Genomic DNA, 69,646 nt, shown 5'->3' on the forward strand with positions numbered 1-69,646 from the left:
CACATACAAACTGGAGGTAGGGGCAGGGGGAAACACAAATACGCAGACCATGGCAAAATGCATGTGTAATGCTCTGAGTAATGTTCAAGCTCATTACAAGCCTTGAGAAGCTCTGAGAAATTTGAGAAGAAAATGAGAAAAGGGAAGGATGAACAATGATCTGACAGCATTTCAGAAAGTGTGGGCTTGAAGCATTCCATTTATCCCACACACACCCAGAGGGCAGACTAGGACCAATGAAGTGAATATTTTAAGGCTGCCACTCCTACATAATATACAAGAGACCATTCAAACACTTTATCTGCCCCAATGCACAATGAATGCCCCAGTTCCTAAAGGCCGACATGACAGCCATTTCCCTTGAAATTTAAGTCCCTTCCCATGCAGAATAATGTTAGCAGCTAGCAGCCTGATGCTCAAACGTGTCCAATAAGCAAAATGAGCTCACCAGCTCCTGCAGAGTCACAGCTCTCTTTGAGTCCTCAATGGTGCATCTGCTCCTCTGTAGGAGGAAAAAAAATGGGGATTTTTAATTTGCTAAATCGTTTTGTTGACTCTAAGATGCTTTGTTTTCACATGTTAATATCTCTGAAATCCTAGCCTGTTTTCTAATACATGGAGTCTTACAATTACATCACTGAATCAGAGTCTGTGCAGTCGTCTCTTTCTAATGGCATAATCACTTCAGTTGAACTGTGTGTGGCTATTACTGTGGTTATTGAGCTTAAGTGCTGTTCAGATGGCTTTGGAGAGGTTATCCTATGATTTGGCCTTGACACTAAAGTTAATGGGTTTATAGAAAGGTGTAGAGCAACAGTGGACTACAAACCTGATATTAGAGAAGTAAATATTTGTCTTTGGAAGAATGACCAAAAATACATATTTTCTTGCAAAGCAATAGCCACATGCTAAAAGTTAAAAAAGCATTGTATTGTAGTTTATTCAGCAACATGCTTTTTCCTTTCTCTCCGTGGTAAATGAAAGAATACTGCAATTTCCAATATATTGCATCTTAAATTTGTTGATATTTGATGTTTATTGACCTCAAAGATTGGTATGATCCTCAGGATCATAAATCCTAAAATCAACACAGATGTGAATAAGAAGCAGATAGATCTATTTAAACCAGTCATTCAAAGAAAAACAAAAACAAAAAACACTGAAATCCAATGTTTTTCCCAGGATAGAGTCAGGAGATACAGACATGAAATAGTTATAGACAGATAATGTGTTCAGTACAATGATAGCTTGATTTTTGTCCCCTCAGAAATAGTAGGTCCTGCTTTACTGAACCATCCAAGAAACCTGTTTATTTTATATTTACATCCCTATAGGGATGGATGAGAACAGGTTAGAGGGGGGAAGAAGAGTGCTGTCAGTGGTCTGCATGGAAGAAAGGGGGCTATTGATGTTGGACACATGAGCAGCATAAGAAAGAAACAGCATGGAAATTCACTGAGGGTCTCAGCCTATGTTCCAGGCCTTGTGCTAGGCAGCTGGTATTCTATGTTTTCACCCTTCATCATTCATTCATTCATTCACCAGCTTCTTAAACTGAGAGCTTGTCATGCCCCAGGCTTATTGGCGGTTGTTGGGAGAAGAACGTTTTTATATCCTAATGTTCTGGGTATAACTAAATACTTCCCATTATACTTGAGAATGTAGTTAGTCTTAGAGCATCTGGAATTGCTCCATTTTACAGAGAAAAAAATCTGAGGTCCAGGGAAGTTGAATCACATGCCTGGTGACAGTTCAAAAAGGCAGAGAATTCCACCCATGTTTGTGAGACTCCAAAGCTCGTATGTTTTCCACTCCGTGTGTGGGCTCCCTCCATGCTACAGAGCAGGACACAAGGAGTGTCGGAGGCTGTGCTGGGCACCACAGCAAACAGGAGATGGGAAAGCAGTGACCTAAGGAAAAAAGAACAAAAATAAAAAAACGTAAGGAATAATAAAGCAAATCTTTGTGATATTTTATAACCCTTGCATATTCACTATAGGAATATATAATCTTATATCTAATCATAAATATTTTCCTTTACTTGATCTTCCCAGTACTTCTAAAAAAGGTAAAGGAGGTCTTGTTTTTTTCTTGTTTTACAGGTAAGAGAGCTGAGACTGAAAGAAGTTAAATGACTAGTCTGAAGGTGCAAAGACAGGAAGCAGCAACCTGGGCTTTGAACCACGTCTTTGAACAGCAAATCCAATGGTGTTTCCACTGTACCATTTTGACTCCAGATTAATAAATCAACATGATGTATGATTGAGTTCAAGATCTTTTGATGGACAGCGTGAGAAAAAACCAACACACCAATACAAAAAAAAAAAAGTATTATCCATTCCAATAGCTATTAGGCAGTATCACATAGCTTTGAAGGGCTTCCCTGGTGGCTCAGCGGTAAAGACTCCACCTGCCAATGCAGGAAATACAGAAATGTGGGTTCAACTTCAGGTTCGATCCCTGGGTGAGAATGATCCCCTGGAGAAGGAAATGATAACCCACTCCAGTATTCTTGCCTGGTAAATCCCATGGACGGAGGGGCCTGGCAGGCTACCCCCATGGGGTCATTAAAGAGTCAGACACAGCATAGCAACTAAACAACAGCAATAGCTGTGTAGGTGTTGGTTATCTTAGCATTTTCAGTTTTGACATGTTGGTAGGGTACGTATCGGTCATTTGTTCTCTGGCAATGAAAGGCATGACATCCATAAAACCTGCAAAGAGTATAGTACCCTAGCCATGATTTCAAAATAGAAAAGAAGTCATAAGCAGATTTCTTATAATAACCCACCACAATTGGGATGAGAGCAATACACCTCTGCCACTGTCTGCCTCACCTTTAGCCCAGAAGAAGAAAAGAGAGAGAAAGGGCACACCATGATGCACCAATCCGTGCCTCCTCCAAAGTTTTATCAAAGCACGTGGCTTAAAAAGTAGCCTTTCTAACTCATTCTCTAAGTGCATCAGAAAGAAAAGTTGACAGTAATAACTGTAAGAATTGAGACAGAGTTTAGAGATTGCAACAGTGAGAGTCCTAGAAATAGATGTATCCTTTCCATCCAAAAGTGTTTATCGCTGGTCCATCTCCTCAGCCCTGAGGTTCTGGGGCAGGCAGCATAGTGCCTGATAGATTCTACTCAGACTAAGCAATGCACTTGAATTTCAACTTGCAGTCCACTAGCAGCCTGATTTCTCCCTTAAGGACTTCCTCTAACATTCAGTGTAAAAATGAAATCCTTTCAATGGCCTAAGGGCCTGATTTGCTATTCTTTTTTTCCTCTCAGCTTCTTTTCCTCCTATTTCCCTCATCCCCCCACCACCCCGCATACCTCTTTAGCCAAGAAACCTCCATTCAAATTCACCAAAATGCCTGTATTTCAGAGCCTTTGCACTGGCTCTTCTCTCTGCCTGAAATGCTTCCCTCCCCTAGATATCTATATGGCCAGCTCTTCTAAGTCTTTCACGTCTTTGTTTAAATACCACCTTCCCAGCTGTTCTTTCCTACTATCCATTTGGGGCTAAACTTTGCCCCTCCAAAATTCATATGTTGAAGTCCTAACCTCCAGCACCCCAGAATATGGCTGTATTTGGAGGTACGGCCTTTAAAAAGGTAATGTTATATGGCAGCCTAGATGGGAGGGGAGTTTGGGGGAGAATGAATACACGTATATGTATTGCTGAGTCCCTTCTTTGTTCACAGGAAACGATCACAACATTGTTGCTTAATTGGCTATAACACAATACAAAATAAAAAGATTTTTTAAAAGATGTAGTCAAGTTAATTAACTGTCTGGGAAGGCCCTAATTCAGTGTAACTCCTCCCCTCATAAAAAGAGATTAGGACACAGATACACATAGAGGATTCTTCCCTGGTGGTTCAGATGGTAGAGAATCTGCCTGCAATGCAGGAGACCCAGGTTCGATCCCTAGGTCAGGAATATCCCCTGGAGAAGGGAACGGCTACCCACTCCAGTATCCTTGCCTGGAGAATGCCATGGACAGAGGAGCCTGGTGGGCTACAGTCCATGGAATTACAAAGAGTAGGACATGTTGCTGCTGCTGCTGCTGCTAAGTCGCTTCAGTCGAGTCCGACTCTGGGCGACCCCATAGATGGCAGCCCACCAGGCTCCCCTGTCCCTGGGATTCTCCAGGCTAGAACACTGGAGTGGGTTGACATTTCCTTCTCCAATGCAGGAAAGTAAAAAGTTAAATTGAAGTTGCTCAGTCGTATCTGACTCTTAGCGACCCCATGGACTGGAGACGACCAGGCTCCTCCGTCCATAGGATTTTCCAGGCAAGAGTGCTGGAGTCTGGTGCCATTGCCTTCTCCGAGTAAGACATTACTGAGAGACTAACACAACAACGATACATGGACGAGGGCTTCCCAGGTGGCGCTAGTGAGACAGAGGAGCCTAACAGGCTATAGTTCATAGGGTCACATAGAGTCAGACACTAAAGCGACTTAGCATGCACACGCACACACAGAGGAAAGACCATGTAAGGACACAGAGAGAAGGTGGCCATCTGTAAGCCAAGGAGGGAGGCCTCAGAAAAAACCAATCCTGCTGACGTTTGAGGTCAGATTCGTCTCCAGAACTGCCACTCAGCCTGTGTGCTACTTTGTTATGGCAGCCCTTGCAGGCTAATACAAAACCCTAATAAGAATTGACCCTATCTCAGCTCCTCTGTCTCCTTTTTCTGTTTTATTTTTTCCAAATCTCTTGTCATTGTCTAACATACCTTTCACTTATATATTTTGTTTACTATCTATCTCCTTTCGCTAAAATCTAAGTTCTATCAGGGCAGGGAATTTTTTTCTGCTTGGTCATTGCAGTGACTTTGATTCTATTAATAAATATCGACTAGCATATAGTATGGAGAAGGCCATGGCACCCCACTCCAGTACTCTTGCTGGAAAATCCCATGGACAGAGGAGCCTGGTGGGCTGCAGTCCATGGGGTCGCTGAGGGTCAGACACGACTGAGCGACTTCACTTTCACTTTTCACTTTCATGCATTGGAGAAAGAAATGGCAACCCACTCCAGTGTTCTTGCCTGGAGAATCCCAGGGATGGGGGAGCCTGGTGGGCTGCCAACTATGGGGTCGCACAGAGTCAGACACGACTGAAGCGACTTAGCAGCAGCAGCAGCATATAGTATCAAAAAGGTGATGGCACCCCACTCCAGTACTCTTGCCTGGCAAATCCCATGGATGGAGGAGCCTGGTGGGCTGCAGTCCATGGGGTTGCGAAGAGTCAGACACAACTGAGCGACTTCTCTTTCACTTTTCACTGTCATGCATTGGAGAAGGCGATGGCACCCCATTCCAGTACTCTTGCCTGGCAAATCCCAGGGACGGGGGAGCCTAGTGGGCTGTCATCTATGGGGTCACAGAGTCAGACACAACTGAAGTGACTTAGCAGCAGTAGCAGCAGCAGCAGCATATAGTATGTGCTCAATAAATACTGTTGGATTACTGATTACACTCCCATCATCACCACGGAACACTCAGTGAGGTGAGAGAAGACCAAAAGACAGTCAGGGCTCTAAGGAGGAAGGAGAAAGAAATTTGGGTGCTGACCTAAAGATAATAAACTCTGCCTCAGCAGCTCGACCCACTTCTAAGCTATGTCGGGCAGCCACAAGCAGCTTTTTATCTTCTCCTTTTACCTATAAGATCTGCAGAGGCCACAGTGGGCTCCCCTTCCGCCTTCTATATTATTTCCTGTCTCTCCTCTGCATTTCACACCAAACCAGACGCGTAGGAGGATCCAATCAGCTGAGCATCTCGACTTGATGCGAACCTCTCATGCAGCTCTGCGTTGGGGATGCTAGCTACTGCTTTTTGTTCTGTGTCTTTCTCTCCTACATGCCAGCTATTCACTTTACTGCAGTTAAATGCATCTGTGTTTTGGTATTACCAGCCTGGGTGGTCTCATTAGCAGGAACCAGCTAATGAGAGGTCTCTTATTCTTATTTGTTTTTGATGCTAGCGTCTTCCAGGGATTCTGTCTGAATCAATGTATTTGTTAATTCCTTCAAAATGCCATATATATATATATATACACATATATATATATACACACACATATATATATACATATATATATATATATATATATACTATTCTACTGCTCATAGCAGATCTTATCCATAAGATAAGCAGTATTAATTTATATACATATTAGCTTCCCAGGTGGCTCAGTGGTAAAGAATCTGTCTGCCAATGTAGGCAATGCAGGTTCGATCCCTGGGTTGGGAAGATCCCCTGGAGAAGGAAGGCAACCCACTGAAATATTTTTGCCTGGGAAATCCCGTGGATGGAGGAGCCTGGCAGGCTACATTCTATGGGGTCGCAAAGAGTTAGACATGACTTAGGGACTAAACAACAACAGGTGATATTCCAGATGCTAAGCAAAACAAACGAAAACGCTAACCCTCACAGAGCTTAGATTCTAGTAAGGAATTGGCTCAGCCCAGGTACCTCATGCATCTACCCTCACAATCTGTATTCTAGCCACACTGGGGACCTCTGATCTTCCTCTGAGCACTCTGTCTCCTTTCATGTTTGTTTGTTTTGCTCACAATCTGAAATAGTGCCTGGAACATTGCTATAGTTTAGTCCCTAAATCATGTGTGACTATATGGTTCCCAGGTGTCGCTAGTGGTAAAGAACATGCCTGCCAGTGTGGGTTTGATCCCTGGGTCGGGAAGACCCCTTGGAGGAAGGCATGGCAACCCAATGATGTATTCTTGCCTGGAGAATCCCATGGACAGAGGAGCCTGACAGGCTACAGCCCATAGGATCACACAGAGTCAGACATGACTGAAGCAACTTAGCATGAATGTGTGTGTGTACATATATGTCATTTTGAAGGAATGAATCAGAGAATGAGCCAGACATTTAAACCCCATAGAAATAAGGGAGGCACTGTGACTCAGACAGACATTCTTGCTGAACATCCTTAGCAGCTGTAACAAGAAAAGAGTTGAAGGAAGGGTCACACAAAAGAGAAGCAACCAATACACAAAGCTGAGAGGAGCCAGCATGACTTGGGTGTAATAGCTCTCCCGTCCTCTAGTGGGCACAATAGCCTGACTTGGACAGGGTTCACATGTGCCAGGCGTGGAAGCAGCAGGGAGACGGGGGAGGCTCAGCAGGAAGGAGTAAGAGTACTCCAGGGCCAAAAGGGAGAAGAAAGCCTTTTAGGTACTTCAGGTAATGCTGCATGTTGACCTAAATGCCTCTCTTTCCCGTGGAGAAATCTATTGTGGAAATAGGATTTTTTTTTAATTAAAAAGTATTTATATTTTAGAAACCACTGCTTTCTATTTTGCTTCATTGCTGGGTCATACATTTCCACAACTTAGATATGCCAGAAACTGACTTTATTTATTGTCCACGGAAGTGAAAGTGAAAGTCTCTCAGTCCTATCTGACTCTTTGTGACCCCATGAACTATACAGTCCATGGGATTCTCCAGGCCAGAATACTGGAATGGGTAGCTTTTCCCTTCTCCAGGGGATCTTCCCAACCCAGGGATCGAACCCAGGTCTCCCACATTGCAGGCGGATTCTTTACCAGCTGAGTCACCAGGGAAGCCCTTTATTGTAAAAAAAAAATGATATCTAAACTAGTAGACTCCATCCTGCTACTGGGCGGGAGTTGGGAGGAGAACAGAAGAGAGAACAGAGATATACAGGTCAGAATCCCAGTGGAAAACATACTCAAGCTGGGTAATGGACAAGAGTTATTCTTTTAATTGATGTATAGTTGATTTACAATATTGTGTTAAAGTATACAGCAAGCAATTCAGTTGATACATAGATATAGATATATAGACATAGATATGCACTTCCTAGGTGATGCAGTGGTAAAGAATCTGCCTACCAATGCAGAAGACACAAGAGATGCAGGTCCAATCCCTGGGTTGGGAAGATCTCCTGGAGCAGGAAATGGCAACCCATTCTTGCCTGAAAAATTCCATGGACAGGGGAGCATGGCGGGCTACAGTCCATGGGGGTCACAAAGAGTTGGACATGACTGAGCACACACACACACACATGATAGATATAGATATCTCATATTATTTTCCATTATAGGTTATTACAAGCTATTGGATATAGTTCCCTGTGTTATACAGTAAATCCTTGTTGCTCATCTATTCTATTTATTATAGTGTGTATCATTAATCCCATACTTCATTTGTTCCTCTTCTCCTTCCCTTTCCCCTTGGTAACCATAAGTTTTGTTTTCTATAAGTTTCTGTTTGGATTCATTTGTATTGTTTTTTAGATTTCACATATAAGTGATACCATATATTTGCCCTTCCTCTTCCTGATTTATATCATTTAGTATGATAATCTCTAGGTCCATTCATGTTGCTGCAAATGGCAATATTTCACTCTTTTTTATGGCTGAGTAATATTCTGTTGCATATATATATATATATATATATATATATATATACTGCAGCTTCTTAAACAAATCATCTGTTGATGGGCACTTGGGTTGTTTCCATGTCTTGGCTATTGTAAATAGTGTTGCTACGAACATTAGGGTGCATGTATCTTTTCAAATTAGAGTTTTCATCTCTTCCAGGTAAATGTCCAGGAGTAGGATTGCTGGATCATATGGTAATTTTAAGGTTTTTTAAGAAACTTCCATGTTTTCCATAGTGGTTGAACTAATTTATGTTTAAAAAAATTTTTTGTTGATGTACAGTTGATTTACAATATTGTGTTTGAAAAAGAGCTTAATAAGGGATTGACTTTTTTAAGGTGTGGAGAGGGTTTAAGGAACCCTGTAAAGAAGTAGTGTGATGCCCCAAAGCTAACAATAGCTGGAAGCCCTTTAGGGACCAGGATTGAGAACAATTTCCAGATCTAAGAAGGAGAATTATATGGACGAGAGCTGTCTGCATGAGCTGAGGTTTTGGGTAGCAGCAGACAACCAACCTGCAAGGCAACTTGGATGGAGGGCTCCAGAGGAATATGTATTTTAGCTGTATTGTCTTCTTTCAGGCTCCTTATTTCACTTGCCAAATGCAATCAAAATCCAGAAAGTCAGCACATATAGGGAGCAATTCATGTATGTCAATTTCTCTGGAGACAAAGCAGAGTGGGAAAGAACAGATGATGGATCTAGAGGGCCAAAGTAGCAAAACCCATTCCTCTTTTCTTCAGCTCCCACTCTTGTCTTTGTTCAGATGAGAAATGCTTGTCTGCAACACAGGAAATACTCAGAATCTCATCAACAACACCATATGAAGGATGTCAATGTGGTCATAGTCCCACCTGAAAACTGAAATTTCAGCCCTCTTTAGTACTCTTCATATAAGAGAGGAGGGAGGAGGAGAAAAGAGGACAAAGAATGAATTAACAGAAACCATATCTACTATAATTCCTGCTTTTATAGCTGTTCACAGGACTTTAACAATCATGAATTCCTTCTTCCACCACCCATTCCCTTTACTGTCTGCCTGCCCCTTCACTGCATGCGGTCCTTCATCTGATAAAGGGACTAAACCTCATTCCTTCAGAAATGGGGGTCTTGAGGATCCTGTCTCTTTGGGGTTGATGCAGTTTTTATTGACCAGACCGTTGCGCAAGTTGGCAAGACAATCAAGTGAACCTCTTTGGTCCAGTTACAATCTACCTAGCCCGCAGGATGTAGCAGTAATACAGTTTCCTCTTGGCAATTAGGATCAGTCATACCAGCCTCGTCTGAGCTTTCCCAATGGCTCAGAGAGTAAAGAACCTGCCTGCAATGCAGGAGACACAGGAGACTCAGGTTCAATTCCTGGGTCAAGAATATCCCTGGAGAAGGAAATGGCAAGCCACTCCAGTGTTCTTGCCTGGAGAATCCCATGGACAGAGGAGCCTGGCAGGCTACAATCCATGGGGTCCCAAAGAGTCAGACATGACTTAGCATGATGCACAACAGTCCAGACTTGTCTAGCTGTTTTGTCGACAACAATAAGCATTCCTTAAAGATAAAGTCACTATGGTCGGGGTTGCCTCGGGGACAATAGGACCCTGGCTTTCAACCTTGATATCACTGCATTCTCATTTGATTTAAGAGTCTGCACTCAAATCTTGAAATCTTAACCTCCTTTCAGTACAAAAATCACTGTCTTTATCATCATTCCTATATGAAGCACTGCATGCTACTGAATATTATGGTGTAAATGAAGGGACAGGAGAAAAGCTAAAGGCTCACTTTTTCTGTTAGTGAATCTGATCTATACACTGCTCTTAAGTTCCAGGCCACCAAATCGCTGAGTCACACTCACACACAGTCACACTCTGGCTCTAACCTCATCTATTTCAGTTCAATCACCACTTTCCTTTAAAAAAATTTTTTATTTTAATTGGAGGATAACTACTTTACAATATTGTGATGGTTTTTGCCATACATCAGCATGAATTGGCCACAGGTATAGATGTGTACCCCCCATTCCTGAACCCCCCTCGCAACTCCCTCTCCACCCTAACCCTCTGGGTTGTCCCATAGCACCAGCTTTGGGTGCCCCTCCAGTGATTGCACTGGCCTTGTTTCTATTCTTACCTTCCGAGAACTATTCTCCACCCAACAGTCATGAGTCATATCAAGTCTTCCCACACTTGAAACCCTCAAGGGGCATCTCCTCAATCCTAAATGCTGGTTAGGGTCTCAGGGGGCTTGTGTCTCATACAAGCTCACAGATTAGTCTTCTTAAATACCTGAATGTTGCCATCTGCTGCTGGGGAAGTAGACACCCAAGGCTTCTGCCAGGACCAAGAACAAGCCATGCCAATAGTACCAGCCAAATGCTAGTCACTGCCACTGATGCCAAAAAAATAAAAGAGTTGCTACAGCAACTGCCAGTGATTATGTCAAGGTTCCCCATGAGGAATTTGGACTATCTCATGTCACTGTCACATTTCCAGCACTGCTCTCCAGACTTGGACAGGATCCTGGCACTTTATTCCTTATATCCATTGGCATTCAGAATTTTTAAATCTCTTCATTTCAGACTCTCTGCCATAGGATGGAAGCATCTGTGAATCCAGTCTTAAAGGTATTCTTCCACTCATGGCTCGATTTCTAGAAGACTGGTCAAAAACAAGTGCAGTACCAAATTTTTCCCTAGTCATTACCCTGAGACTTCGTTGGAAGAAGAGAGAAAAGAGTCCTAAAACTCAGCTTAACCCATAAATAATTCTCATCCCATCATCCTGGAAGCTTAGCTTCGGTACCTTTCAGCATTTGGAGCCAACACCAAAAGTATTAACTCTGCTTTATCCACAAGTGAACGTGCAATTTACATATGTGTTCACAATCTCCATTAGTCTTTTTTAAAGTGAAGTATAGTAGCTGTAGTTGCTTATTGCCAAATTCAGACTGAAATTGAAGAAAGTGGAGAAAACCACTAGACCATTCAGGAATGACCTAAATCAAATCCCTTATGACTGTACAGTGGAAGTGAAGAATAGATTTAAGAGACTAGATCTGATAGACAGAGTGCCTGATGAACTATGGATGGAGGTTCATGACATTGTACAAGAGACAGGAATTAAGACCATCCCCAAGAAAAAGAAATGCAAAAAAGCAAAATGACTGTCTGAGGACGCCTTACAAATAGCTGTGAAAACAAGGGAAGTGAAAAGCAAAGGAGAAAAGGAAAGATATACCCATTTTAATGCAGAGTTGCAAAGAATAGAAAGGAGAGATAAGAAAGCCTTCCTCAGCGATCAATGCAAAGAAATAGAGGAAAACAATAGAATGGGAAAGACTAGAGATATCTTCAAGAAAATTAGAGATACCAAGGGAACATTTCATGCAAAAATGGGCACAATAAAGGACAGAAATGGTACGGACCTAACAGAAGCAGAAGATATTGAGAAGAGGTGGTAAGAATACACAGAAGAACTGTACAAAAATGATCTTCACGACCTAGATAATCACGATGGTATGATCACTCACCTAGACCCAGACATCCTGGAATGTGAAGTCAAGTGGGCCTTAGAAAGCATCACTACAAACAAAGCTAATGGAGGTGATGGAATTCCAGTTGAGCTATTTCAAATCCTAAAAGATAACGCTGTGAAAGTGCTGCACTCAATATGCCAGCACATTTGGAAAACTCAGCAGTGGCCACAGGACTGAAAAAGGTCAGTTTTCATTCCAATCCCAAAAAGGCAATGCCAAATAATGCTCAAACTACCACACAATTGCACTCATCTCACATGCTAATAAAGTAGTGCTTAAAATTCTCCAAGCCAGGCTTCAGCAATATATGAACCGTGAACTTCCAGATGTTCAAGCTGGTTTTAGAAATGACAGAGGAACCAGAGATCAAATTGCCAACATCCGCTGGATCATGGAAAAAGCAAGAGAGTTCCAGAAAAACATCTATTTCTGCTTTATTGACTATGCCAAAGCCTTTGACTGTGTGGATCACAATAAACTGTGGGAAATTCTGAAAGAGATGGGAATACCAGACCACCTGACCTGCCTCTTGAGAAACCTATATGCAGGTCAGGAAGCAACAGTTAGAACTGGACATGGAACAACAGACTGGTTCCAAATAGGAAAAGGAGTATGTCAAGGCTGTATATTGTCACCTTGCTTATTTGACTTCTATGCAGAGTAATGCTGGGCTGGATGAAGCACAAGCTGGAATCAAGATTGCCGAGAGAAATATCAATAACCTCAGATATGCAGATGACACCACCCTTATGGCAGAAAGTGAAGAGGAACTAAAACGCCTGTTGATGAAAGTGAAAGAGGAGAGTGAAAAAGTTGGCTTAAAGCTCAACATTCAGAAAACTAAGATCATGGCATCTGGTCCCATCACTTCATGGCAAATAGATGGGGAAACAGTGGAAACAGTGCTGACTATTTTTCTGGGCTCCAAAATCACTGCAGGTGGTGATTGCAGCCATGAAATTAAAAGATACTCCTTGGAAGGAAAGTTATGACCAACCTGCTGCTGCTAAGTCATTTCAGTTGTGTCCGACTCTGTGAGACCCCATAGATAGCACACCACCAGGCTCCCCGTCCCTAGACAGCATATTAAAAACAGAGACATTACTTTGCCAACAAAGGTCCATCTAGTCAAGGCTATGGTTTTTCCAGTGGTTATGTATGGATGTGAGAGTTGGACTATAAAAAAATCTGAGCACAGAAGAATTGATGATTTTGAACTGTGGTGTTGGAGAAGACTCTTAAGAGTCCCTTGGACTGCAAGGAGGTCCAACCAGTCCATCCTAAAGGAGATCAGTCCTGGGTGTTCATTGGAAAGACTGATGTTGAAGCTGAAACCCCAATACTTTGGCCACCTGATGCGAAGAGTTGACTCATTTGAAAAGACCCTGATGCTGGGAAAGATTGAGAGCAGGATGAGAAGGGGACGACAGAGGATGAGATGGTTGGATGGCATCACCAACTCGATGGACATGAGTTTGGGTGAACTCCAAGTTTGGGTGAACATGAGTTTGGTGATGGACAGGGAGGCCTGGCGTGCTGCGGTTCATGGGGTCACAAAGAGTCAGACAGGACTGAGCGACTGAACTGAACTGATAGTTGCTGTACATTATATAAGTTACAGGTGTATGATATAGTGATTCATGATTTTTAAAGGTTATACTTTGCTGCTTCTTCATGAAAACACCAACTGGCGGATGACGCCAGTCCTCTGGGAGGACCCGCAGGCTCCAGGGGCCCTGGAATGGGAGGCCGCGGTGGCTTCCAGGGAGGCTTCCGCAGTGGCGTCTGGGGCAGGGGTCCTGGCCGGGGTCGGGGCCCGGTCAGAGGCCGTGGATTTCGTGGAGGCAAGGCCGAGGACAGGAGTGGCTCCCGGTTACCAAGCTGGGCCTCCTGGTCAAGGACATGAAGATGAAGTCCCTGGAGGAGATCTATCTTTTCTCTCTGCCCATCAAGGAGTCTGAGATTATTGACTTTTTCCTGGGCACATCCCTCAAGGATGAGGTTTTGAAGATTATGCCCATGCAAAAGCAGACCCGTGCTGGCCAGTGGACCAGGTTCAAGGCATTTGTTGCTATCCGGGATTATAACAGACATGTCAGCTGGGTATTCTAAGGAAGTAGCCACTGCCATCCATGGGGCCATCATCCTGGCCAAGCTGTCCATTGTCCCCATGCTAAGAGGCTACTGGGGGAACAAGATCGGCAAGACCCACACGGTTCTTTGCAAGGTGACTGGCCGCTGTGGCTCCCTGCTGGTGCTCCTCATCCTTGCCCCCAGAGGCACTGGCATCGTCTCCGCCCCTGTGCCCAAGAAGCTGCTGCTGATGGCCGCCATCGATGACTGCTACACTCCTGCCAGGGGCTGCACCGCCACCCTGGCAACTTTGCCAAGGCCACTTTTGATGCCATTTCCAAGACCTACAGTTATCTCACCCCTGACCTCTGGAAAGAGACAGTGTTCACCAAGTCTCCATATCAGGAATTCACTGACCATCTTGTGAAGACCCACACCAGTGTCTTCATGCAGAGGACCCAGGCCCCAGATGTAGCCACCACATAATTTTATAAAGAGAATAATAAAGTGAATGAAACCAGAAAAAAAAAATAAAGATTAAACTTCATTTATCAGAGAAGGCAATGGCTACCCACTCCAATACTCTTGCCTGGAGAATCCCATGGACAGAGGAGCCTGGTTGGGTACAATCCATGGGGTCGGGAAGAGTTGGACACAACTGAGTGGCTTCACTTTCACTTTTCACTTTCATGCATTGGAGAAGGAAATAGCAACCCAATCTAGTATTCTTGCCTGGAAAATCCCAGGGACAGAGGAGCCTGGTGGGCTGCCGTCTGTGGGGTCGCACAGAGTCGGACATGACTGACGCGACTTAGCAGCAGCAGCATACTTCATTTATAGTTATAAAATATTCACTGTTTCCCATGCTGTACAATATATCCTTGTAGCTTATTTTATACCTAATACTTTGTACATCTTATTCGCCTGAACATTGCCCTTCTCCTCACAGGTAACCACTTCTTTGTGCTCTGTATATTAATCATCATCAGTCTTGACCTCATCCTTCAGGAGCTTGGCAAACAATTGGTGAGTGCCCTGTAAAATAGTTCCTGGATTTTTGGAGAAGAAAGCATTTTAGACTGCTGACCACCGACTTTCACCTTCTATGGAGAGACCTACACAAGCTTCAGTGCTGGTGTTGTTTGTCCATTCTTCTAGACAGAACTAGTCCAACTTTTATCTCTTCTCTCTTCTCTGTACTGCTGCACAAATCTTGACAATGTCCAGCTTTTGCCCTCATGTGTGTGTCATCTTCCACTCACAAGACTTCTCTATCAGGGCTAAACTCCACTAGCAGATGAGACTCCCCAAACTCAATCAGCTTCCACTTTCCTTCCTGACTCACGGGCGAACTGGAGGATGCCCTGCCTAACAGGCTCTACCTAGAACTAAAAGCAGTTCATCTATAGCAACAGAGGCAATATGTATTTCTCCTCCAGCATCATTCTTTTCTTTTATCCACAAACTGCTAATGATGCAGATGAATTCTTTTAAATTTCTTACCTTTTTACTTTCAGAATCACATGCTGAATCAACACAATAAATCTATATGAGTAATACAGAAGATCCCCTAGAAATCAGATAGACCTAGCTTAAAAAGGTTCAACTACTCATAGTGACACAATATTTTAAAAATGTTTCTGATTCAGTTTTCTCACCAGTAAAAGGGGATAATACTAATAGCACCTTATTTGCTTAGAGTCAGGAATAAAATCATTTATACAACTTTCGGACCCATTTAGCAAATAGGAATGATTACATGATGATGATGATGGTGATGATGGTAGTGAAAACATTAACGGGGAAAAAAGTCACAAAGCCACAAGATTTAGGATATCGATGTGTTTATTGAGACTAAATAAACATAACTCCATAATTATTAACATAAATATTACTATTCACCTTATAATTAAGTAGAAATATTTTATAATGCTTCCATAAATAAACCCATATTAGTAAAGTGACATAAATAATAAGACATGTACTTATAACAATAAATTAATTCATAAATATAAAGTATTGATTATGGAAATGAAGTTATTTAGGGGCTTTTTCTAAAGAGATAGAAAGTAATCTTTTTTGTGGGGAAATAGTTAAATTTCTGTGTATAAAACACTGACTACAATAAAAAGTTATTAATATGCTTGGAAGGTCTAGCTTCTGATGATATGGATACAAGTGACATTGTTCTCATTTTGAAGCTAAGCCAGGGGTTTTTTTAGAATTTACACAGGACTGTGGAGTTTGGCTCTCCCCTTTTCCTTTTGATAAAACCTCGGGGGATCTTATTGTTTAGCAGGTGAGAAAGGTTAGTAACCCATTTTCCAGCCTTGGTCTACTTGAGCACATTCACGTTTCAGGGTTGTAAACAGCAAGTTCAGTTCTCCAATGACTTTAATCTCTCCACTCTCTCCAAGCTGTGAAAATAAGAACACACAAGTATTTCAGCATTTATACCATGTTTTCTAAAGAGAAACAAATTAGAAAGAGATGAGATGGTTAGGTTGTTGGAACAGAAACCAAGTTTTAACATTTTATAAAAGATTAGTGATAATACCCTTTTTCAAAATATATGACCTGATCTGAGAGGGCACCTATGGGCATCAGTCTCAGCTGGTTGATGTGTTAAATCACTGCTTAACCAGAGCAAGCAGGTAGAGGCTGTGGGGGGATCTGGGGGACCCAAGCACCACTCACCCCTCCTTGCCCTGCCTCTGAGCCCCATGACTGTCTGTGACCAATCAGTTAGTATAACCACTCAACTCCAATAGTCTTGAATCAAAACTACCACATGTACCAAAACATGTGGACTATTTCTGTTTCCACTTTCTTGACCAAGGTGGGGGAAAACAAGTTTTCACTTTTGTGGGGGAAATATCAAATGCCTCCTATCTAGTTGCTTTAATGGTGAAAGGCCAGATACAGTCTAACACCCTTTCTTTCCTCCTCCTTCCAAGTAGTAGGCAAAAGAGTCTTTTAAACCCCATGGGAGAGGGAACACAAGTCTAAATCCCCTCCTCTGAAACTTGTCTAATCTATTAAATGTGCTCAAGATTATTTCAAAGAAAACAGCAAGCCTAAGTCATCATTGTCCTCTAGACTTCGGTCTTTCTCTTCCTGCTTTTTCCCATCTTTCCACCTTTCGATACTTCCTTTGACATAATGACAAGAGATATTTTTTTTTAATATCTCAAAGACTCCCAAGATGATAAAGAATTCTACTGTCTGTTCTCTGTTCTGCTACAGCCTGCTTTCTGCTTTTCTTCAGTGACAGGGGATTACTATCCCCCCAAGATGCCCTCCCATTTCATAGTGCCGACCAGTGTTTATGCATGCTGAGATTTCTCTGAATAATATTCCTCTCTCACTAGGCTTTCTGGAACTACAGGGTAAAAAAAAAAAAAAAAAAAAGCATAACAACTCATCCACATGGCAACTGATTGCCTATGTGTAAGTCAATTCCTTCAAAATGGATTAAGAGCTTTAAAATCTCTGTTTTCCCACACAAATCACCATCAGCTTTTTGTCTCCCACACTCCACTTTTCTAAAGACAACAAAGTAAGCTCATATGAAGAATTTTTCACACCAGAAATGCAAAGTACTTCTTGGCTATGGCATGCTAATATTCAGCCCTCTGTGTCTAGCTAATCATTCTATGACAAGAGAATTTATCTTCACAATGAAAAAAACAAATCCTTCAGTTATCAAAGGAAGACATTGACAATGTTCATTAAATCACATTCAGGAAGAGATACTTTTTATTTAAAAAATCAAGATGGAAAAAAGGGGGAATTGAGGTTACGCTTGTTACTGAAAATTCCATCAACCAGAGCATTCTTGTTTCTGAGGTTTAATTGTACCTGCTTACCAAATCATCACTTTTGCTACTGCTCATGGTAGCTCTGGTTTTTGGATGAGTCACAGCAGCTGAGCTAAGCCTTCCCCTGTTGTTCTTTCCCCCCAAATAGGGCCACCTGACCATATCATTCTCTGTCAAAATATACACTAACCTATATCAGATAGATGCTCATTAGCACATTGTCGAGGGAAGGAATAGACCAGGAAAGAAGGAAAAGGAAAGAGGAAAAAAGAGGGCTTCCAGTGTGGACATTCGTTTCCCTACAATGAATCCATTACTAATAGTAATATTTCTATTCTATTTGATACTGTGTAAAAGAGACTGGGGGGACATTCACTCTCACTTTTAAGTTAAAACCAATAGCTGCTGGGTATTTTAATAGTTAAATATAAGTATCAAACCATTCCAGAAATTCATCCTATGTGAAAGTCCAGCTCTTTTATTATGGCTGTTCTAGGTATATTTCTCCAAGTTTTACATCATCGTGTGAATGACTTCAAAATTCTTTCAAATAAGTTTTACCCAGTTTTCTGGTTTTGAACAAATGCTTCTTCAGACTAAATGAATCAGTAGGTATCTAAAATTTCCCTAAGAACTAATGAGACTAAGTATAATGTCCAGCACTTCTGGCCTGGATGGGATTCAGAGGTCCTGCAGTCTATTCTGACTCTGACACTGGCCATCCCTAGCACATGGGTGACAACAAGTCAATGACTTAAGTTCCCAGCCAGTTCTAGAATTTGCAAAATTTGGAAACTGACTTATAAACATGTAGACACATCTACGGAGAAGGCAATGGCACCCCACTCCAGTACTCTTGCCTGGAAAATCCCATAGACAGAGGAGCCTGGTAGGCTGCAGTCCATGGGGTCGCTAAGAGTCGGACGCGACTGAGCGACTTCGCTTTCACTTTTCGCTTTCATGCATTGAAGAAGGAAATGGTAACCCACTCCAGTGTTCTTGCCTGGAGAATCCCAGGGATGGGAGAGCCTGGTGGGCTGCCATCTATGGGGTCACACAGAGTCAGACACGACTGAAGTGACTTAGCATAGCATAGCATAGCATAGACACATCTATCCTTAACGTGCACTTGAATAATCAACCCAATGGCAGGAGAGTCAAGTAAAAAATCATGACGTGGGAGAAAAAAGGAAAGAAAGGGAAGAAAAACAATATTTGTCTCTTCTATCAAATGATTTAGTACTAATAGTTGTTAGTAGTACCTTTTTCACTGTGTTCTTCAGATTCTGTACATTTCTCTGGATGTGCTGGTTGTCAGACTCAACATGCTACAAAATGGAAATGAGAGTAACAAGTTTAACATTGTTGTACTGAAGATTTTGAAACTCAGCCTTCCTAACTGAAGTATGTTACAATTCATCTGGAATTAAAGTTCTTAGCAATTTTGCCCACAATGACCTAGATATCAATAGTGACCTAGATTTTCTGACCTCTTCAATTCCCTGGGACACCAAAATCCAGTCATTTCCCTTACACGGGACCTCACTTCACCTTTGGACAACCCTACTGAGGTTGAAGTTTGTGGAAAGAGCGGAGTGGTTTATGCAAATCCTGTCAAGAATAAAACCATAACGGCACCTCATCAAAAACATGGGCTCAGAACAAGAAACCTACATAAAACATCTTATGTGAACAGGGCCCTCCTCAATAAATACTAGGCCCCCTTTGCTCAGCCTACTCCACCAAAATATTTTTCTTAGTTTTCAATATTCAGAGGCATCAAACTCACACACCTCTGATTTTGTCACTTCCATTATCAAAAGGGCAGCAGTCTTCATCCACCCACCCACTGCCGAATATTAAATCTTGTTTCTCCCTTTCTCTCTTTCCCATCTCCTCCCTCCATCAACTTATATTCAGTGAATCCATTTGCACCAATAGGTATTTTTCCTTACAGCTCCCAACACCTTTCTCATCTCACATAGTCTGAATCGCTTTTTCCCAGCAATTCGAAATGAGCCTCCTGTGGTCTTTCAGACCCTGCCCATCACAATCAACTCAATATGTGACTCAATTAAAGCAAAAGCAAACAGGTTGTGATGCCAAATGATTTCTGTAATGGTGTGACGGAGGCACCTCTCACTACCAGCATGGAAGGAGCACTGGGGTGGGAAGGAAGAGGGTTCTACACAGAAGAAAGAGGAAAGGCAGGCACCTGGGAGGATTGGACTTAGGCTGGAGAAGAACTTACACATTGGCTTAGCTTTTTGCTGAGCCTGGAGAAGAAGGGCACCACCTTTTCCATATAGGGGTGGAATTTATCGGATTGGGGGAACAGCACCTCTTCAAGAATAAAGTTCAGCACCTGCTTCAGCACGTAGCAGCGCTTCGTCACCTGCTGGTGAAAGTGAAACAGCAGGGCTCAAATTAGGTGACATTCACAAGACGCAGCCCATCCTCACCACCACTCCAAGTAACCACAAGTGGCATCACGCCTATGGCTTACATGGATTCCGTGGAACAATTTGTTCCCAATGAGACGAACATCTGTGATGTTATCTGCCAAACTAGCCTGGAAGAGAAGAAAAGACTAAGTGCCTGGACATCATAAAGCTAGAAGAAATGTGTGTAAGCAAAGCTGTACTCTGTCCCCTCTTCCCATAGCAGCACTGTGAAGACTAAAGAAAGGATTCTTTAGTGCATGGGTTTAAAATGATGCTCAGGGGTTGAGGGGAAGGATAAATTAGAAGTTTGGGATTAACATACATACACTACAATGTATAAAATAGACAACTAATAAGAAGTTACTAAATAGTACAGGGAACTATACTCAATATTTTATAATAACCAATAAGGGGAAATAATATATAAAAGAATATGCATATATTATATATACACATATATATGTATATTTATACATATATATAGACCTGAATCAGCATGCTGTACACTGGAAACTAACATGACCCTGTAAACCAACTATACTTCAAAATAAATTAAAAAAATAAGATAGAAAAGTATAATGTACAGCATAGGTAATATAGCCAATATGTTATAATAACTATAAATGGAGAATAATCTTTAAAAATTGTGGATCACTATGCTGTATACCTGGAACTTAAATAATACTGTCAATGAACTATACTTCAGTAAAAAAGAAAGAATGGATTTAAAGCTCCTAGAATAGAGCTCATAACATAGTAAGTGATCAAAAATGTCAATTTCTTTCTCTTCAAAAAATAAAAGAATGCTTAGAGAAGTAAAGGGAACCATAAACAGTCAGATGGGTTACTACATGGCTCCTTTGGGGGTAAAACTGAATGCACATATCCTAATGGGCAAAATGGAAGGTCTTGAGGTAAAGCTTGATCTCCAAAAAGTCTTAAAAGAGACATAGAAAATGATGACAGGTATACCAGCAGCGATTAATGTTCATCTGTTAAAGATCTTAGATGTCCTCTGAAGAAATTTTAAGAACGATTTAGGTTCCAAGTAGATAAGATGCAAAAGAGAAAGACTGAGATGAGTACCTCCTGAGCCAGAGTGAAGGTGTGGTTGAAGATGTAGGGCTCCTGGAAGTCGGACTCGTTGAGCCTACAGTGCGACGTGACGGGTGCAGCCGCTCCTCCCTGGGAGCACAGCACCATGACAAGGAGGCAGCCGGCGGCCAGAGTGTCCCTGAGGGGAGAGCTCACAGGTTTCTGCAGGGCAGCCATCGTGGACAAAGCAAACCTGAGCAATGGGTGACCAGGGAAGAAGAACCTGGTATCAAGAGAACGAGAAACAAAATCAACATCAAGGGAAAAAAGTATCCCGAATAGACCCAGCAAGCCAATCCTACCAAGTTCGATGGAGGACTTACCTGTATCGAGGTTTCTGCTTGTGATAGGAAAGTAGAAGCTGCTGCTTTTATAGCCCCCAGGACACCAAATTGTGTGTGTGAAAAATATGACATCAGCAATTATCTAATTTCCAGTGCTGTCTTCTGAGAACTACCTAACCACCATAGGAGCCCACAGAGCACCACCTCCAAGCCTTCCCACCTTGATACGCCAGCATTTCCCTAAAACGTCACTATTAGGCCCCGGGGCGTGCTTTTACAGACAAATCCCAGAAAGTTTCTAAACCCTACATACTTTTCAAAGAAAATGACTGCTTTGTCTTTGTAGATTCCAGGTTTAGTTTAAAATTTTCTGATCTCCTGTAGTGAGTAAGCATTTTGGTCACGGACTCATTTTCCTAGCAGCTTCATAGATTCTTATCTCTTTAGAGGTGATCAAACAAAAAAGACCTATATCCTTTACTTTAAAATAAGCAGTAATGACAGCTTGGAGACAGTTCCATTTTTTAAAATTTTATGTCCTTTTTTAAAAAATATGCTGAATGCTGAAGAAGACTTAAATTTTAAAAGTAGCAGTATTGGCTAACATAATTTTCCTCCCATTCTATGGCATTAAGTGACCAAACAATTACAGTAGATACAAATATATCTTAAATTTTTCATTAAATCATAATCAATATCAATTTAAACTTGAAAATATTAATGCTGAACAATCTGATCAGTATTTTTCTTAACATGCAAGTATTTTAAGAATACAGTCAAGTAGTTCATTTTACCTGCACTCATTCTAAACAACACACAAGTCCCCCCCCCAAATGTTTCCAAAAACCTTATAACACTTTTTATTATATACATGAAAGTCTAAAGAAGAGAATCTGGCAATTTAATGATTACCGGTGGTTTTTATTAAAATACATTGAACTCTAAATAATACCTAAAACTGAAACCTTCCCAAGGAGGTGGGAACAGGGAACAAGGGCCCTGATCTATTGCTAAGGGAAGGAATGTAAATTCGTGCAGATTAGTTTGATCAGATTTTTCTTTTTGCAACAAGCTTGGATCAGGAGCATCAAAGAAGGCATGTGAATAATTGTAGAAATTTGAGCATTTTGTGAGATTGCACAGGCCTTCGGCAAGGAGCCACAGTGAAGAGTTAAGAGAGCATGAGAACACTGAGTATTTGGGAAGGTAATTAAAAAGGAAGGTTAGGGAGAGTACTTAAAAACCATACCATTATACCCACTGTACAAGTTTGCTTGAGCTAATTCATGAATGCCAGATGAGAAAACTCTTCTTTTCCAATTTCCTACTATATATGATATGACCATTTTTGTCCAAAATGCTATATAATTATATTAGCATTCGAGTTAAGAGTTAAGCTCTTAACTCTATGCATAGTTAAGTTCTCTATATAGAGTTAAACTATATAATGGATTAAATTAGGCTTCTGTTGGTTTGCCTGGGAACCTTACAAACATACATAATTTTGTTCCCAGCACAAAATAAATTCTGACATTATTGAATTATATGCTCTTGAGGGAAAAGTCTATCCCTCTCTTTCATCTTTGTATCTCCAGCACTTAGAACAGTGCTATACACATAGGAAGGACTTGGTAAGAGCATATTGAATGAATAGATAAATAGATTAAATAATTTACTAAGTGTCTTTGGGAACCTGCATGGAGGTAATTTGGGAATTGCCTTCTTTTGTTGGGGTTTGACCCAGTGCTACTTGCCAGATTCATTAGTGTTCCCGTATAAGGAATAAATAGTTGTGAAACAAAAATAGAATGTCAGAAAATTGCAAACCAGTCTTTAGTAGCAGCAATACATCCATTGTTCATTATGTGGCCCTGATGAACAATCATCTTATTAGTAAGATAGTGTTAATGGAGCCAAGATCTTAGATTTTAGTGAGCTTGACAAGGCCTACCAAGGGGAAAGTCTGCTCTAGGGCTGTAGGTGGATTTCCAAACCATCATACAAGGAGTCTCACAAGTACGTGCTATTAGGAGAGACAGTAGACACATCATAAAACTGCTTCTGTGAAAACAACTATTCATAGAGACATGTGTGTGCTAAATAATTCCAGATTATTAATGTGTCTTCTCTGAAGTTATTTCTTGGTGAATTTTCAAGTCTCTCCCAGAAGCCACACTGGATAAAGGGCAGCCGCAGCATCATGCTCCCTGACCCCAGACAGATAGACTGTACCCGTGGTTGATCTTAGCTACACGCAACGATCTGCCTGGCCTAATGCAGATCAGCCAGGGGTAACCAGAGTGTGAGTGAAAGATTAATAAAGAGAACCGTTTCTAGTCTCCAGCCAGAGGCAGGCTTTGTGTCTCATTCAAACACCATCCCAGCACCTAGTGAAGGAGGAAACAGACAGAACAGCCTCCATCTTGGGCTGGACAGTGGACTTTGAGCTCTATGCCCAGTATCTGTGGAAACGACATACCAACTGGAAAACCAGGCCCCCTGGATGGAAGAGCCCCAGGGCTCGTACCTAGACTCTCTGTTGCCTAAAAGAATACCCTAATTATCTGTGTAACCAAATAGAATCATAAATTCTATTATGCTTATTGGGGTATGACCACAGGCCTATTGATAATTGTCCACTGTTAACTACCTAGGCTTAAGGCATATGAATCAGGGGTTAACTTTGATTGTATCTTTCTTTTCCTTTGTTCAGACTAGTTTCAGGGAATTTGGGGAGGTGGGTTTGGGCACGTAAACTTAGGGTATATAAGATTTTCAGAAAAACTGGTCCAGGTCCTTGGCTAAGAGGAGACTCTGCCTTGGGCCCGCCGGTGTAATAAACTGCACTCCACTATCTGCATTGTCCTGAGTGAGTTTGTTTCCCAGAACGTGTGGCTACAACATTTGATGGGCCGGGAAACTCCTCACTTTGAGGAGACAAGTCCCATTTGGGACTACTCCGAGGCCTTGCGGTTCGAATCTTCTAGAGGGGGGAAGGTGCCTCGCCCTTCTGGAAGGATTTTGCTTCTCAATGCCTGGACCTTTCATGTTAGCAAGAGGTGGACGGCAGCAGGGGAACTGAGTACTCAGGTGAGGAGGAAACCACCCGGTAGGGTGGGAGAGGGGGCCTGATCAGCCCCCTGGGAGGGATTAGAAGGGGCACAGACCCACAGGAGCCTGGAATAGGCAGGTGGCAACGATTGCTTGGTGCACAGGTTGACGAGCGTGTTAGAGCTCAGGAAGGAAATTTGTGAAGGTCATTTAAGAGGTAGTGTCCACGCCGTCTTGGGGAAAATTATTACCAAGCAATTGCCAGGGGATTTTTAGGAAAAGAAACTTGGTTTTTGTGTGCTCGTATTCTGCCCTCCCCAAGGAGGTGTCCCATCTGCTATGAAATTCTTGACCCCTTCGGAATTGTCAGGCTAGAAGGAGGGGGATACATAAGTGAGTACGAATTGGCTTTTCCGGAGACAGCCTGGGACATGGGATATTTAACCCATCTGTATTTTCATCCGCACCTGATCAAGCCCACCAAGGCAGAATGAACTTTAAAAGTTAAAGGAGAAACAGTCTTGGACCACGTGGTGTTCTGGTTTGGCAGTGCTGACCGGCAGGTGAAGACATGCCAATCCCCCTTCTCCCTCTGGGATCTGGCCAGGTAAGACTCTTCTCACCCCAATTAGGAAGGAGGCAGAATGGCAATTCAAGTGTCATTGAGTGGCAAATATCAGAAGTACATAGGGTACTGAGAACTTTGTAGACAGAACGAAAAGGAAAAGTAGAAGAAGGTCCAAGAAGGTAAGCAAGATGGGGGGAAGTGAATCTAAGTCAGCTTTATTGGAGTGCATGATTAAAAATTTAAAGAAGGGATTAGGAGGAGACTATGGGGTGAAGATGAAGCCTAACCTCCTCCACATACTCTGTGAGGTCGAATGGTGCCCTATGGGAGTAGGATGGCCACCAGAGAACACCATGAACTTAAAAATAGTGGAACCAGTCTATACAGTAGTCACAGGAGAGCCAGGACACCTGAATCAATATCCATATATTGACTCATGGCTAGGGTTAGCTCAAGACCCTCCTCCTTGGACAAGGTTCTGTATCCAGAAGGGAAAGGGAAAAATATTAATGGCACAAACATTGACTGATGATAAAAAAGGAAATTCTACAGGATTTGGATGGGGATGACCTGACCCCTCCCCATACTGGATAATGACGCGCTTGCCTCCCAGTGCTCCACCAGGACCAGAGGCCGCCTTAATGCCCCATCCAGGGCCAGGTGAAGTTCCTGCAGCAGCCACTGCTCTTCCACCAGCTCTCCCAGAGTTCGTAGAGCCGCCGTTTCGGCAGGCTCCAAACCCAGCAGTGGAGACCTCTGGTCAATGCCCCCAGAATTCCACCTCAGCTGGACCTCCTAGATTGTATCCATCTCTCCCGGTGAGTACTGATGGGAAGGGGGAAGAAAACACAGCAATTAGACAGAGGCTGCACTCTGCCAAGGAACAGGGGGAAAGAACCCCGCTACAGATGCCCCTCAGAGAGCTACAACAGCCTTCGGTTCAGGACGCATGGGGCACTACCATCAGCCCCCTGTAGCCTAGTATTACCAGCCATTTTCCTCTACCAATATATTAAACTGGCAGAGACATGCTCCACCAAACTCGGGGGAGCCACAAGCCATGATTAGGCTAATGGAGACTATTTTTCGAACCCACCGCCCTACATAGAATGACATAACCCAACTACTAGTCTCCCTTTTCAGCACTGAGGAAAGAACAGGATCCTGAGGCCAGAAAATGGTTAAGAGAAATGGCACCTGAGGGTACTGCAAACCCACAGCAGTGGGCAAAACTAGCCACCCCCGATAAGAGGCCCAATGGGGACTGTAACACAGAGGAAGGGAGGGGCCACCTGGAGAGATATCAGGTGACTATTTTACAAGGTCTCAAGAGGGGGGCCCGAAAAGCTATGAGTATTGCAAAACCCTCCCAAGTGATTCAAAGGGAAAGTGAATCACCCTCTGAGTTCTGTGAAAGACTGTGCGAAGCCTATAGACTTATAAGCCAATAGACCCAGCCAGAGGCTGCTGGGTCTCAGATGGTGATAAATGCAGCCTTTGTATCTCTAGCCTACTCTGAAAATGTCAGGTGTGGGGACACCAAGTGACTCATGAATTTTTATACATCCCTGAATGCCCAGTACCTGTTAGGAAGAGACTTACTGTCTAAATTGGGGGCACAAGTGACCTTTCCCCCCAAGAAAGACCCACTGTTCGAGTGGGCTCAACCACCTAATTACTCTTCCTCTCAGTAACCCCTCAAGATGAATGGAGGTTGCACAGTCTCCCGGCAAGGAAACCGGAGGGGCTAAACAGTCAAGAGAGAGTGTTAACTCAACAATTCCCTGAGGCCTGGGCGGAAGACAACCCACCCCCCTGTCCCCCAGGCTTGCAAAACAAGTCCCACTAGTAATAGAACTCAAACCCGGTACAATTACATCAGCACCCGCCTTGGGCCTGGCAGGCCTTGCTAAGCCGTTTACTCTTTACGTGACTGAAAAGGACAGGGTGGCTATGGGAGTGTTGTCCCAGACTATGGGGACATGGGACAGACTGGTGACTTATCTCTAATCAGCTGGACAGTGTTGCCACTGGGTGACTGGGATGCTTACGGGCAGTTGCTGCAGTTGCCTTACTGGTCTGGGAGGCAACCAAGCTTACTTTGGGCCAAGATTTGTTCATAAAAGTCCCGCATGAGGTCAACATTCTCCTGTGAGGGGACCTCCATAAATGGCTGTTAACATCCCGGATTGCTCAATACCAGGGACTGTTAGGTGAGAACCCCCATGTTACTACTGAGACTTGTCAGGCCCTGAATCTGGTCACTCTCTTTCTTGTGGGAGAAGGTGGGCCCTCACATGATTGCAAGGAAATATGCCAGCAGACCTGACTTGAGAGACCAGCCAATCCCGGACCCAGATTGGGTCCTGTACACCAAGGGCACCAGCCTGGTGAAACAAGGACAATGACTGTCGGGATATGCAGTAGTCATGGAAGAAACCATCGTTGAGGCTAGCTCTCTGCCATCACACTGGTCCGCTCAACTGACCGAACGATATGCTCTAATCCAGGCCCTCTAGCTGTCAAAAGGACAAATCTCAGAACTGCACTGCCTGCTCACAGGTCAATGCTGCCTCTGGCACAGACGGAAACCTCCAGGGATTCAGGTAAAACGCTCGCTGCCCTTTGAACACCTGGAAGTGGACTTCACTGAAATGAAACCTCACTGACACTACCATTACCTGCTGGTCATAGTATGTACATTCTCGGGATGGGTGGAAGCTTTTCCTACCCGGACTGAAAGAGCATCAAAAGTAGCCCAGTGCCTGCTTAGGGAGATAGTTCCCAGGTTTGTATTTCCTACCAGCATTGGATCGGACAACAGCCTGACTTTCATAGCTGATTTAGTATAACAAGTAAGCAAAACTTTAAACATCAAGTGGAAATTACATACAGCATATAGGCCCCAGAGTTCTGGGATGGTGGAAGGAACCAACCAGACACTTAAAGAGACACTCTCCAAGTGGATCTTAGAGACTGACTGTTCCTGGGTGGACTTGTTTCCGACGGCTCTGCTCAGACTCAGGATGACCCCACAGTCCCATGGCTCTTCTCCATACAAAATTGTGTATGGGAGGCCCCCTCCTGTAATAAAACAGGTGTCAACAAATTTGCCTCAGGTAAGGGGCCTTAGAAAGCATCACTATGAACAAAGCTAGTGGAGGTGATGGAATTCCAGTTGAACTGTTTCAAATCCTGAAAGATGATGCTGTGAAAGTGCTGCACTCAATATGCCAGCAAATTTGGAAAACCCAGCAGTGGCCACAGGACTGGAAAAGGTCAGTTTGCATTCTGATCCCAAAGAAAGGCAATGCCAAAGAATGCTCAAACTATTGCACAATTGCGCTCATCTCACATGCTAGTAAAGTAATGCTCAAAATTCTCAAAGCAAGGCTTCAGCAATATGTGAACCGTGCGTGAACTTCCTGATGTTCAAGCTGGTTTTCGAAAAGACAGAGGAACCAGAGATCAAATTGCCAACATCCGCTGGATCATGGAAAAAGCAAGAGAGTTCCAGAAAAACATCTATTTCTGCTTTATTGACTATGCCAAAGCCTTTGACTGTGTGGATCACAATAAACTGTGGGAAATTCTGAAAGAGATGGGAATACCAGACCACCTGACCTGCCTCTTGAGAAACCTGTATGCAGGTCAGGAAGCAACAGTTAGAACTGGACATGGAACAACAGACTGGTTCCAAATAGGAAAAGGAGTAAGTCAAGGCTGTATATTGTCACCTTGCTTATTTAACTTCTATGCAGAGTACATCATGAGAAATGCTGGACTAGAAGAAACACAAGCTGGAATCAAGATTGCAGGGAGAAATATCAATAACCTCAGATATGCAGATGACACCACCCTTATGGTAGAAAGTGAAGAGGAACTCAAAAGCCTCTTGATGAAAGTGAAAGAGGAGAGTGAAAAAGTTGGCTTAAAGCTCAACATTCAGAAAATGAAGATCATGGCATCTGGTCCTACCACTTCATGGGAAATAGATGGGGAAACAGTGGAAACAGTGTCAGACTTTATTTTTTGGGGCTCCAAAATCACTGCAGATGGTGACTGCAGCCATGAAATTAAAAGATGCTTACTCCTTGGAAGGAAAGTTATGACCAACCTAGATAGTATATTCAAAAGCAGAGACATTACTTTGCCAACAAAGGTTCGTCTAGTCAAGGCTATGGTTTTTCCTGTGGTCATGTATGGATGTGAGAGTTGGACTGTGAAGAAGGCTGAGCGCCGAAGAATTGATGCTTTTGAACTGTGGTGTTGGAGAAGACTCTTGCGAGTCCCTTGGACTGCAAGGAGATCCAACCAGTTCATTCTGAAGGAGATCAGCCCTGGGATTTCTTTGGAAGGAATGATGCTAAAGCTGAAACTCCAGTACTTTGGCCACCTCATGCGAAGAGTTGACTCACTGGAAAAGACTCTGATGCTGGGAGGGATTGGGGGCAGGAGGAGAAGGGGACGACAGAGGATGAGATGGCTGGATGGCATCACTGACTCGAAGGACTGAGTCTGAGTGAACTCTGGGAGTTGGTGATGGACAGGGGGGCCTGGCATGCTGCGATTCATGGGGTCTCAAAGAGTCAGACACGACTGAGCAACTGAACTTAACTGAACTGAACTACCTAGGCTTAAGGCATATGAATCAGGGGTTAACTTTTATTGTATCTTCCTTTTCCTTTGTTCAGACTAGTTTCACGGAATTTGGGGAGGTGGGTTTGGGCATGTAAACTTAGGGTATATAAGGTTTTCAGAAAAACTGGTCCAGGTCCTTGGCTAAGAGGAGACTCTGCCTTGGGCCCGCCGGTGTAATGAACTGCACTCCATTATCTGCATTGTCCTTCTGAGTGAGTTTTTTTCCCAGAACGTGTGGCTACAACACTAGAACAGTGCCAGACACATGGCAGGTGATGAATGATGAATATTCACTGATGCACGGTTATACTCCTTCCTGACTCATTGGCCAATGCTTAGAAATCCACAGTCCATTCCTTTAAAGTACACATCTCTCTAGAAGCAGGACTTTAGGTAGCTCAGGTAAGAAGTTTTGTATTCATCATACTCCTCAGTACAACATACATGAGTGTTGTTCCATATGAGGTTCCTTCTGTGTGTGTATGTTTGTGTGTGTGTGTGTGTGTGTGAGCTCCTACCCTCACTGTTCTCCTTCCCTCTGCACCCATCAACCACCACCACCCCTAAGCCTGCTATAAACAGCTGCTCTCATGTATTTGGCATACATTTGTAAATATATTTTCATCCTTGTAAACTGCTGTTTAGTGGGGGTGCCATTTTTATTTTATAGGAATGGTTCTCTTTCTTAACCTTTCACTCACACTGTGTTCTTGCAATCTGTGTTGCTGTGTGTAGGTCCTGTTCCTAACATGACATTCTATCTTGTGTCTCCACGTTTTATTATTGGTTCCCACGTTTTATGACTTATTACTTGTAAACCACCTCTGCTTCACTGCTGTGCAGACATCACAGCACTAAGCAACCTCATTTCATCCAAGTCATTTTAATGGTAATTTTGGAGAGTATTTTTGAAATAGTTACCCAGGAATAGGTCTACTGGGCCATACACATAACTTCATTTACTAGACACAGCAGAGTCAATATTTATTCTCTCATATCAGTGAAGTAATATTTCTGTTTTCTAAGATACACACACACACATGACATCATTCAGGTTTTTTTAGAGGTTTAAAATGGCATCTCATTGTTAAAATGAGCATTTTTCATATGTTTGCAGCCACTATGTCTTTTTTTATAAATCGATTGTTTACATCAATTGCCCATTTTTTTAATGGGCTTTGGTCTCTCATTGTTATTGTTAGTGATAATTTGTGAATGTACCCTATATATTTTATGTATTATTTTCTTTTGGGTTGTAGGCATAACAAACTCTTCTCCCAATTTGTGTCCTGCCTATTAACTTTGTCTACTTCTCCTTTGTTGAACAGAAAATGTGATTTGGATGTCATCTTAAATTTCTTTTTGTCATTGTATGATTTGTACTTGCCAAGGTTTTGTGTAAAAAGTCTCCCTTCATCCTTAGGTCACAAAGATAATTCTCTGTCTTTTCTTGTATTTACCCTATAATTTTGCCCTTCACAATCAGGCTTTTAATGCCTTTTGTATATGATGGAAAGTAGGGAATCAGTTTTATTTTTTCCACTTAATGAGACAGTTTTCCCAACACAGTTACTAAAACAGTGAATCCTTTATCCTATGTGAATTTCTCATTAATAAACAGTTATCTTTGAGCTCTCTGCTTTTTTCCCATTGATTTATTTGGTTTTCTCTTTTTGTTTTTGAGCCAGTTCCATATTTTTTATTACTGAGTCTTTATATCTAGACGTCTACCCTCTTTTCTCTACGTTTTCAAGGCTGGCTTAGCTATTCATGAACTTTTGGCATATATTTTACATAAATTTTATAACAGACTTGTCAAGTTCCTGGAAAAATGCTGCAGAAACTTTAGAATATTGTTTAAGTTAAAGACTAATTCAGAGAGAATTAGCATCTTTAGAATATGAATTCATCACATTCCAGAGCATTTACCATCTCTCGCCTACATAAATAAGATCTTTTTTTATACCCTTTGATAGTGTTTCCAAACTGTCTCCCTGAGATCTGGTTATATTTTTAATTCCCAGCTACATCACAGTAGAAGATATTAAGCTGTTATTAATCACTTTCCCTTGGTGGTGAATGAGTACCAACTTGGCTTGGAGACAGAGATTATGGGATGCTCATTTCCTAAAAACAAAATGAGTGTGCGGTTTTATTCAAGGTCAGTAGAGAGGAGAGCTAGAGGTATCCAGCAAAGAACAAGCTAGAGACTAGCTGCTGCTGCTGCTAAGTCACTTCAGTCGTGTCCGACTCTGTGCAACCCCATAGATGGCAGCCCACCAGGCTCCGCCATCCCTGGGAGACTAGCTAGGGTTCCTAAACATGAACTTTCTCTGCTTTTCAGTTCTGTTCGAAGATATAGCCCTGTCAGCACCCAGGACAACTTCCTACCGTGTCCACCCTCCTTCTTAACACTTTGCCCACAAAGACACTTGTCAACCATAGGCACCTTTCTCTCCTTCCTGAGGACTAAACCATGTAAGTCTGTACTTTACCTCATCTTAAAGGGAACTTACCCACGGGGATGTCATAATATAAATGAGTACAGTTTCCTCTCTAGTAATACCAAGTACTCAAACTGATTTAAATGATAAAAGAAAGTAATGTTTATGCAATTTCTCACTACTCCAGGGCATAAACACAGAATTTGGCATTGTCTTCTTAATGTCTGTCCTTTACTAGCATAGATTTTTTTAAATCTGTAGATCCATCCCAGTCTCTCTTTTCATTGATTATTTTAGCTAGTAAATCTCTATTAAAAAATCCTAATTCACACTTGCTTATACCACCAGATATTCAAAGTCATTGCTAATTACCTATTATCAGTGAATCTTTTATCCCAAATCTCTAATCAATTTTAGGATTGTCAGTTATTCTCACAATCTTTTGCTCAGGTTAAATTGTATTTTAAAATGTTGCTTTAAAAATTCATATTGAAAATTCTGTGTATCTTAGTGCAGTTTTACCAAACTTTCTCAGTCTCTGATGGGAAAATTGTGGGCCAAGTAAACTAGACCTTTCCTAGATTTTTTTGACCCTGTTGAACTTGTTAAAATACAACTGATAAAATACAGTTCCAATTCTGAGGTAATTTGGTTTTAAAATATCACAAATGTCAGTCCTGAGAAAATGCCCCCTTTCCCTTTTCTTTGCCACTGTCCTAACTCAAAGGCTGTTTGTGCTATAAATAGGGTGAAGCATTACCAATTTAGGTTAGTTGGACAAGATTTCATTCTAAATCAGTGGCAAGTCTGAAATGCAATATGTTTTAAGAGAAGTGCCATTTTGTTATTACTTCCAAATTCTTAACAACCAGGCAAACTAAGCTAATCTATTTCAGTCTCTTTAACAAATATCTGTTTTGTTTCTATTAGAATATAGTACCAAGTCAGGATTCTTGAACCCATGTTTAATACCTTTTAAAAATGCAGTAATAGTTAACATAGTAATTTGGTTTAGTAGCCTTAGGATTTATTTGAAGTGGGAGGAAGTACTTCTGAGAGGAAACATAAGAAGTAACTAAATACTGACCAGAGAACTAGAATTGAAATTGACCTCATGTTAGTTCATGAACGCAGCTTTAGAGAAATTAGAAATACCTACAGGCCCTTCAATGAGTAGGGAGGGAATTATATATAAGAACCAGATGGAAATAGTATTGTAATACTTAAAAGGCTAGAAGAGAGGGGAGTTAACAATAAGTAACAAAGAAGTGGAAACATACAGTTGAATGGGTCAAAGAGGAAATATCTGAGTGAGGCTTACCAGGAAGTAGAGCAGTGACAGTAATGTGTGCTGGATGAGAAAAGGGGAATCTGCTTTATTTATTCACTTATTCATTTGCCCATTGTAATATCAGCTCCATAAGAGCACAGGTTCTCTGTGGCACTGTGCTTAGAACATAATTTTCTATGTGTATGTTCCAGTAATGAAAGTTTTAACATCACTATTCCTCAGAATCAGTGACACCTTTTCAGCAGTGACCCTGTCCACATTTTTCTCTAATTCAGACAATAATTTCCAGGGCTGTTTCTGTTCAGTTCTATACTTCTCAAGAAGGGTTGACCTTCACTCTCTATTCAGGTTTCTCTTCTTAGGTTATGGACAAAGCCAAAGCCATACTTGTTGATTTCTAGAGCTCATCCTACACATCCTACACCTAGTCTCTTTTCAAACATACTCTCTCCAAGCATGATAATTCCTACTTCTTTATCTTCAGAACTCAGTGTAATAGTGACAGCTGAATATCTGCCATGTGCCTAGTACTGTCTTGGGCTTTGGGGGATGCAAAATGACTAAGACATGGCCCTGACCTCAAGAAGCTTATTAACACAATCGATTTTATAACATTTTTAATTCAAGTGCTATGTCCCAGGCACTGGACGGACACTAGGGGTGCACAAATGAATAAGGTGAATGTATTGCTTTCAGAGCACTCAGAGTATAATGCAGATGGTGATTACTCAAAGAGAAAAATAATATTCTATGTAGTATTAACCTACAAGTTAACATTAAAGGAATAAAACATGTTATAATGGAATTATAATCATTCCAGTAGAGGTGTCTGATTAAAAACTGATACTGGAAACTCATTCAAGACTGCAAGATGTTGAATCTGAGTAAAACAGTTAATATTATTAATTTTGCAATCAGTTTAAAGAATGGAAGAGGGTTTCCTAAGGAGAAGAAATGAGAGGGAAAACAAACCCTGGAGATGGGGCTGATAGAACTGAAATGACTGGTTAGATTAGAATGGAATGGTTTGGTTAGATTAGATTAGAATTCTAATTAGAATTAGAATTAATTAATAGATTAGGATGAAATGGTGGCAAAGGTGAGGTGGGGGTATGTAGGGTAACAGCAGCTTTGAATACCAGCCAGAACAGTCTGGACTTGAGACAGTGGGCAATAGAAAGCCATTACAGATCCCTGGGTGGGGAAGATCTCCTAAAGGAAGGCACAGCAACCCACTCCAGTATTCTCGCCTAGAGAATCCCATGGACTGAGGAGCCTAACAGGCTACAGTCCATGGCATCTCAAAGAGTTGTACACGACTGAAGTGACTTAGCATGTACAGACAGTTGTGCATGGAAGGGACTTGTATAAAGCAATAACCTAAAAAGATAGCCTGAGAGTTATCGGAGCATGAATCCAAGAGGCAGAAACTGGCATCAAGGAGACGAGCTAGGAGACGGCGACAGCAACAGCTGGGGTACTGGTGCCATAAGAAACAGTGAAGACAGGGACTCCCTGGCAGGCCAGTGGTTAGGACTCCAAGCTTCCACTGCAGGGGGCGTGGGTTCTATCCCTGGTCAGGGAGCTAAGATCCCACATATCCTGTGGCATGCCCCCAAAATATATAAATAAAATTGTTAAATGTTAAATAAATAAAATTTTAAAACTTTTCAAAAACACAAAATAAGCAAACAATGAAGAGAATGGTCAGAATCCAAATATACTTGAGCCACCAATGGGTAAGATTTAGAGTTAATGCTAGTTTGAGTTTGTGAAAAAAAAAATATTTAATATTTTCAGACAATTCGGTATAAAGAAAAAAAAATGTCAGCTACTTAAAGTGTTTTAGGAACGAGTGATCTGTGAGGCATAGTCCCATAGAGTGCTGGTGATCAGCCTGAATGGTCTGCCTAACAGTTGGCATATCCAGAGTGTAGAGGTGCCATATGTCGGGGGAGGGGGGCCCTGAGAAGCTGTAGCCACTTCGGAGAAAGAGATGAGTGAAATAGGAAACGGTGACTCTGAGGGAAACTTAGGCCAAATTTAGAAGCTTTGGAAGGAATCACTAGACTGATGCCATTGATTGTCTCTCAGCAGCCCAAAGGCTTCTAACCAACTTTCTCCTTTTAGTTGTTTCATGAGCCCTACAGATTCCGTTCTATTCTCAGGGATTACTCCTCCTCTACTCCAGCTGAAATGACTGGGGTAGGGGGGCAGAAGTGGATGGGGTGATGGGATGGGTAACTAATTGGAATAGAAATGAAACATGGCTTCCCCTGTGGAATGGGGTGCAGTCGGGGGAAAGGATAAGAAAGGCATGCTGGGGGCACAGAGCTTATATGTTTTGGAGAGAGGGGTAAAAGGGAATTGTTGGCTCCTGGATTTTGTCCTCATAGAATTGACCTTCTCACCTAGGAGAGATTCACTAAGTGAAAACTACTAGAAAACAAACATTCTAGTTGCTTTGACAGCTTCTCAACAGAGCCTGAGAAGGAGCGTGAACTGAGTAAGACCAAAACCCTTCTACTCAGACACTCAGACATCTGGAGGAAACCGAGTAATGAAAACTGACATCTTCAGCTTCAGTGTAGACTGTCCTCATCTCCACACATTCTCAACAGAGGGAAGCACGGAGGAGAGTTATTTATACTGAATTTGACCCCAACACAGGAATTTATCCAAAAACATCAAGAATGGGACAAGAGACGTTCTTCTTGAGGAAGATATTTGGCATGACCTTTTACACTCTCTTTCATACAGACACCCCTTGCAGTTCACTGTTGGGCTCTTCTCCCCATACCCAATCCTCCAGCCCCACCCAGAAGCTCCCTTTTCGGGCTCCCTAAGAATTGAATTAAAATTCTTTAACCTGGCTTCCTCTTGGTCTCTGAATCTGATTTTTTCTGCTAACCACTAAGACATTTTCAGGCTGTTCTCAGCCAACCATGAAAATACGCCCCTGTTGGACTTTCAGAAACTCTGCCAGATCCTGAGACTGAGAAAAAAAGAAAGGACATTTGATGATGTCAGTATAGTTTCTGTTGGAAGGAAAAGAGGCGGTTTATCTGTGGACAGCATGACTGAGTCACACGTTCTAGTCTTTCTTTCCTTTTCCTCATTAATAATGAGGTCAATTGTTTGCATTTCTCAAAAATTATTATCTTCAGTTAGAGTTGATTTGAAGCAAAATTGTGGAATAAAACAAGGGTGCTTTGGACCCTTCATCTCTTCCTTTCCACATCATTTCATTCACCATCTCTCTAGCTCCAACTTCTTCCCCAGACTCTTTTATATCACACTAAGTCATAAATCATAAAACTAGTATCAACCATAATTTTCAGCTGCTGCCTATGTTTTATCTCATTTGCTCTTCATAATAACCTCTCAAATTATGTTATTCCAAATTCTGCAGAGAAGAAATACGAGGATCAGAAAGCGAAATAACTTTCTCCAAATCACACAGCTACACAATGACAACTTTGGGGCTAAGTTTTTTCCCCTCCCCATGCTATCTCAGAGTGAGATGTCAAGCTAAATGCATCTCCAATGATAGGATTTCAGGTATTAGTGATCCAGGCAAAGCAAAGATTTGGTTAGCAAAGAAAGTTTCCTGGAATCCATGAATCTATACCACTTTCTCTTCCACTAAGTCACACGGTACCTTGTGTTCATTCCTATCGTGGCACATGTGAATTTGAATGTAAACTACCTATTTCTCTATCTCCCCAACTACATGGTTGATTCCACCAGAGCAGGGAGCATGGACAGGTCAGTTTTTATTTGCTTCTCCCTGTAATTCCATTAAATACTGTGGTCTGTCTGAGTCTGTCTGTCTGTCTCTCTCTCACATACACGCACATATTCTCCAACACTTTATAGGGATGGCCTGGAGTAAAATGAAAAGAACAAGAAGTGAGGTGATGGCTATTCTACATAACATCCAACAAATGACGTGATTACTCAAACTGAACCAAGAGAGTATTTTTAATAGGAAGTCTCCCTCTACATTAGGTGCAGAGATTGAGAGAGAATGACAAGGAAATAGAAGAGTGGGATGGATATAGAAAGGAGATAAGGAACAAACCATCCCCTTCCTTATTTTGTGAAGGATAAAGTCTGCACCTATGTGATCCCAGCCTCTCTGTGGTTCATTCTCTGAGCTAAGATCAGACCTGGAATTTCACTCAAAGAAGTCTTCTCAAAAAGGATGCTGTCTTCATGTATCACAAAAGTTATCCAGTTCTTACCACCATGTGCAGACACATATGCCCCCAGAGTGACCCAACTCCAAAGACTGCCCAGGTTCACAGCTTTCCCACTCTCTGCATGGTTACCAGGCCATCCTGAGGGCACTCTAGATAAAAAACTGAAGCTGTGGGTAATTGTTCGTCAAATCCATTTCACCTGCCTTCACTACTCAAGTTCATTTTAAGACTTGCATGTCCTCCAAGTGTCTTGTAGCCTAAACAATATTTGCCCAAGTTGTTTTCCAGGAACGTGGAATCAGCTGTGTCTAGTCGGAACTGAACTGGTTGAGACTACTTAGGACCATGGACTCTCCAACTGGACATGCATGAGGATCCACTCATGATCATTTGACCTCAGAGAGGCCAAAAACTCCATCCTCAGATGGTGCTAAACACCTCTACATTTGAACGTGCAGAGGCCTGGAGCTTAATTACACCTGCCCAGAACCACAACCACTGCACCTTTTTTCAATCACCTTTCCCCAGGCTTCCCATGCCTCAGACCACTCTGAAGCTTCATTCCTCATCCCATAAATACCCTGAGCCCCTCGCTTGCAGGGAGGGGGATCTGATACTTGTTCTCCCATCTCCTCTCTTGACTGCCTTGGGAATAAACCCTGCCTTTGCTCCAAACCCTGGCACCTCAGGATTTTGTCTTGCTGCGCTCAGGCAAACAAACCTGGCTGGGTAACAAACCCACAAAGGCAGCCGCAACTCACTTTCTTCACTAGACCTGTTCTCTTCCACCTTATGTTGAACCCAGACTGTGCAGGGTGCCCAGCGTTTCCGCCATGGAGGCACAGCCTCAGCAGAAACACGCCATGCCCCGGACCTTACCTCCTGTCCCAAACCTTATCAAAAATTGTTTCCACTATCCATTGTGGCAGCAGGTAATTATTTGAAACAATTTGTCGTTATTGTTGTTGTTGTTTTTTAGTCACTAAGTTGTGTCTGAGTCTTCTTGACTCTGTGAACTGTAGCCCACTGGGTTCCTCTGTCCATGGGATCTCCCAGGCAAGAATATTGGAGTGGACTGCCATTTCCTTCACCAGGGGATCTTCCCAAACCAGAGATCGAACCTGCCTCTCCTGCATGGACAGGCGAATTCTTTACTACTGAGCCACAAGGGAAGCAACTGAGACAATAATGGCTAACTAATCTAAGCACTAATAGCTGAGAAATTCTAACTGCCAATAGGCATTTTTGCATAAGTCTTTAACATTTTAGCTCAAAGGAATGACTGGATGGAAGCTGATACAAAAAGACCGGCTTGTAGAGGAAAGAGTTTGGATACGTGTCTCTGGGCAACTTTCTTTGCCTCTTATGAATGTGTTGGTCTAGGCCTTATCCTGACCCTCTGACTTTCTTATAACATTAAAATTTCTGTGACTTCTTTGGAAATATTTGTGGTTGGCTGCATTCACTGTAGTTGAGATAGAGTAGAGGATTTTTCTTATATTCTCACATAAGATCCCAGAATGTACGACTGCATTATTTGGCACCAGATTGACTTGGGGGACTTTATAGCATGCATACTACTAGGCTTCTCTGGTGGCTCAGATGGTAAATAATCTCCCTGCAAGGTGGGAGACCTGGGTTCGATCCCTGGATTGGAAAGATCCCCTGGAGAAGGGAATGGCTGCCCGCTCTAGTATTCTCTCCCAGAGAACTCCATGGACTGTATAGTCCATGGGGTCGCAAAGAGTCAGACACAACTGAGCGACTTTCACACACTACTGGGTAGCCAGGATGTCCAGAAAATCTCTTCCAGAGACCCTTCTGAGAACCTGTTCTAATATCATGTTTGCCTATGGGATTCCCCTGCATCACCCTGGTGGTTTAGTATTCTCGACAATGACATACATGATGAAGGGGATTGAGGGAAAGAACTGGAAGCCAGCATCACTTAACCTCAAGAGCCACAAATGCTTCCTTCTTTCATTTTTTAACACCCACAAACAACCAAAACTCTACCTTGATCTTTTGAGATAATCCACTTTCCTAGATGTCTGTATTTGTCACACGATGTTGCTAGGTGCTGGCAAAAGCATCATTCATCATAATGATTTAAATTAATTGAATTAATTTGAAATAAATTAAAAGTTCTGACATTCTGGTAGAGGTTCTGTCCTGAAATCCTGATATGGGCACCTAAAACCTTTCCATGAATTTACTAAAAGTCACTTCTTCCCACGAGTCAGTCTCTCACAAGAGCATTTATTGAATGACTTCGGTGTGCCTGACACTGGTCTAGTCCTCATTATGCAGGAGGAAAGAAAAATAAGGAACAACTCCCCATCTTATATTTGAGTCAATGAGACAAACACAAAAAAGTGGCAAATTGGAAACATTAAAATAACAGATGGTGCTGACATTAAATATGATAGAAATTTAGAGCAAGGTGAGTGTTGGGCTGTACCCTGTAGGTGTACAAGCCCTGTGCTTGACCAGCCTCAAGACCGAAGAAAGAAAGTCATTGACAGACGTAGATGGTTGAATGAACGGGAATCTTACTTGTCTGAAGCAAGGTCCTGGAGCAACACCCCACCATGTTATGAAGGCTTCGCTATGGGGAGCAAGCCAGTTATAGGGGTAGGTTGCCAGTTATAGAATGATGTCAGGTTGACACATTGGTTACCAGGGAAACCAGGAGAAGAGCAGACCCTTCACTGCCCCTTTGATAAGCTATCATAGTGGAACCTTTCTGATCTAAAGTTTAGAACAATCATAAACTGATGCCGGGGGAAAGTACGTAGGCATTTACTGATTCAGCTCTATGATTAAGACAGAAATGTAGTCAGGTAAGTAGGGTGTAAGTGAAGTGGCACTGATTGAGCAGGGGGTGTGCAGAGAGCAAGAGAACAACCATCTTAAATGGCAGGATCATAATGAGAAACATGTACAAATTTCTTGTTAAAAATCTCTCTTTTTATAAATCTTGCTATCTTCCTTTTTCTATTTCTATTAGAGAAGAGAAAGGAATTTGACCTTCTGGGCCCCAAGTGAAGCTAAAGAGTTATCCTTGACCATTCACAGTCTTCTGCTTTGAGACATACACAAAGGAATCCAAGTGCAGGGTAACATGACTTTGGAATATCAACCTTTTAGACTAGCAGAGACTCAGCCCAAAACACAGGCACCTCTTTGGATGTCCATGCCCCAAACACTGAGAGAATAAGGCAGAATCATTTGAAATTAGGGAATCCCATTTTAGCAGAAGTGGAAGCATCACAAGCACTGTACACTGCTTTGAATTGTCATCAACAGATGATAAATAGAAAGTTAAAATCTCTTGACTAGGGTGTGGGGGAGGTAGTAAGAATGCATACATTTGTCAAAATTCATAGAACAGTGCTTTGAAAAAGGATGCAATTTACTAAACATAAATTATGTCTCAATAAACCTGATAAAAGAAGAGAAAGAAGGAAGGAGGGAAGGAACAGAGGGAGGGAGGCAGAAAAGAAGAATTTGGCTAATGTTTGACTCTTGTATTCTAAAATCTAATTGGGATTGAAAAATTAAAATGGGGCTTACCCAAAGAAGGTATTAATGCCCAGTTTTGCCAGTTTCAAGGCAACAGTTTTCTCCTGAATAAAACTGCTTGATAATAGAATAGAATGAACTGTCTTGTAAAGGAACAAATTCCTATCACTAGACTGTGACCCATACTATATAGAACTTACTCTGCTAGGTGGTTTGCATGGCCCATTTGTGACCCTTACCAATCTTGGAGGATTTTCCAAGAGAGGTATTGTATAGATGAGGAAACAGAGACTCAGAGGACTGATGTGATTGCTGTTTGGTGATGGAGCAGAATCTCTTCATGAGTTGGGTAGATATGCATTGATTCCAAAGAAGTGTCCATTGCTCTATTGGACATGTTTATCACTGTCATGGATCTGGCCCTATCTTTACAGAGTACAATATACCTAATGAACAACAATCATCTTAAAAGGCCATCATCTTACAGTGTGTCAAGCACTTACAGTGTATCACGTGTGTTGGGGTGGGGTGGGGGGGCAGGTGAGGGACACAGGAAGCACAAGGAAGGTGTACTTACCCCCAGACTAGGGAAATATGAAGAAGTGGCACCTAAGCTAAGATCTGATGGCTAAATGAGGTCTCAATGGGAGTGGGGTGGCCTGGGGTGCCAGGGAGGGGGTGAGGGCTTAGTTATGCGTGAAGGAAATAACATGTGGGAAGACCAGGAGTTAAAAAGGAAAATAGTGCATTCAAATAACTGAAGTAAGTTCCGTATGACTTCAGTGCTATAGAAAGATTAACAAGAAATCGTCCCCAGATATGCACATGACTCACTCTGTCACCTCCTTCAGGGTTTCTTTCTCTCTCCCCCTCTTTAGGATCAATTTTTCATTCCAAGGGATTTTCCATATACCTTCCAACCCCATGCTTAGGTTCCCCATTATCAACATCCCACACCGGAATGGCTTATTTGTTACCACTGATGAACCTCCACTGAAGTGCTGAAAGTGAAAGTCACTCAGTCACGTTCGACTCTTTGCGACCCCGTGGACTGTACGTCCACGGAATTCTCCAGGCCAGAACACTGGAGTAGGCAGCCATTCCCTTCTCCAGGGGATCTTCCCAACCCAGGGATCGAACCCAGGTCTCCTGCATTGCAGGCAGATTCTTTACTGTCTGGGCCATCAGGGAAACCCCCATTGACACATTATTATTACCCCAAATCCCTCAGATGTTTGCTATAAAACTCCTTCTCATAGAAGCCTCCCCCATCCACCCTGGCAACTGCAGGCACCACCCACCATATAAATTCACTATTTTCTTTTTTTATTAGCCACCTCTTGCTATGCAACAAGGGCTACCCTGGTAGTTCAGATGGTAAAGAATCCACCTGCAATGCAGGAGACCTGGGTTCAATGTAACAAATTGTACCCAAACTTGGCAGCTTAAAGCAACAAACATATGTTAGCTCATATCATTTCTAAAATTCTGGCTCTAAGAATCATGAGGATTTTGTCTTCGAGATGACCAGGGCTGCAGTCATCTGAAGGTTCTTTTCCATGACTCCTGTTGAGAGTCCTTGAGTTACAGAATCTGACACATCATGGATGTCACAGAGGGATTCTTCTATCAATTGCTGAATTTGAACCCCAGTCCTCTAATGAACTTTCTGACTCAGAGTGTGGTCCATATCACCATGGCACAAGCCTCATCAGCTCCACTGCTGGAGGCATGGTCCAGAGTTCCACTTTCTGATGATGTAGTCTTACAATTTGGAAATTATTTGCTGTAAACAACTGACAAATTTTAGCTGTGGGGGAAATTATGATTCACTGACTCATGAAAGTCTCAGACTTTTCATCGTATCATTGAAGAACAAATGTCCTGGGACTTCTCTGATGGTCCAGTGGTTGGAAATCGGCCTGCCAATGCATGGGACACAGGCTCAATCCCTGGTCCAGGGAAGTTCCACCGGGCAAGGAAGTTCATGTGCCGCAACCACTGAGACTGTGCTCTAGAGCCCGTGCTCTGCAACAAGAGAAGTCACCACAATGAGCAGCCTGTGCAGCACAGCTAGAGAGCAGCCCCTACTTGCTACAAGTAGAGAAAGCCCACACACAGTAACAAAGACCCATTGCAGCCCAAAAATAAATATTAAAAAAAAAAAACTTAAAAAAAAGAATAACATGTTCCAAAATACATAAACAAAAGAGACATACTAGGCCGAGCTATGATCTCAGGATGATATCCCATTCTGTTTTTAAAAATTGGGAACAACTGCTTAGAGAAGAGACTAAGCAAAAAAACATTTCCCCCAGCATCATGTGAAATCAGAATAATGGCAGCAACAATGATGAGCCAAAATTTTAAATGATGTTTTAGGCAGCACTTTCATTCTGAGGATGAAGAAAAGCAAAATAGCCCCCAGAATAAAGCTATGAATAAAAATATTCCTAGGATTTTCTTCACATTTTTGCATAGCAAAAACAGAAATCTGTAATCTGAAAAATGAAGCTCTCTTGTGATCCTGCCCTCCAGAAAAATCCTCTTTAACAGCCTGGTGCATAGTCCTCCATATTTTTGCTCTAAGTATGCTAACTCAATCATTTTACAAAAGTGAGGTCATGGCATACACAGTTTTGTATTTTTATTTTTGTGTTTCATTTTTTAAGGTTCTGCTTAAGTCAATATATATTTTTCTTTAAAAGTCCTGCTTAAACCTGTTTATAACCATGTCTAAAAAATTATACCACAGGAAAGAATATTTTCTTTCCTTGGTGGCTATGGATTATCATCCAACAAATAGGGTATTTGAGTCCTTCAGCCCTATGGTGATCTTCATCAGGAGGAAAGATGGGTATGTCAATATGATACAACAATTCTAGCTGTAAGCCCATCATTTTTCCACAAAAATAATCAATGAAATAGAAACATTGCATTGTGCAAACATTATGCAAAAGGTAATCTGTTGCCTACTTTAAAGCTGGAATTTTCTTCAGTGCTGGAAATGGTTGTTGTTGCTGAAACTCAAGGAATGAGAGGAAGCAGAGCCAAGCTGAGACATGTTTCTGAAGGCATAAGAAAGGTAGAATGTTAGGGTTCCAGAAACGTGGGATGAGGGGGTTGACTTTCTTTTTCCCCCCAAAATGGCAGTCTCTGATGTCAGGGGAACTATTTACTCACATGAAGGAGTGAACTTTAAATTTTAAAGGGTACGATGAATTGGTCAATTGAATATATACCAAGTTATCATACCCTTACAAATTGAAAGTTCATTCCTTCACTCAGCAAACAGCTGTACCTTACTTCCTCCACGCTGGCATCTGGGCTATGTTCTGAGGATGATACACAGTTCTTTTCTTCAATGGGTTTAAAGTGTACAAAGTCAGAGGCAGAGTTTTCTGAACATAGAGAAAACACTCCAAACTAGAAATCCTTTGAGCTGACTTGTGAAGAGAAATACAACTTACGCAGCCCAAGAGGCATGCGCAAAATCACCTTTGAGTAACTGTGTGCAAATATGTGAGGATGAAAGGCTTATGTGAAAGGGAGAACTAGAGAGAAATGAGGCTGGAGAGATACACAAGGGATATTAAAAGATCCTAATTCTTGCAAGTGTGTACTTTATCCTGAGGGCAACTGTACCTGAGCAGGACCCTGTGGGGCCCTCCTGGGACAGACCTTTCCCCCCCCACCGACCCACCGATGTCCCCTACCTCCTCTTGTTTGTAGAAAACCTTTAGCTTCCTAGGCCTTCTCCAAGTTCCAAAGAATAAATTTAATCAGAGAAGTGAGAAAATGTAGGAAAAAAGGGAGAACAGTCAAGCCAGACAAAATAATGATAGTTTAACCATTAAACAAAGTCAAGGACCTTTAGTTCTTTTTTAAAAAATTAATTTATTTTAATTTAATATTGTGATGGTTTTTTGCCTTACGTTGACATGAATCAGCCACGGGTGCACGTATGTTCTCCCATCCTGAGCACACCCTTCCACCTCCCTCCCCACCCCATCCCTCTGGGTTGTCTCAGAGCACTGGCTTTGGGTGCCCTGCTTCATGCATTGAACTTGCACTGGTCATCTGTTTTATACATGATAATGTACATGTTTCAATGCTATTCTCTCAAATCATCCCACCCTTGCCTTCCCCCACAGAGCCCAAAAGTCTATTCTTTACATCCATGTCTCTTTTGCTGCCTTGCATATAGGATCATCGTTACCATCTTCCTAAATTCCATATATATGCATTAATATACAGTATTTGTGTTTCTCTTTCTGACTTACTTCACTCTGTATAGTAGGCTCCATACACATCATTAGAACTGACTCAAAGGAATATAGATAATATTCTGAGCCACATCTTTTGAGGTGTTTTGCAGATATTGAAACTCCCACCAGTGGAAGAAGTTACCTGTATGCTGCTCATAAGCACGTAGACCCCAGACTGGCTGGAACCAGAAGACTGATGAAGCTGACTCCCGATTACCTCACAAACAACCAATCAGAAGGATGTCCACAAGCTAATAATTCACACTACAACCCTTTCCCTCACCCTGTCTTTAGAAACATTTTCCTGAAAGTCACTGGAGAGTTCAGGCCTTCCGAGCATTAGCCATTCACATTCCTTGTTGGGCACCCTATAGTAAATGCCGCAGTTTCCTTCACCAAACCTGGTGTCATAGATGGGTTTTACTGCGCTCACGTGAATGGACCCAAGTTAGGCTTAGTAATGCACTGTCAAGGTACAGAAAGGTTACAGTGCCAGAAACCAATGAGCTCCTACTTGTTCTTTAGAAAGAGCATTCTGATGAGACTGAAAAGAATAGTTTTGGCAAGATTGGAGATAGAGAAGCAAGTTAGGAGGCTGATGCAGAAATAGGAAGATAGTGAGATAGAGTGGCTGATTTGGGCGGAGAGAAAAGTGATGGGTGCAAAACACATGAACAAGACAGATCTAAGACAACTAGAATTTACAGATGGAAGGCACATTAAGACAGAGGGAGAAGAAAAAAGTTGACTCCTCTGAGTTTTCTACCCTGAATAGCAAACAAATGGGGTCTCATTCACTGGGCAGCTAACAGAAGAGCAGCTTGGAGAGAGAAAAATGGTTAGTCAGTTTGGTTTGGACCACATTAGTACAGAGGTCCAAGTAAGCTATTGGATAGAAGGATAAGGATCTGAGCAGAAATACCCGATCAGCTTATTAGATTATTATTGACTAGAAACTCATCATCTTATTGATAGTTACTGAAGTCATGGGCAGGGATGAACTCACCCAGAGAAAGGATGTAGAGTATGAAGAGTTTCCATAGAGAAGTAAAGACATTTAATCAGTAAATGTGCTAACATGATGCTGAAATTGCAATTTCTGCGGAGTATAGTGAGAACAGAAAGGGTGTGGTCGACCCTACTTGGAAAGCTTAAACTGAGTGTGGTAAGTCGAGTAATCTCTCACACATGGACAAGGAAAGAAAGATCACGGCAAGCAGAGGGCATAACTAAAGAATGGCATGGAAACGTGGAGCAGCACAAGGTGTTTGGGAAACCATGGATAGTTTGGAATTGCTGGAGGGTAGGATGCACAGAGGGGTAAGAAAAATTTGTCAAGAAAAGAAACTAATAGAAGTAAAACAGGCTAAGTCATAGAGGGTCTTGTTCTAGTGCTCAGGAGTCAGGATATCATCACCTGTGGAACTTGGTTTCCTCTGATGGCAAGTGGGTATAACTGTACACCGTGAGAAGTATGTATAATGTGCATCAGGTCTCTAGCACAGTGCCTGGGACACAGAGGCAGGAAGTAAATGCTATCTTTGCTCTGATAGAACTCTCACTCTGGCTGTAGTCTGGGAGATAGATTGAAGTCATGAGAATAGGGGTACAATACTGAAAACAGGAGAATCGAGAAACCAGTGAAACACTGTAGGTAAGCAACAAGAGGCTAGCTCAAAGGGGGAGCAAAGTGAAGGAGGATGAGCTGAGAGATATCAGATGTAGAATCAACCACCTGGGGGCTGGAGATGGGGGCATGGGATCAGAGAAGTCAAGCAGCACAGGCTCACCTCCCTGGGTGGCACTGTTTGTGAAGCTGGGGACCATTTGGGGGAGAAACGGCAACGAGGTAGTGAGTACAGTTGAGGATTCTGAACTGGGGAAGCCTGTGGAGTACAGTTAAGCAGTTGGATATACAGGTATAGAGTTTAGGAGAAGGTTTAGAGTCTTTTCTAGAAGAGAAAGGGATTGTTTTGGAGCATCTATAAAATGAGAGGAGCAGTGGGGCCAAAAGAAGTCCTAAATAATGCCAATGTTTAAGGAATGACAGAGAAAGAGGAGCTGGATTTAAAAAATACAATTAACTCTCACTATTCAAGGTAGTTAAACTCTTTCTCCCCCAAGTTTATTGAGATGTAATTGATATAAGATATGCAAGTTTAAGGTATACACATGATCATTTGATACACACATGTATATACTGTGAAATGATTACTAAAATCAGGTTGACACTTTTATCACTTTACATAATGACTATTTTTTTGTGTGTGGTGGTAAGACTTAAGATCTACTCTCTTAACAACTTCCAAGTATATAACACAGTATTATTAACTATAGTCACCATGCTGTAATTAGATCTTCAAAATTTATTCATCTTACAACTGGAAGCTTGTCCCCTGTGACCAAATTTCCCACACGCCCCACTCACACCCCAGCCCCTAGCAACCACCATTCTCCTCTCGGTTTCTAGGAGTTCACTTTTTTTTTTAGATTAGATACAAGTGAGACCCATATGATATTTCCTTTTCTTTTATTTCACTTAGCATAATGCCCTCAGGTCCATTCATGTGGTCACAAAAGGCAGGATTTCATCCTTTTTGTAGCTGAATAATATCCAATGGCGTACATTTCTATGCACATGTAACACATGTGCTTTTGTGTTTATCTGTTGAGGAATACTTAGGTTGTTTCCATGTCTTGACTGTTGTAGATAATGCTGCGGCGAACACAGGGGTACAGATATCTTTTCAAGAGAGTGATTTCATTTCCTTCAGATATACCCAGAAGTGAGATTGCTGGATGATGTGGTAGTTCCATTTTTAATCTTTTGAGGAACCCCCATGCTTTTTCCGTAATGGTTGGTGGTTATGGTCCATAAAGTCTCCATGAACACTGAATTGGCAAATACAGAGCAATTGCTCTCAGGGAAAATACAGGGTTAGGTTCCTGCAAGTCTCTGGTCACAGCATTTTTATCAACATATCAATTATAACCATTTTTTAAACCTGTGTTTCTGTTTAAAAACACCTTTTTTCGTGTATATATATATATATATATATAGTTGATTCATTAGCATTGAACTTGGAACCAATAACACTATAGCTCATGCTTGAATGAAACTTATCTAACACACATATTTCACATCACATGTATTTTCTCTGTAAGGCACATCACATCAACCTTTATCTGTAAGGTCTGTAAGGTGTCTTGCACTTAGGATCCCTAGACAGGACTTTAGCACTATGCTGGGGGAGTAAGGGGCGTGTGGTGGGGCAGGCATTTTAAACTGCAAAGTTGTTAGTGTGAAGCATCAAAATTAAAAAAAAAAAAAGTGGTACTAAATAGGAAAAGGAAACAAGTATATAGCACAAGAGCTTAAACAAGAAAGCAGAGCATCCCCTTGTTCTACATTGGCTGAGAAGAAGCAAGGGGGGCAACTCATATTTTTCACTGTTCTGTGCACGTTTGCAAAGGACTTCAAAAGCACCGTGAATTTTGGTTTAGGGGTTACAAATAACTTGTAGAGTATGTGAATTCATAGGTATGGAATCTTCAAATTATGAGGATTGACTATATATTCAGAAGAAGTAGTAATTTTCAAAAGAAAGTGTGCTGTGGAAGACTGCTGATAAATAAGAAAATTATAAAGGTGCTACCTTCCACATAGAGCTCAGGTAAAATGAAGACCGAATAAAAATCTGTTGGATGTTGTGAACATAAGGTAATTGCTGGCATTTGTTAGAGTTCTTTCTTGGGAGTGGTTGAAGCAAGAACATGGGTGCCAAGGGTTGGAGAATAATTGGAGGGTGAAGAAATGGAGAGAGTGGAGATAGAATTGTTTGAGGAAGCTTGGGTGTGTTCTTCAGAGGTGGCAGTGTGGGGGATGGGGCGGGGGCAACATTCAACACTGAAATGGAAGCTTCTGAAGGTAGGGATTTTCTTGTGTTCATGGCTGCTTCCTCAGCACCTGGGACAGAGTCTCGGGCATGGATAGGTGCTCATTGCATCGCTGCTCCCAAGAGGGCTGGTCTGATAGAGCTGAGATCACGTGCCCACCCCCCTAACTTTACAAAGAAGGAAAGGTGAGACCAAAGAGGCCTAATAACTTTTCAGTAGTCCCCCAGCAAGCTAGTGGGAGAACTATGTCTAGAAACCCAAGACTCCTCACTCTTCAGTGTACTTTTTTTCCCACAGCATGCAGCCCCAGATAAGAGAAGGAGTGGGGTGAGTATTCTGTATCATCACCATTGCTGGAAGGGAGGAATTTTGCAGGCTGGGAGGACTTCCTAAGTGAAGAAAGCAAACTGCGAAACAGTGTGCATAACATGACCCTACTATTTTAGATTAATAAAACAAAAACAATCTAGCCAGCATACCTTTGAAAAAAATTTGTTTCCTCTATAAAGTGGCATTACAAAGGACCTTCACTTCTCACAGTATGTATTTCTGCAGTGTTTGGATATTTCTAAGAGTACATATTACTTTAGTTAAGAGAAAACTAAAACAAAAAAAAAGTTTAATGCCTGTAGAGAAAAGTCCACCACTGTTAACAATGGCTAAATGTTGTCTAAGTAGATGAGTGGATCTTTAGTCAAAACACAGAGCAAGTTTTGGGAAGATACCAACCACAGCCTGGAACAACCATTGAAGTTTTCTTTAAACACCAGAGGGATCTAGGAGAATGAGAGATGACAAAAGTATTATTGCAAAGTGGGAGAAAGAGAAGATATGGGGAGAAATATGGAGGCATTCCCACGATGGGGTGTGGTGAAGTCACCCTGAAACAAACCACAGATAATCTAGGGATTGATAACATGGGCATCTACTGAGAAAATGACTCAGAAGTTGGCAGCATTGAGAGCAGAGGGTTTCCTGCCCGCTCCCACTCCCACCTCCTCAGCCAGCTCACATTCATCCATGCACGCACAACTCTGCCAGGCTCCTGCTTGAGCACAGTTCGTAAGTTACTAAACCGCTCAGAGCTAACTTCACCGAGCTATTGGAGGATCCAATGCAGTGATGCATGCAAAGAGAAAAGCACAGCAGCAAACCCATAATAAGCTATTTTCACAGCGGCTGAATGAGAAGCAATCCTCATATTGCATATTACCTTGGGGAAACTCACAGGATTTGTTTTATGTTACAGGTACACTTTCTCTTAAGAAAATACTGTTCTACAGCATTGTCTGAAAGTGGGAAGTGCTGGGTGTACACAGGTCCTACATAAAAATGGTGCTGGAGACTCTCCCATATGGTGGTTCTGCTTTATTTATTTATTTTTTTAAGAACACAGTGGACAAGAAATGGTTTAGGAGTCTTATTTGTCGAAGTTCAAGGGGGCATTCCCTTTTCTTTTCCAGGCTCTAAAGTAACAGGATATTTTTGAAAGTCAATGAGCAAAAGATTTAGAACTCTGAGAGACATGCCTCGAGCATAACACTTTCAACCTAGATTCTGTCTGGTAGTAATTAGATATTTCCTGTATTAGTTTCTCAGAACTCCTCCAATGAATTTCCATAGTTGGAATTGTTTCAAACATCTGAATAGAACAAGAGACCACTCCACTCTTACCCCTAACCCCCTCACACTTCTCATGCCCCTCTGCAAATTAGGAGCATCATCCATTATCTAGCTCATACATAACTGCCCACTGCTGCTTCCCTTGCTAGAAGGCTAGTGATGGAAGCAACTTTGGTGCTAAGGTATGCTGCTGCTAAGTCACTTCAGTCGTGTCTGACTCTGTGTGACCCCATAGATGGCAGCCCACCAGGCTCCCCCATCCCTGGGATTCTCCAGGCAAGAACACTGGAGTGGGTTGCCATTTCCTTCTCCAATGCATGCAAAGTGAAAAGTGAAAGTGAAGTCGCTCAGTCGTGTCCGACTCTTCTCGACCCCATAGACTGCAGCCTACCAGGCTCATTCATCCATGGGATTTTCCAGGCAAGAGTACTGGACTGGGGTGCCATTGCCTTCGACCTGTAAAAAGGTGAGACTTTCAGACTCAATATAATGAACAGGAGTGACTTTCTCATTTGAAGCACTAAGAGAAGGTCTTTCTCTCACCCTCTAAAAGAAATATTATAAATTAATGTTCATATTAATTAATATAATAGAAATATTATAAATTAATAAAATGTTGTATATAAGCATAATGGAATACTATTAAGCCATAAAAAAGAATAATGCCATTTGAAACAACGTGGATGGATCTAAAGATTATCATACTAAGTGAAAAATATCAGAAAGAAAAAGACAAATATCATATGATACCACTTATCAGTGGAATCTAAAATATGATGCAAATGAATTTATTTATAAAACAGAAACAGATTCACAGACAGAGAAAAAAACTTACTGTTATCAAAGGGGATGGGGGAGATAAATTAGGAGTTTGGGATTAGCCTATACACACTGATATATATAAAACAGGCAAACAACAAGGACCTACTATATAGCACAGGGAACTATACTCAATAATTTGTAATAATTTATGGTAATAATATACCAAGAGCAAAGTCAAAAGATAAGTGAAACAGGGAAAGATACTTGTAACTCATTTCAGGCAATGTAATCCCTCACTCCCTTTTCAAAGAAAAGGAATATAAATGTCTTTAAACATATGAAAAGATTCTCAATTTCAGTCATAAAAATACAACTGTAAATCAAAACTGTAGTAGGAAACTATTTCTTGCTTTTCAGATTGGCAAAAATCCAAGAGTGTGACAACACATTCTACTGTCAGGGCAGAGGAGAGAGAGGCTCTTATCTAATGTTGGTGGGAGAATCCTTTGAAGGATTATTTGACAATAACCATCAAAAGGGCATTTACCCATCAACCTAGTGATGCTACTTCTGGAAATTTATTCTACAGACATAGATGTGTAAGAGAAAAGGTCATTCATGCAGGTTTATTCTTGCAAGGTTGTTTATAATTACAAGATTTCAAACAATCTGACTATCCAGTAAGTTTACCTTAATGCCCAGTTCAGTTCAGTTCAGTCACTCAGTCATGTCCAACTCTTTGCGACTCCATGAATCGCAGCATGCCAGGCCTCCCTGTCCATCACCAACTCCTGGAGTTCACTCAGACTCACGTCCATCGAGTCAGTGATGCCATCCAGCCATCTCATCCTCTGTTGTCCCCTTCTCCTCCTGCCCCCAATCCCTCCCACCATCAGAGTCTTTTCCAATCAGTTATCTCTTCGCATGAGGTGGCCAAAGTACTGGAGTTTCAGCTTCAGCATCATTCCCTCCAAAGAAATCCCAGGGCTGATCTACTACTGTGGGTAGGAATCCCTTAGAAGACATGGAGTAGCCATCATGGTCAACAAAAGAGTCCGAAATGCAGTACTTGGATGCAGTCTCAAAAACGACAGAGTGATCTCTGTTCATTTCCAAGGCAAACCATTCAATATCACAGTAATCCAAGTCTATGCCCCAACCAGTAATGCTGAAGAAGCTGAAGTTGAACGGTGTACAACTTCTATGAAGACCTACAAGACCTTTTAGAACTAACACCCCCCCCCCAAAATAGATGTCCTTAATGCCCTACATGCAAATTAACGGGGACTAGTTAAATAAACTATAGTATAGCCACACAGTAGAATACTGTGCTGTGCTTAGTTACTCAGTCGTGTCCAACTCTTTGTGACCCTATGGACTGTAGCCCACCAGGCTCCTCTGTCCATGGATTTCTTCAGGCAACAATACTGGAATGGGTAGCCATTCCCTTCTCCAAGGGATCTCTCTGACCTAGGGATCGAACCCAGGTCTCCCACACTGCAGGCTGATTATTCAACGTCTGAGCCACCAGGGAAGCTACACAGATGTAAATAGTAAAAAGTGAATGACTTCTATGTGTTAATATGGAAAGATCACCAATTCTGATATTGTTACATAAAAAGAAATATGTTTGGTTCCTGCTTCCTTGTACAGAGCTCCTAAAACCCTTATAATTTCCTGGGTAGTAAGGGTGACAGGAACACCTTTTGTTATATTATTTGTTTTTTTCTGTCCCAGGTTCTTAACACAAGGGATTTTAAGATCCTTGAGATCTCAGACTGACAAGTTATTTTTATAAGCTGATGAAATGCCTCTTGGCTTCCCTGGTGGCTCAGTGGTAAAGAATCCACCAGCCAATGCAGGAGGGTTCTACCTCGAGTTCTACCTCAGGTTCAAACCTTTAAGATGGACTGGTTGGATCTCCTTGTAGTCTGAGGGACTCTTAAGAGTCTTCTCCAACACCGCAATTCAAAATCAATTCTCCAGCACTCAGATTTCTTTATAGTCCAACTCTCACATCCATACATGACTACTGGAAAAACCATAGCTTTGACTACACTTGTTGGCAAGGTGAAGTCTCTGCTTTTTCATATGCTCTCTAGGTTGGTCACAACTTTCCTTCCAAGGAGTATCTTTTAATTTCATGGCTGCAGTCACCATCTGCAGTGATTTTGGAGACCCCCAAAATAAAGTCAGCCACTGTTTCCACTGTTTCCCCATCTATTTGGCATGAAGTGGTGGGACCAGATGCCATGATCTTAGTTTTCTGAATGTTGAGCTTTAAGCCAACTTTTTCACTCTCCTCTTTCACTTTCATCAAAAGGCTCTTTAGTTCTTTGCTTTCTGCCATAAGGGTGGTGTCGTCTGCATATCTGAGGTTATTGATATTTCTCCCGGCAATCTTGATTCCAGCTTGTGCTTCATCCAGCCCAGAGTTTCTCATGATGTACTCTGCATATAAGTTAAATAAGCAGGGTGACAATATACAGCCTTGATATACTCCTATCCCTATTTGGAGCCAGTCTGTTGTTGCATGTCCAGTTCTGACTGTTGCTTTCTGACCTGCATTCAGATTTCTCAAGAGTCAGGTCAGGTAGTCTGGTATATCCATCTCTTTAAGAATTTTCTACAGTTTGTTGTGATCCACACAATCAATGGCTTTGGCATAGTCAATAAAGCATAAATATATGCTTTTCTGGAACTCTCTTGCATTTTCCATGATCCAGCAGATGTTGGCAATTTGATCTCTGGTTCCTCTGCCTTTTCTAAAACCAACTTGAACATCTGGAAGTTCACGGTTCATGTATTGCTAAAGCCTGGCTTGGAGAATTTTGAGCATTACTTTACTAGCATGTGAGATGAGTGCAATTGTGCAGTAGTTGGAGCATTTTTTGGCATTGCCTTTCTTCGGGATTGGAATGAAAATGGACCTTTTCCAATCCTGTGGCCACTGCTGAGTTTTCCAAATTTGCTGGCACATTGAGTGCAGCATTTTCACAGCATCATCTTTTAGGATTTGAAATAGCTCAACTGGAATTCCATCACCTCCACTAGCTTTGTTTGTAGTGATACTTCCCTAACCCTAACCTCCTTTCCCTCATGTAACCGCCTTTTTTGTGTGTGATGAGGACATTTAAGATCTATTCTCTTAACAGCCTTCAAATCTCCTTTCTCCATATTCCCCATGCCTCAGACCACCCTGCTGCTTTTACTCCTCATCTTATAAATACCCCTAGCTCCTCACCTCAAGGGTGTTGAGTGGAGGGCTTGTTCTCCTGTTTTCTCTCAACTCTCTCTTTGCTGCAGACCTCAGTTTCTTAGCATTTCTTTACTTGCCATGCTTCAGGACAAGACAAACCTGATTTGTTATCTCCTGCTGTACATTATATTGCGCAGATCTTATTCATCTTATAGCTAGAAGTGTGGCCTCTTCAATCAACATCTCCCCATTTCTCCTACTCCCCCCTGCCCTTGGTAACCACCACTCTACTTTCTATTTCTATAATTTCAGCTTTTTAAAATTCCACATACAATTCAGATCATATGGCATGTATTTTTCTGATTTCACTTAACATGGATGGACCTTGAGGGCATTATGCTATCACAAAAGGCAAAATTTTCTTTTCATGGCTAAATAAGATTCAATCAACAATGGAATCTAACTGGAATCAAGATTGCCAGGGGAAATATCAATAACCTCAGATATGCAGATGACAGTACCCTCGTGGCAGAAAGAGAAGAAGAACTAAAGAGCCTCTTGATGAAAGTGAAAGAGGAGAGTGAAAAAGCTGGCTTAAAACTCAGCATTCAGAAAACTAAGATCATGGCATCTGGTCCCATCACTTCATGGGAAATAGATGGGGAAACAATGGAAACAGTGATAGACTTTATTTCTTGGGACTCCAAAAATCACTGCAGATGGTGACTGCAGCCATGAAATTAAAAGACACTTGTTCCTTGGAAGAAAAGCTATGACCAACCTAGACAGCATGTGAAAAAGCAGAGACTTCACTTTGCCAACAAAGGTCCGTGTAGTCAAAGCTATGGTTTTTCCAGTAGTCATGTATGAAATGTGAGAGTTGAACTATAAAGAAAGCTGAGCACCAAAGAACTGATGCTTTTGAACTGTGGTGTTAGAGAAGACTCTTAAGAGTCCCTCAGACTGCAAGGAGATCATACCAGTCAATCCTAAAGGAAATCAGTCCTGAGTATTCATTGGAAGGACCTATGCTGAAGCTAAAACTCCAATACTTTGACCACCTAATGAGAAGAACTGACTCATTGGAAAAGTCCCTGACACGGGGAAAGATTGAAGGTGGGGAGAGAAGGGGTTGACAGAGGATGAGATGGTTGGATGGTATCACCAATTTAATGGACATAAGTTTGAGTAAGCTCCGAGAGTTGGTGATGGACAGGGAAGCCTGGCGTGCCGCAGTCCATGAGGTTGCAAAGAGTCAGACACAACTGAGCGACTGAACTGAACCAAATATTCCACTGTGTCTATGTACCACATTTTCTTTATGCATTATTCCTCCATGGACACTTAGCTTGCTTGCATGTCTTGGCTATTGTGAGTGATATCACTATGTACATGGGAATGCAGATACCTCTTCAAGACAGTGCTTTTGTTTCAATCAGATAAATACCCAGAAGTAGCATTACTAGGTTTTTTCCAGAATTTTGACAGCAATACCATAGACATGAATACCGCTTCTACAAGACTCTTAGGCAAGCAAAGCTTTTTATTAAAAGAGGTTGTGCACGAGGGAGAAGGAAGGAAAATGCCAGCTCCCTGAGTAGGAAGGGGTGAGTCACTTTTCTAACAAAAGGTAGAGTTTGTCTCAAGACCACTGATTTCCAGAAATCAAACATCTTTGATCAGCAGCAGGTGGCTATCAGAAACAAGTAGTACTTTGGTGAAGAAAAAGGAATGCATGAAAATTCTATTCAGGAATGCACCAGAACAGATAAGGTTAAAATAACTGAGCTTGTTGTCTTGTGGTAACTAGATACACTTGTTAGTGAAATAAAGTTAATCTTTTATTCCTGCAGGCTTTTTTGTTTCCCCCTTCTGGGACTCAGGCCCCTAGGGCCTGTTTTAGCTTGTGAGACCTGTTTTGTCCAAGGCTGTTCCACAGCCCTTTTCCAAGAGGGCTGTACTCTTGTCTTCTGGTCTAAGACTGCTGGATCGTCCTCTGTGTGTGTGCTCGGCTGTCTGATTCTGCAATTCTCTACCGCTGAGCCACCAGGAAAGTCCTGCAGGCCATATGGTAGTTCTATTTTTAACTTTTTGGGGAACCTCCTTGCTTTTTTTCCATAACAACTGCACCAATTTGCATTCCCACCAACAGAGCAGGGGGATTCCCTGTTCTCCACACCCTTGCCAACACTTGATAAGTGCTCTTTGACAGGTGTAAGCAGTTTGGCTCTGCTGCTGCTAAGTCACTTCAGTCGTGTCCGACTCTGTGCGACCCCGCAGACGGCAGCCCACCAGGCTCCCCCGTCCCTGGGATTCTCCAGGCAAGAACACTGGAGTGGGTTGCCATTTCCTTCTCCAATAGTTTGGCTCTAGCTGCTGTATAATCCTCTTGGTTGCATTCTCTCATTCCCTTGTTCACAGTACAGTAATATCTGTACCCTAGAGGAGACACAGTAAATGCTGTACTTGGTGACTAAGAACTGAGCCACTGCCCAGAGAAATCACTGCCTTGGCACCTTGGTGCAGGGGCATTTATCTGTTACCCGCTGAGACATCTCAAGTTCTAAGAGCCTGGTGCTTATCTGGGAATCTCATTTAGAGAAATTCAGCCTACTTAATTCCAATGGTATTTTTATGACAATTCTGCAGTTTTTCAAAGGGGAATCAAATTTAGTAAGACCTTTATTGGAATCAATGCACTTGACTGGCCTACTTTCGAAAGCAGTTTGGCAATGATGCCTTTCCAAAAAAAATAAGCATTTGCAATCAATGTGCATACAAGGATGTTTATCAAGTCCTTAATGAGACTGAAGTATCAGAAGAGGGAGAGGCTGCTTTGATCTGGAGAGGCAGAAAGGAAAAAGCAAAGGAGTTGAAAGAGTAACTTCATGGTTTCACACTGAAGCCCAGAACTGGATCAACCTCACTTTAAATTCCTCCTCTACCCCCGACTAGTTCTGAGGACCTCAGAAATCTACTGCAGTCGGTTAACTGTCAGCTTGAGGGAAGGCTGTAGGTACCCTTTCCATTGCTCCATGGCAGTGGAGAGGAACATATAGGCTTTAGAGTTAAGAGCTGGGTTCAGATTCCAATTTAACCTCCACTTTCTTAAAGGCAGATGGGAGCTAAAGTCATAAGATCATTCTGAATATTTAATTAAATAATATAAACAAAGAACAAGTCACATAAAACCCATTGATTATGTTGCAGAGAAGCCAATTCTGACTCCATGTTAGAAACTGTTTCTTTGACTAGAACAATTGCTTTGTTGCTATGCTGCTGCTGCTGCTGCGTCGCTTCAGTCATGTCCGACTCTGTGCAACCCCATAGACGGCAGCCCGCCAGGCTCCCTAGTCCCTGGAATTCTCCAGGCAAGAACACTGGAGTGGGTTGCCATTTCCCTCTCCAATGCATGCAAGTGAAAGTGAAAGTGAAGTCGCTCAGTCGTTTCCGACTCTTAGCGACCCCATGGACTGTAGCCTACCAGGCTCCTCCATCCATGGGATTTTCCAAGCAAGAGTACTGGAGTGGGGTGCCATTGCCTTCTTCAATACATAATAACCTGCCTCAGAGGACCCAGACCCTCTGTTTTTGTTCAGTGGCTCAGTCATGTCTGACTCTTTGCGACCCCATGGACTGCAGCATGCCAGGCTTTCCTGTTCTTCACCATCTCCTGGAGCTTACTCAAACTCATGTCCATTGAGTCAGTGATGTCATCTAACTATCTTATCCTCTGTCATCCCCTTCTCCTCCTGCTTTCCATCTTTCCCAACATTAGGGTCTTTTCTAATGATTCGTTTGTTCGTATCAGGGGGCCAAGGTATTGGAGATTGAGCTTCAGCATCCTCTACCTGATTGTAAATGAAAGTGCTTTTGTTCCACTCATAGAGAGATAATCTGACCCTGCCTACCTGTGAATAACTACAACAAAAACAGATAAACACACCTCTTCCAAAGGCTGGCCATTCCCAGAGAGGTTTTGCAAGACTGAAGACCCTTTCCCTTTCCTTCCCCACTGCCTCTCCCTCTCTATGCTGCCTTTAGATGTTAGTTCCTCATTGCTCTCTGACTCTATAAAAGAATCTGGCATCCAGACCTCGCAAGATGGTTCCTCTGAGACATTAGTCTGCCGTCTTCTCAGTCAACCAGCTTTCCAAATAAAGTGATATTTCTTGCCTCAACACCTTGTCTCTCAGATTCACTGGCCTGTCATGTGGCAAGCAGAGCAAGCTTGAGTTGGTAACAAATTTGGCTTAGCCAGCCAGGAGCCTTGCTGCTTGTGACTAGCCGGCCCCAGTCAGAGAATATTGGAGCAAGGCCCTAGCATCTGCTGGGACCATTTGTCCTGAGGATCTTTCCTTCAAGATTCCCTGAAGCAGCACCGACTGTCCCCATCACTTGGCAATTGAGACAAGGAACTGACAAACTTTGAGTCAATGGATTTTTTTTTAATGTATTTATTTCTTTTTATAGAAGAAATAGGATAATTTCTTCTATATAGGATAATTACTTTACAGAATTTTGTTGTTTTCTGTCAAACTTCAGTGTGAATCAGTCATAGGTATACATATATCCCCTCCCTTTTGAACCTCCCTCCCATCTTCCTCCTGAGTCAAAGGATTTGATAAGGATAGGATAAGTCTAGCCAGTTCAGCCAGTTCATTTGTTTCTGTTTTTGTGTCACTTTTTCTGTTATGGGTTGATGGGCTTGATTTTGGAGAGTAAGTTGCTCCAGTGTATACACCGGGAATATATTTCCCCCTTAATTTGGGCTTTTCCTTTACAAAACAAGCCAATTTGGTTGGGGTACCCTGCTGGAGAGAGGAAGTGTTGTTGGACTCTACCTTGAGCTGGTTCACTGGGGAATTGGTTACTGTGGGGCAAGCCTACCCTAGTTGGAATCAGGTTATTTGTTTTGTAGGGTAAATTTATTTACCTGATTTGGGAATCAGTTCATTTATGCATCTATGCTGGAATTTATGTCATTTGTGTTAGAATTTGCCTATTTCTTTTATGTTTTGGTGTTATCAAACTTATAAAAATGGTAAATATTTCATCTATCATAAAGGAAAGCTTTTTGGGGCATATATTAGATATGTTAAGATAAGAAGAGCAATGGCCCCTGAATGGCTCACAATTAAATAAGCTGGCAGTTAGAATCACTTTGCAAAGGAGAGGAACACTCTGATAATGAAGAAGCCTGGTGACTCCCTTGAACTTGAGGCATCTGATTCTAAATTTTCCTGCAAGAGCCCTGGGTAACTTTGATAGTGGGAAGCTTTAGCTCCAGTTTGGGAAGCTTCCCATAGAAGAAAAACTCCAACCTTTTGGAGAAAGGCTGCAGGTTTAATGGGACTGGGAAGTCACATTGATGTGACTTACAAGCTGGCTAGGTTTTGATTTATTCTGGTTACTTTGGTAACAGGCAGACATCTGGTACTCTTTCCTCAAAGGCTTACTCTATGTTTTCTTGCTTCTTTCTTCTCTGTGAACAGGCAAGAGGTTGTGCAAGCAACTGAGGAACTCTGACCAGGGTTGCTCTCTGGTAGCTTCACGTCAACACCTTGTCTCTTAGATTCATTGGCCTCTCATGCGGCGAGCACATGCGTTTGGACCTGGTGACAAATTCTGTCATTTCCCTTCTGGTAATGGCTAGCGTTTGCTGTCTGTTTGCTGTGTACACAGTGCTGTGTAGGGATCCTCTATGGATCTGAAACAGAGCAGGACCCTCTGTGGTCCTAATCCCCCCCACCATGTTCTCAGCCTGCCTTTTGTCTGCGGAAAACTTTAGGCAAAGAGTAAGTTTAATCCGAGAAGTGGGAAAATGTGGAAACAAAGGAAAAGAATCAAAGGAGACAGAATAATAATCATATAGTCATTAAGCATAGTCAAGGACCTTTAGTTCCTTCTCAAGGGCCATAGATAATATCCTGAGCCATACTCTGTGAGCCGTCTTGCTGCTGCTGCTGCTAAGTCGTTTCAGTCATGTCCGACTCTGTGTGACCCCATAGACGGCAGCCCACCAGCTCCCCTGTCCCTGGGATTTTCCAGGCAAGAACACTGGAGTGGGGTGCCATTGCCTTCTCCAGTGAGCTGTCCTACAGATATTGAAAACCCAGGTAAAGTTAACTACATGATAACCAGACTATAGCCATGACATAAGCTGCCACAATTCTGAGAATTGGCCTCAAGAAATGAAAACAAACTGACTTTGGAACTGAAGATTAACTGTACCTAAAACAATCAAGATGTTGCTGATCAGACCACCGGTGACCGATTTTAAAGATAACCGTCAGAGCTGACTGTGCTGTTTTTGCATATAGCTCTGTCCCTCTGTCTATAAAAGCTCTTACCCTCTGCTCGTCAGCTGGGAAACTTGGCCTTTGGACAGACATCTGCCCTCTCCCTTGGTTGCTAACATCCAAAATAAAGCAACCTTTCCTTTCAGCCAACATACTGTCTTTAAAGTCTTCTGAGCAGCGAGCAGCCAGACCCTGGTTTTGGTAACAGACCTACTCAATTAATCCTTTACTTTTAATGACTACATATTGAAATTAAGTCAAATAATCTTATATAAAAAACTGACAATGTGTGTAACCAGTGGTTTCTTTTGTTAACAAATCCTTCAAATCTAAAACAAAAGTAAAACTTTTGGCAAACAAGAGAACAGAAGAACACAGCATTGCAGCAAACACAGGCGCTCCTGTGTACCTGCCTCTCCATCTCTTTGCTGTACACTGGCTGCCTTCCAACTGCAGCACCTGCTCTCCTTGGCCTGAGGGCTTTCTTGTCCATGCAGGAGTCACAAGAATGTTGATGCTACTGATGTTTATTCACTTTCTCTCCATCCTGCATCCTTCCGTCAGTGACTGATGGGAGCTCCCTCAACCCTCAGTGCTCAGATATGAGCTCCCAGAGTTTTCCCAGCTGTGCCAAGCTCCAGTTATCTAGCCTGGTAACTGGTTTAGCAATACATTCATTTACTGGATGTTTCTGTGAATCTCCAGGGTATGTGCATTGCTGTAGTGGCAGGCTTCAGTGTGAACAGCACCCTCTCTCTTCTCTTAAACTTCTCTTTCTAGTTCCATTTGGGTGGGTGGTAGAAGAGTCAGAGGAGAGACCGTATTCAGGGTTGAGACAAAAAAGAGGCCCATAAATGTACTGTGCCTCTTAGGATTGACCCTCATTGGTCCTTAGGCCACTGCTCTAACTTTCTGTCTCAATTCTAATTAGAAATGTTTTAAATGCTAAATTGAAATAACTTTCATTCCACCCAACTTCCCTCATTTCCAATAAAATTGAGCAATTTTATGAAATAAAATAGAAAATAGTTAACATTTTTGAATTCTAACTATGTGGCAGCATTAGCGCTTCAGGTGCATGGAATTCTTTAATTCTCACAATAACCATTAAAAACTACTTATGCTTCTTACCCTACTTAATATACTCATTGACTGGAGCTCAGAAGAGAGGTCACTTGCCAGATCACACAACAAACAAGAGGCAGAACCAAGATTTAAACATCCTTTTTTCTGGCCCAAGAGCATAAGTCTGCTTAAAATGAATATTTGGGGGTGTTTGGTTTTTTTCCAGCTTCATTGTATTCTTAATATTGTTAAAGAAAATCTATTGTAGGAAGACTTATGGAGATTGTACCATTCACCCAGAGGAAAATATGGTAATATACTCTAACACATCTGACCTTGAATCCTTGTCAAGTCTTGATTTGAGATGGCCTCAGAGGCCAAAGGAAATGTGAGTTCTAGAGAAACCGGCATCTTGGAGCCCAGGAAAACCAGAAGGCAGAGACAGGGCAAATGTTCTTTAAAGCAGCTTGATTTGGTAGAGAAAAAGCATGCAAGATTTGTTTATATTTCTTACTTATTTAGTGCACATAAAGGAACAGTAGTGTTCTAGTATCATCAGTAACACACATGCAAACATCCACGCACACACACACAACCATGTAGACCTGAACTTGTTATTAGTGACTAGGAAACAGAGTTTAACAAGGGGAACGTGATGCAGAAAAAAGGAAGACTAGCTGGCTGGCTTGGAGAAGGCAACAGCACCCCACTCCAGCGCTCTTGCCTGGAAAATCCCATGGACGGAGGAGCCCGGTAGGCTGCAGTCCATGGGGTCGCCAAGAGTCGGATACGACTGAAGCGACTTAGCAGCAGCAGCAGCAGCTGGCTGGCTGGCTACAATGCCCTTCAAAGAGAAGGCAATGGAAATTAGTTGTTACAGAAAATTTGAAAATCCATTAATCATGAGTGGAAAGTGATTTTTCTCCAACTATGGAATTAAGAAAAAAACTAAATGAATAGCAAATTATTTTGTAATTTGCAACAGTGACTTATTTAATCCTAAAGAGACACCAGGATTAACATTGTGCATGGCAGAAAATATCTGTGGAATTTTTGCATGCTGTTTAATGAATAAATAAATGAACATAATCACTAAACTTATAGGGATTGTCAGATTTTTAGGAGCTTCTCTAATCAAAAGTGTTCTGCCTCTAAGTTTTTTTTTTAACATATTATTTAAGTAATTAAAGAACTGTACATGTTGCTATATTAGTCTTTACTAATCTTTTAACTATTCAAACTATAAACACAAATCCAAATTTAAAAAATTACAAAATTTTTTCTTGGTCCCCACAGCTTCATTCTGAATGATGAAAAAAAACTGATATGTTCTTAAGGCTTTGACCTGTGATGCTTTTAAAGTCTTGGCAGCTACAATTCACTGTAATTAAATGATCAAGCTGCAGTGTTTAATGCTGGGTTATACTCTCCAATTAGTACAGTACTTTGGATGTTTCATCTTTGCAAAATTACAAGTTAAAATTATTACTGGTTCTTTACGGAACAAAAGTGTGAGCATTGTCATACAAACCTATTTTCAATTTTCTTTGGTTTTTTCCAGAACCTTAGATGTTTTGACCTGAATACGGTAATTTTTAACGGGAACCTTAACTGCTAAGGTACTCACTGTGGGCAAAATTTTCCTGGATGATATGTTCAGCCTCTGACTGCAATTGAATTTATGAGTGTGGTGCTTCTACATTTTCCCATCGTGTGTGACATTTAGGTTAGTTTATATTTCCTTCTAAAAGTTAACAAAACTGAGTTTTTAGTTAATTCATCTCTAAAAGAAAAGCTTGTAGCAAATGTAGAAAATCCTTATTGACTGTGCATTCATTCAGGGACCAAGTTCGCCTATCTTTCCTTTCATCAGTAATTATCGTGAGTCCTCTATCTCTGCATTGTCTGACTCATACCTGATAACATCTCCAATTCATGGTTCTTCTAATACAGTTTGCATGTATCAGGTAATTGATTCCACCTTCTAGAATCGCTGAGTCACAACACTCGAGTCACAGTCTTCTTTGCTTTACCACATAACGGAAACAGACAAATCATTTCAGTACCCCTGCCCCAAACTGCCGCTGTGTGAGCTGAATGTAGGTCATGGCAGACAGTGCTGCAATAGGAGATGCCACGAAGTCAGGATACATTGTCTCCGGTTTTTAAATTTAAATTCAGCCTCTCCCTTTGCATTGTTTTATATCTATATATATTATGTATATTAAGTATATATATAATACATATATATACATATTGCTGCGCAGGCTTTTCTCTAGTTGAAGCTAGTGGGGGCTACTCTCTAATTGTCATGAGCAGGCCTCTCACTGTGGTGGCTTCTCTTGTTGCTGAGCACAGGCTCTGGAGTGTTTGGGCTTCAGTAGCTATCGCACATGGGCTCAGTCATTGTGCCTCTCAGGCTCCATCGCACAGGCTCAATAGTTGTGGAGCATGGGCTTTAGTTGCTCTGAGACATGGGGGATCTTCCCCAATTAGGGGTCAAACCTGTGTCTCCTGCATTGGCAAGTGGATTCCTTACCACTGAGCCACCAGAGAAGCCCCCATTCTCCCATTGTTTTAATAAAAAATTGCCTTCAAAATAACAGAAGTAACATTTTCAATTGAATTGTAACTGAACCCAGGTTTGGCTGCTCGGTGCTTATAAACCAATAATTCGAGAGGCAAGTGTAGTAGAAAGGAAAGTCATTTTAATCGGAAAAGCCGGCAGTCTGGGGAGAAGGTAGACTCATGTCCTGAGACCAACTCCAAAGATTCTGCTCAGCCATGACAGTTTTTAAAGGAAAAAAATGGTAGATGGGGGGTGGGGAGAGAATCTCAGGAAATCACTGAGGCAGGAGGTTGAGTTCTGTCTCCTTCTCTGTTGAGTACAGACTGGCTGACTCTATCTTCAGATGTCTTGCCTGGATGATCTGCCTGCAGAATAGCTTAGGGGGCTGCTGTGGGTAGACTCTATTGTCCTAATCATTAACTGCTTGGTTCTGTACTTGGGGGAGAGGGGCTTCTGCTTGGTTGCAGAATGACATTTGGGTAACATACATGAAATGTCTTTACAGACTTTAAGTCATTTAATTGTTAAGTCTTATAGGTGAGAAGCAGACTCAAAGGAGTTTAACCAGCTTGTTCAAAGTTGAGTTGGGACTCCACTGTAACCCCAAAACCAGTGGTTCCCAAACTACCCAAATATCAAAATCACCCAAGGAAGACATATACAGATTCCCAGGCCCCGTCTCTGGGTAGTCTTATGGCTGGATCATGGATAGTGTCCCTTTACATTCTAGTATCTGCTATTTGTGGCTTATTTTTATTTTCTAGGCAGACTTCAGCCAAGAAAGGAAACTAAACCACTTTATTTTTATAAGCCAAGGAAGATGTGAATGGTTTAGTAAATCTTATAGCAGCTTATCTTGAGCTGCTCTTTTCTCCTTCCTGAAGTGGACTGTTTTCTCTATCAGGCAAATTATATGAAAAAAAAAAAAAAACAAACACAGAGATTTGTATAGTGGCTGCTGTGGTAAGTTTATAAACTGCCTTTGGGGGTAATGGGGAGGAAACCCTAGCCCACCATTTTCAAATGGTCAATTTCAAGCTACTGATGGTTTAACAACCTGCTCACAAAAGTTCTGAATATTTAGCAATTGACCCAAAAGTCAGCTCCACTATACTACTGGGTGTAAAATATATAGTCAGAAACTGAAAATTTTCCCAAGATTATCGAAATTGTCCATTATGTGGCTCGAATTGGTTGTGTGGTTCGAATTTCCCAAACATCATTATGTCTGTTAGCTTCCTGCTCTGATTTCCAGAGGGACCCAGGTGACCCCACGCCTCTCTCAATTGCCGAGAACACACTCCAATATGGTCCTGAGGAGTAATGGGTAAGGAGCATTTAGTGGAAGAGAAGCAGATTCCATTTTTATATATAGTCATTTTTAAAAAGAATTCTTATTTAGTTAATTTAGAACTGTGCTGGGTCTTCGTTGTTTGCGTGGGCTTTCTCTAGTTGCCGTGAGAAGGACCCACTTTTGGTTGAGGTGCTCAGGCTTCTCATTGCAATGGCTTCTCTTGTTGTGGAGCACAGGCTCTGGGCACTCAGGTTTCAGTAGTTACAGCTCTTGGGCTCTGAAGTGTGGGCTCAGTAGTTGTGGAGCTTAGGTGCTTCCCAGCATGTGGACCAGGTCCACATCCCTGGACCAGGGATGGAAACTGTGACCCCCACATTGACAGGCAGATTCCTATCTACTGCACCGCCAGGGAACAGATGCCAGGTTTAGGATGACTACTCTTTCTTCTTACCTGCATTATAGCAGGTGTAGTATAATAGGAGAGCCGTCCTCTGTTTGAGAGAGGCTGCTACCCTTAGCAGGACTTGTAGGATCAGGTGGAAATGAAATATGAAACAGAGTTTAAGACAGTTTGAATCTGAAAGGAACAAAAAAGGCTGGAGCTTTCTATGCCTCCATTCACCATAGGAGAAAGACGCATAAGGTCAACTCAGATTGCAGGATCACCATTAGTGAAGATGCCACTGGCTTGCTTTTAATTTGATTGGCTAGACTGCAGGCTCTTTTCTCAGGCAGGGCACAACCCTAGCTCATCCAATGACAGGGACTGTTCTGCCTGTGGTAGCCTTTGCACCACTGACTCATTTTGAAAGAGCGATGATGGCAGGGATGACAAAGACTGTGCCCTGAGCACGCCATCATGACTAATGCCACCACATGCAAAAGGTCCTAAAACATATTCCAACACCAAACATAAATGATTCGAGGATCATTCACCATTTTAGAGTATTTGTTCCCTTGGTAAACTTCTAGAAGTTATGATATTTTGGGGGTGTCTGCAACGGCAACAGAGGTACATAATGCATCCTGAGCTCCCTGTGTAACCAGCTGCAACACTACTTATATGAGAACAAGTTTGTTTTGAATGTTAACTCACTTTTATTCTGATTGATTCTACCAGTACAATAACTTGTTTCCCATATACTTTTTTATCTGACTAGAAAGAAAAATGTTTATCTTCTAAGATGATGAAGTAAAAAAAAAAAAAAAATTAACTTCCAAATGAATCAACCAGGGAAAATTGAATCACAGCAGGACTCACAATTTTAGTATAAACACTCCAGAGTAGGCAGTGTGGATAGATCGAATAAGAAGACCTAGATCGAACCCACCAGCTATCAGGTTTTAGTCCAGCCATTTAAGAGGGTTTTTCCATCTGCAAAATGATAATATGTACACTTAAATCTCAAGGTAATACATTCCACCAAGTACTAAGCATGTTTTGTTGTTTATTCACTAAGTCATGTCCAACTTTTTGTGACCCCATGGACTGTAGCTCACCGGGCTCCTCTGTTCATGGGATTTCTCAGGCAAGAATACTGGAGTGGATTGCCATCTCCTCCTCCACGGGATCTTCTCAACCCAGGGATCAAACCCAGGTCTCCTGCTTGGCAGGCAGATTCTTTACCACTGAGCCACCTGGGAAGCCCCACGAAGCGTGTTTATCATGTGTCTTACCCTTAATCCTCAAAAATCATCCTTGAAGAGTTCTTAACTTGGGAGTTCAGACTCCCATGAGATTGAGATGAGATCCAACATGAATATCCATTCCCATGCTATGCTATGCTAAGTCACTTCAGTCGTGTCCGACTCTGTGCGACCCCACAGACGGCAGCCCACCAGGCTCCCCCGTCCCTGGAATTTTCCAGGCAAGAACACTGGAGTGGGTTGCCATTTCCTTCTCCAATGCATGAAAGGGAAAAGTAAAAGTGAAGTCGCTCAGTCGCGATCGACTCTTAGCGACCCCATGGACTGCAGCCTACCAGGCTCCTCTGTCCATGGGATTTTCCAAGCAAGAGTACTGGAGTGGGGTGCCATTGCCTTCTCCCACATGTATACAAAATTTGAATTATATGTATGTGCATTTTTGTCTGAGCTCTCAACCAGGGATATGAGCATCTCAGCATCTGGGGTGAAGAAAGGGGCAAAGAACAGAGGCAATTGGTGTGCTACTTCCATTGTGATCCTGATGTTTGTTCCCCTGTCTAGTTTGAGATACCAATTTCAACAAAAAAAAAACAAATCACCAGTTTATAATTGAAGTTATATTAAAAATTAAAAAATTGAATTACCTAGGATTTTTCAGAGAAATGAAAAATCTTATGTCTATACAAAGATTTGCACAGTAGACTTTAATTATTCATTATAGTCCCAAGCTGCAAATAACCCAAAAGTCCACAAGTGAGTGGATTAAAAGGGAACATAGGTACCCAACACATAGATGACTTTCAAAAACATGCTGAGTGAAAGCCAGATTAAAAAGATGGTTCCATGTATATAAAATTATTATAAACTGACAGAAAGCAGATTAGTGATTTCCTTTGAGGACTGGGGTGGGAGGGATGGATTGAACTGCAAAGCGAAATGGGGAAACTTCTGATGACGGAAATGCAGTGTATCTTGGTTGTGGTGTTGGTTTCACAGATGTATACATTCTTTCCAAACTCACTGAGCTGTACAATTTTTATATACTTTTTTAAAGATTGTCTTATGTGGATCATTTTTAAAGTCTGTTTTGAATTTTTTACAGTATCATTTATGTTTTTGGTTTTTTGGCCACAAGGCATGTCGGATATCAGCTCCCCAACCAAGGATAGAACCTGCACCTCCTGCATTGGTAGACAAAGTCTTAACCACTGGACCACCAGGGAAGTCCCTGAACTGTAAAATTTTTAATAACTGCAGTTTATTATACATAATTGTGCATGAGTCTTTTTGAATTCTGATTTTCTCAGGGTATATGCCCAGTAGTGAGATTGCTGGGGCTTAGTAACTTTTTAAATCAACAGTTTTAAAAGGTCTGTGGAATGTAAGCAAATAGTCTGTATGCCTACAGTTCTTTATAATCTCATGATAACATAAGATCTTTAAAGCCCTTATTGTGAACCAGTGATTTGCAAAAGCACTCTTGACCAAATTAAGCACTTTAGAACACAGACTATACACTTGTTTTCTAACCAGCAGGCATCAATATTCTGTGTATTATCTTCAATAACTTCTGTCTTTTATAAAAATTTATGTAAATATTTTATGT

General features: G+C 41.9%; 1 protein-coding gene and 1 pseudogene across 1 annotated transcript; one reads left to right on the plus strand and one right to left on the minus strand.

Moving 5' to 3' along the window:
* Positions 1-13,656: 13,656 nt before the first annotated feature.
* On the plus strand, positions 13,657-14,561 carry LOC102390039 (annotated as a pseudogene).
* A 1,331-nt stretch (positions 14,562-15,892) lies between these two features.
* Positions 15,893-44,475, minus strand: IL22 (interleukin 22). The gene is made up of 6 exons (XM_025283921.3): positions 44,391-44,475; positions 21,397-21,628; positions 20,373-20,438; positions 20,118-20,264; positions 19,129-19,194; positions 15,893-16,462 (listed from the first exon to the last, which is right to left on the minus strand). The coding sequence occupies exons 2-6, from the start codon at positions 21,580-21,582 to the stop codon at positions 16,355-16,357; spliced, it is 573 nt and encodes a 190-aa protein (XP_025139706.1). The 5' UTR covers positions 21,583-21,628; positions 44,391-44,475; the 3' UTR covers positions 15,893-16,354.
* Between the last annotated feature and the right edge of the window lie 25,171 nt (positions 44,476-69,646).

This window comes from Bubalus bubalis, chromosome 4 (genome assembly GCF_019923935.1).
Source record: "Bubalus bubalis isolate 160015118507 breed Murrah chromosome 4, NDDB_SH_1, whole genome shotgun sequence".
In the NCBI taxonomy this organism is placed as follows: domain Eukaryota; kingdom Metazoa; phylum Chordata; class Mammalia; order Artiodactyla; family Bovidae; genus Bubalus; species Bubalus bubalis.

Coding starts and splice junctions, on each gene's coding strand:
- IL22 (XM_025283921.3), bottom strand. CDS start 21,582: ATGGCTGCCCTGCAGAAACCTGTGAGCTCTCCCCTCAGGGACACTCTG. Junction 20,439..21,396: donor CCTTCACTCTGGCTCAGGAG/GTACTCATCTCA, acceptor CTTCTCTTCCAG/GCTAGTTTGGCAGATAACAT. Junction 20,265..20,372: donor AATTGTTCCACGGAATCCAT/GTAAGCCATAGG, acceptor CACTTTCACCAG/CAGGTGACGAAGCGCTGCTA.